At 44.3% G+C, this 72,089-nt stretch overlaps 1 protein-coding gene across 1 annotated transcript; it reads right to left on the bottom strand.

Annotated features, from left to right (window-relative positions):
* Positions 1 to 21,257: 21,257 nt before the first annotated feature.
* DEPDC1B (DEP domain containing 1B) lies at positions 21,258 to 66,521 on the bottom strand. The gene is made up of 11 exons (XM_044292447.1): positions 66,395 to 66,521; positions 54,936 to 55,201; positions 38,806 to 38,941; positions 36,380 to 36,507; positions 33,145 to 33,275; positions 31,073 to 31,120; positions 30,154 to 30,294; positions 25,124 to 25,290; positions 23,175 to 23,351; positions 22,905 to 23,090; positions 21,258 to 21,943 (listed from the first exon to the last, which is right to left on the bottom strand). The coding sequence occupies exons 1-11, from the start codon at positions 66,440 to 66,442 to the stop codon at positions 21,782 to 21,784; spliced, it is 1,590 nt and encodes a 529-aa protein (XP_044148382.1). The 5' UTR covers positions 66,443 to 66,521; the 3' UTR covers positions 21,258 to 21,781.
* Between the last annotated feature and the right edge of the window lie 5,568 nt (positions 66,522 to 72,089).

Below are 72,089 nucleotides of genomic sequence, written 5' to 3'. Positions count from 1 at the left end.
TGTACTGTCTGGGCATTGTAGAACCTCAGGAAACATGACAGGTGCTCAGAAAGTCAGAGCTGTTTCAAAAAGCGGAAATTCACATTTTTGTACCATAGTTTGTAAATGCTATAACTTTTACCCAAACCATATTTTTTTTTTTGCCCAAACATTTTTTTTTTATCAAAGACATGTAGAACAATATATTTTGCGAAAAATTTATATATGGATGTCGTTTTTTTTGCAAAATTTTACAGCTGAAAGTGAAAAATGTCATTTTTTTGCAAAAAAATCGTTACATTTTGATTAATAACAAAAAAAGTAAAAATGTCAGCAGCAATAAAATACCACCAAATGAAAGCTCCATTAGTGAGAAGAAAAGGAGGTAAAATTCATTTGGGTGGTAAGTTGCATGACCGAGCGATAAACGGTGAAAGGAGTGTAGTGCCGAAGTGTAAAAAGTGCTCTGGTCATGAAGGGGGTTTCACCTAGCGGGGCTGAAGTGGTTAAAATCCGCGACATGTCAATAAAAAATTTTTTTCCTGACCGGATTTTCTTCATTCACTTAGTGAAATCCGCATGCGGAAAATCCGCACCAAATCCGCATCAATTAATGCGGATTGACCGCACAGATTTGCCTGCGAACACCTGCGGATTTCAGTGCGGATTCTCTGCACATGAATCCTGAACGTGTGCATGTAGCCCAACAGGACGGAACTTTGTCATCAGGTCCTTCATTAACTGCAAAACGGTAGGGGTGGTTTATGTGGCTACATGTATCTGCCAAAAACAATGTGTGGGTAAAACCAAGAGGGAATTTAGGAGACGGATTGGAGAACACTTGCTGAGCATCAGCAATGAGGATGATACTCCAATTGACCAACATGTTATGGAATGTCACCCGGGAGTGAAACAATGTATATCCTTTCAAGGTATTGAACATGTTAGAGGCTCTCCGAGAGGTGGGGACATAGACAATCTGCTGCCGCGGAAAGAGGCGCAGTGGACATTTACATTAAGAACTGTAAAACCCTTTGGCCTGAACGACTTTATCTCCTATACATGTTTCATTTAAAAGGAGAATTCCCATGGATTTATCAAATCGGATACCCCAATGCTATAGGTATATACACTACAGTGACCTGGTTGCTAATGGTGATCCCAGACATAGGCTGAGGTGTATATATAAAAACTTAAACATCTTATATATATCACTTTAAAAGATTCTGGTTTATATGTGTTTTATGAGATGTAGATTATTACACCTTCGAGCATACCATATCTCCATCAAATATGTCACCAGTTATCTGGGTGACCTTGCTGTGGATTGGGAATATGGCCAATAGTAAATGTTAGGTTGTTGTGATTCTTTTTCTATTTACCTCCAGGGCGATGTTGTACGTCTCAGCACACCCTCTGATATGGTAGGCAATTTTTCTGCCAATGAAATATTACCCACAATAGCGGTCAGCATAATTATAATGGGCATAGCGGAGTAAGATGATGTTTCACTCCCCCAAGTGACATATCCGCATGCCGACTAGCTCTGCCTGGTGGGAGTGGCTATCTTGATATGAGAGCGGCGTTGAGAGGCCGCGCTACGGCCGTAATAGAGCCGGAGGCTGTTTCTTTGTGTGCTGTACGCGCGCTAACAGGAGCGTGCAGCGTCCATTACCTGCAGGCAGAGTGACAGTTTCGCTGAACAGATGGGGCGAACTGCACTCATGCCGATATAATACTCTGCTCCTGAGGATATATCACTGTCACAATAGTGATATAGAAACGCGTCGAGCAGACGCATGAATAGGCAGGGACAGTTCAATGTTTATGTAAATGGCGATGGGATTTATAATTATTATTATTAATTATTAAACCGCCATTAATTCCATAGCGCTGTACATATGATAAGGGGTGCACATACATAATACAGACAATTGCACTAATCATAAACAAGATGAGTTACAAACTGGTAGAGTAGGAGAGAGGGCCCTGCCCGTGAGGGCTTACAATCTACATGATATGGGAGAAGGACACAGTAGGTGCGGGTTAAGTTGGTCATGGCGGTATAGAAGCAGCAGGGTCACGGGTTGTAGGCTTCTCTGAAGAGGTGGGTTTTCAGGTTTCTTTTGAAGGATTCCACTGTAGGCGAGAGTCTGATATGTTGGGGTAGCGAGTTCCAGAGTATGGGGGATGCGCGGGAGAAATCTTGTAGTCGATTGTGGGAAGAGGCAATAAGAGGAGAGGAGAGAAGGAGGTCTTGTGAGGATCGGAGAGTACGTGTGGGGGTGTATCGGGAAAGTAGCTCAGAGATGTAGGGAGAGGACAGGTTATGGATGGCCTTGTATGTATTTGTTAGTACTTTGAATTTGTTGGGCAATGGGGAGCCAGTGAAGGGATTGGCAGAGGGGAGAGGCATAGGAGTAATAGGGTGAGAGGTGGATTAGTCGGGCAGCAGAGTTGAGGATAGATTGGAGGGGTGCGAGAGTGCTAGATGGAAGGCCACAGAGGAGAATGTTGCAGTAGTCTAGGCAGGAGATAATGAGGGCATGTACAAGCATTTTCGCAGATTCAAAGTTAAGGAAAGCACGGATGCGGGAGATGTTTTTGAGTTGGAGGCGGCAGGTGGTGGAAAGGGTTTGGATGTGCGGTCGAAAGGGCAGAATCCAAGGTCACTCCAGGGCAGCGGGCTTTGTTGATTGGGGAGAGTGTGCAGCCATTGATCATGATAGATACAGTCATGTGAAAAAATTAGGACACCCTTTGAAAGCATGTGGTTTTTTGTAACATTTTTAATAAAAGGTTATTTCATCTCCGTTTCAACAATACAGAGAGATTAAAGTAATCCAACTAAACAAAGAAAACTGAAGAAAAGTCTTTTCAAGATCTTCTGTAAATGTCATTCTACAAAAATGCCTATTCTAACTGAGGAAAAAGATAGGACACCCTCACATGTATTCCCTCTTAAATTGGCTCAGATCTCACACAGGTATATCACACCAGGTGCACATAATTAGTAGATCGTTACTCTGCATGTTGAATGAGGCTTGCCCTATTTAAACCTCAGACATTTAGTTTGGTGTGCTCCTGACTGTTGAAGTGAGAGTGAGCACCATGGTGAGAGCAAAAGAGCTGTCAGAGGACTTCAGAAAAAAGATTGTAGCAGCCTATGAGTCTGGGAAGGGATTTAAAAAGATCTCAAAAGATTTTGAAATCAGCCATTCCACTGTCCGGAAGATAGTCTACAAGTGGAGGGCTTTCAAAACAACTGCCAACATGCCCAGGACTGGTCGCCCCAGCAAGTTCACCCCAAGAGCAGACCGCAAGATGCTAAAAGAGGTCTCCAAAAACCCTAAAGTGTCATCTCGAGAACTACAGCAGGCTCTGGCTACTGTTGATGTAGAAGTACATGCCTCTACAATCAGAAAGAGACTGTACAAGTTTAACTTGCATGGGAGGTGTGCAAGGAGGAAACCTTTGCTTTCCAAGAGAAACATCGAGGCCAGACTGAAATTTGCCAGAGATAAAGTTGACAAAGACCAGGACTTCTGGAATAATGTTCTTTGGACAGATGAGTCCAAAATTGAATTATTTGGACACAACAGCAGAGGACATGTTTGGCGTAAACCAAACACAGCATTCCAAGAAAAGAACCTCATACCAACTGTGAAGCATGGAGGTGGAAGTGTCATGGTTTGGGGCTGCTTTGCTGCAGCAGGACCTGGTCAGCTCACCATCATAGAATCCACGATGAATTCTACTGTGTATCAGAAGGTGCTTGAAGAACATGTGAGACCATCAGTTAGAAAATTAAAGCTGAAGCGGAACTGGACCATGCAACATGACAATGACCCAAAACATACTAGTAAATCAACCAAAGATTGGCTGAAAAAGAAGAAATGGAGAGTCCTGGAATGGCCAAGTCAAAGTCCAGATTTGAATCCCATTGAGATGCTGTGGGGTGACTTGAAAAGGGCTGTACGTGCAAGAAACCCCTCAAACATCTCACAGCTGAAAAAGTTCTGCATTGAGGAGTGGGGTAAAATTTCCTCAGACCGATGTCGAAGACTGGTAGATGGCTACAAGAACCGTCTCACTGCAGTTATTTCAGCCAAAGGAGGTAACACTCGCTATTAGGGGCAAGGGTGTCCTATCTTTTTCCTCAGTTAGAATAGGCATTTTTGTAGAATGACATTTACAGAAGATCTTGAAAAGACTTTTCTTCAGTTTTCTTTGTTTAGTTGGATTACTTTAATCTCTCTGTATTGTTGAAACGGAGATGAAATAACCTTTTATTAAAAATGTTACAAAAAACCACATGCTTTCAAAGGGTGTCCTAATTTTTTCACATGACTGTAGGTCTGTTGGGGGTGTTGAACAAGATGGGGGAAAGATTATGAATTCTGTCTTATCCATGTTAGGTTTAAGAAAGCGAGAGGCAAAGAAGGATGATATAGAAGATATACATTGTGGGATTCTTGATAGTAAGGTGGTTATGTCTGGACCAGAGAGGTAGATTTGTGTGTCGTCAGCATAGGAGTGATACTGAAAGCCATGGGACTTTATGAGCTGTCCCAGGCCAAAAGTGTAGATAGAGAAGAGCAGGGGTCCTAGGACAGAGCCTTGCGGGACACCAACAGAGAGGGAATGAGACGAGGAGGTGGTGCGGTAGTGGGAGACGCTAAACATCCGGTCTGTGAGGTATGATGTGATCCAGGAGAGGGCCAGGTCAGTGATGTCAAGAGATGAGAGAGTTTGCAACAGAAGGGAGTGGTCAACAGTGTAGAAGGCAGAGGACAGGTCAAGGAGAAGGAGGACAGAGTATTGTTTCTTGGTTTTGATAGTCAGTAGGTCATTGGTGACTTTGGTAACGGCAGTCTCGGTAGAGTGGTGGGGTCGGAAGCCTGTTTGTAGGCGGTCAAAGAGGGAGCAGGAGGAGAGATGGGAGGACAGTTCTGAATGGACATGTTGTTCAAGTAGCTTTGAGGCATACGGAAGAAGTGATATGGGGCGATAACTGGACAAGGAAGATGGGTCAAGTGAAGGCTTTTTGAGGATGGGTGTAATGGTAGCATGTTTAAAAGCAGAGGGGAAGACACCAGAGTTTAGTGATAGGTTGAAGAGATGAGTTAGGACTGGGATAAACACTGCGGTGAGGTTAGGGATGAGGTGGGATGGGATTAGGTCAAGTGCACAGGTGGTCAGGAGAGTAGAGTGGAGAGTTTTTCTTCTGTAATGGTGGAAAAGCGGGTTTTGGGAGAAGAGAACTGAGCAGTTGTGTAGCGGGTCTGTGGGGACTGTGTAGTGAAGCTTTCTCTGATGTTGACTATCTTTTGTTTTAAATATTTGGCAAAGTCCTCAGCTGAGAAGAGAGGAGAGGGTGGGGGCGTTGGGGGGCGGAGAAGGGAGTTAAAAGTGCTAAAAAGTTGTTTAGGGCTGTGTGACAGGGAAGATATGAGAGATGAGAAGTAGGCCTGTTTTGCATCAGCGAGTGAGGATTTGAATATGAGAAGGGATTGCTTGTATAAAGTGAAATGATCTTTAGAATTGGATTTCTTCCATCGCCGTTCAGCAGCCCTGGAAGCTTGTCTGAGTTTTTTGGTCAGGTTGGTGTGCCAGGGTTGTCTGTTGATTTTCCAGATTTTGTTGTGTGTGAGGGGGGCAACAGTGTCGAGAGCTGTACTTATTGTGGTGTTATATAGGGTGGTAGCAGCTTCTGGGTCTTGGAGGCAACAGATGGTAGAGAGTGGGAGAAGAGAGTCAGAAAGCAAGCAAAAGTCGAGATGTTTGAGGTTCCTGCGGGGGTGTGCTACTGTGTGGATCGGGGGAGCAGCAGAAGAGACCAATGAAGAGAAGGTGAGTAGGTTGTGGTCGGATGGGGGAGAGGCGAATTAGAAAGGTTAGATAGGGAGCAGAGGCGGGTAAAGATCAGATCCAGAGTGTGACCATCTCTGTGGGTGGGAGTTGAAGACCACTGTGATAGGCCGAAGGAGGAAGAGAGTGACAGGAGTTTAGAGGCGGCCGAGTGGCATGTGTCAATAGGGATTTTGAAGTCACCCATGATGATAGTGGGGATGTCGGCAGAAAGAAAGTGTAGTAGCCAGGTGTTAAAGTAGTCAAGAAAGATGGTGGCTGGGCCTGGAGGGCGGTAAATGACTGCTACTTGAAGGTTGGAGAGAGACTATATGCGAACAGAGTGTACTTCAAATGAGGTGAGCGTAATGGAGGGTGGCAGTGGAGTTGGGCTGTAGGAGCAGGTGTCTGATAGGAGAAGACCAACTCCTCCACCATGTTTGCAGCCGGGGCGGGGGGTGTGAGTGAATTGAAATCCACTATAAGAGTGCAGCAGGGGAGGAGGTGTCAGAGGGTGTCAGCCATGTTTCTGTGAGACCCAGGAAGGAAAGGTTTTGAGAGATAAACAGTTCATGAATGTAGGACAGTTTGTTACAGACGGAGCGCGCGTTTCATAATGCTCCAGCAAGAGGAACCAAAGGAGCAGGGGTCAGAGGAATGGTAATTAGGTTTAAGGGGTTGCAGAAATTTGTAGAAGGAGATTTGTGGTGGGACATGGAGGTGATAGTGGGGATTTGCTGAGAGGGTCCTGGATTTGGAGAGATATCACCAGCAGTAAGGAGAAGCAGAGAAGGTGTTAGTAGATGAGAATAAGAGAGGGCATGAGGTGTTTGTGTGTGTTTGGGAAGGAAGTGTTTTATGTTTGCAAACAGGTTTGTGCAAGCGGTCAGATGAGAAGGTAAGATGGAGGAAGAGATGAATAGTTCCTTGCTGGGTGAATGGATATGGGGGTATTTCAGGAGGTTGTGGAAAAGTAGGAGGAGTAAGAGGAAAAATTTAAACATTGTTAGCATTGACTATGTCTGTAATTACCTGTGGCCCCCTTCTGGTATAATTCAGTCTGTGCACTTAAGAGTTGCACTTGAGAGATGTTGCATGTGGAAAGAGCAAAGTCTGAAAAGACCTAGGATCTTAGATTTATACCACTCAGTGTTCAATCAGGTGTGACCAAGAGGGGAGGGGGCTACATATGTCCTAATCAAGGAGGACCAGATACAGGGGTGAAATAGTCAATGTAAACAAATACTCAATAAATCCAGCAGGAAAAGAGACAATAATAGTTCAGACAGACATACCAGGATTTAAAAGGAGAGATGAGAGGGATGGACAAGATCAGACTGTGGAAAAGCTGGGATCCAATATAATGTGGGATTGGAGAAGCAGGTTATAGGGTAGAGCTTTATTAAAATAGCTCTCATCTGCATTGTATCCATCCTACTTCGCCATTTGCATATGTTGCTGGTGTGATACACTGTTGCAACAAAGTCAGCAGTTGCAACTCGGTGTATAGCTGTTTTTATTTTAAAAAAAGTGTATTCAGCGCACCCTGAGCAACTATTCACAGCGTGTTTGGATATTTGGACAGGATACTATATATATATATAAAAACTGACATATCCAAACACAGTTTCATTTAAGTGTGGAGGAGTAGGCTATACCCATACAACTGTGGTGTGAGCCACTCCTCCAGACTTAAAAGAAAAAATAAAAAAACTTTATTAAAGTCTGTTTAAAAGGGGGGGCAAAAGGCCTATATGTCACAGTGACATACCTGTGACCACCAGGCAACCAGACTTGAGGATTGCAGAAAGGGACTAACGAATAACCCTCTGCACTATTACAAGTCTGGACTAGATTCCTGACTTGCTAGCAAGTAGCTGCTAATGAACTGCAAGCAGGATAACAGGACACGTGCCGCAAGTGAACCTCTTAGATTGTACTGACCAATGTAGCTGCATCAGCTGGTTATTGCCCGGGACACCATGGATGTACTACAGCGCCTGGAGGGATTCATTGCGAGGAGGATGTATTACTCACTAGTTTGGATGTGGAGGCCTTGTACAGTTCTATACCCCATGACTCTGGGTGTAGGGCTGTTGAGGCCTTCATCCAACAGAGGGGCGAACACTGTCGCCGGCATAACATCTTCCTGATGCAGTTGCTTGACTTTGTCCTCACCCGCAATGTCTTTCTCTTTGATCAGTACATTTACCACCAGCTCAGGGGTGTCGCCATGGGCAGTCCCTGCACCCCGACGTTCGCCAATTTATACCTGGGCTGGTGGGAGAAGGAGATTGTGTTTGGTGACACTATGGAGCAGTATACATCAAATGTACAACTGTGGATAAGATATATCGACGATGTGCTAATACTATGGAAAGAGACACGCGATAGCTTCATGGCATTTGTGGCAGCATTAAATGTAAACAGGATGGGTTTATTTTTTGCATCAGAGATACAAGAACGACAGATTGCATTCTTGGACTTGCTGATCACTATTGGTAAGGACAGAAAGATTACCACCAATCTGTTCAGAAAGAAAACCTCAACCAATAATATTCTACATTGGGAGAGTGGTCATCCACTGGCCCTAAAAAGAGGGATCCCTAAGGGACAGTACCTTAGGGCCAGGAGGAATTGCTCTGATTTTAGAGCGGTTGCGTCTGATCTGAGAGGCCGATTTATGAATCGGGGGTATCCTCAATATACCCTGAAAAGGGCCTTTTATCACTCTATGAGTACCGACTGTACAAAGCTCCTGGTTCCAAAAACTAGCAGTAATGAGGACTCTACACCTAGAATCATTGCAACCTTTGATAAGGCCCATCAAAATGTCTGTGACATTCTACAAAGTCACTGGTCTATCCTGCAATCAGATCCAGTCATTGGCGAATTAATTCCAGAATTCCCCTCAATCACGTATCAACGTAGTTCTAAACCACCCAAAAATGACCCCATTCTATAAACTACACCCCTCGAAGTATTCAAAACTGATTTTACAAACTTTGTTAACCCTTTAGGTGTTCCACAAGAGTTAATGGCAAATGGTGTTAAAATTTCAGAATTTTTTGGCAAATTTTCCATTTTAATCCATTTTTTCCCAGTAACAAAGCAAGGGTTAACAGCCAAACAAAATGCTATATTTATTGCCCCGATTCTGTAGTTTGCAGAAACACCTCATATGTGGCCGTAAACTACTGTATGGTCACACAGTAGGGCGTAGAGGGAAAGGTGCGCCGTATGGTTTTTAGAAGGCAGATTTTGCTGGACTGTTTTTTTTTTTACACCATGTCCCATTTGAAGCCCTCCTGATGCACCCCTAGAGTAGAAACTCCATAAAAGTGACCCCATCTAAGAAACTACACCCTCAAGGTATTCAAAACTGATTTTACAAACTTTTTTAACCCTTTAGGTGTTGCACAAGATTTAATGGAAAATAGAGAAACAATTTCAAAATTTCACTTTTTTGGCAGATTTTCCATTTTAATATTTTTTTTCCAGTTACAAAGCAAGGGTTAACAGTGAAACAAAACTCATTATTTATGGCCCTGATTCTGTAGTTTACAAAAACACCCCATATGTGGTCGTAAACTGCTGTACGGGCACACAGCAGGGCGCAGAAGGAAAGGAATGCCATACGGTTTTTGGAAGGCAGATTTTGCTGGACTTGTTTTTCTGACACCATGTCCCATTTGAAGCCCCCCTGATGCACCCCTAGAGTAGAAACTCCAGAAAAGTGACCCCATTTTAGAAACTACGGGATAGGGTGGCAGTTTTGTTGGTACTAGTTTAGGGTGCATATGATTTTTGGTTGCTCTATATTACGCTTTTTGTGAGGCAAGATAACAAGAAATAGCTTTTTTGGCACAGTTTTTTTTGTGTTATTTACAACATTCATCTGACAGGTTAGATCATGTGGTATTTTTATAGAGCAGGTTGTCCCGGACGCGGCGATACCTAATATGTATACAATTATTTTTATTTATGTAAGTTTTACACTGATTTTATTTTTGAAACAAAAAAAATCATGTTTTAGTGTCTCCATAGTCTGAGAGCCATAGTTTTTTCAGTTTTTGGGTGATTACTTTGGGTAGGGTCTCATTTTTTGTGGGATGAGATGACGGTTTGATTGGCACTATTTTGGGGTGCATGCGACTTTTGTGATCACTTTTATAACCTTTTTTGGGAAGTAACCTATTTTCTCATAGTTTTTTTTTTTTTTTTATGGTGTTCACCGCGCGGGGAAAGTAACATGACCGTTTTATAGATCGGGTCGTTACGGACGCGGCGATACCTAATATGTGTAGTGTATTTTTAGTTATTTTTATTCAGTGATAAATGTGGTTTTTTTTATATTTACTTTTTACATTTTTATGACCCAGACCCACTTGGTTCTTGAAGATCCAGTAGGTCTGATGTCTGTATAATACAGTACAGTACACTATATAGTGTATTGTACTGTATTTTACTTACACTTTGCCTGAACAGATCTATGCCTTTAGCACAGATCTGTTCAGCACCATGGACATCAGGATGCCTGAGAAGGCGTTCTGTTGCCATGGGAACCTTCCCCGTCTGCTCAGTTGTGGCCACAACTGAGCAGACGGGGAAGGGTAAGGAGGGGGGCTCCCTCCCTCTGTGACCCCATCCTGTCTGGGGACTGCAAAGGCACAGCAGCCCCCCGATCGGAGAGGGAGGGAGCTCCCTAACCCTGACTGTTGTGCTGACACTCTGGTATATCCACTGAACACCAATGAATATTCAAGAGGAGGCGGGCGGGGGATCGCGATCCTGCCTGCCGCACCGCCCGCCTCCCACACCGCCTGTAACACCCCCCCCCCCCCCCTGCACCACCCGCCGCATAATAATCATTCAGGGGTGCAGGGGGGGGGGTGAAAAATCTATAGTTTCCGCACATTAAAGTTTCTGATCCCGATCAGAAACTGCAGAAAACGCAGCAAACCGCAGGTCTGAATTGACACATTGTCACATGACCCCCCCTGGCGTTGTGACAGGATGCCGGCTGAATGATTCCAGCCGGCATCCTGTTCAGATTAACCCCCGCGGCGCCGCAATCGCGATTTAAACTTAGGACGTACCGGTACGCCCTGAGTCCTTAAGGATTCGGGAAATAGGGCGTATTGGTACGCCCTAAGTCCTTAAGGGGTTAATGGGGATGCCCCTCTCCGTCAGTGCTGCATACTAGGATGGAGATGGAGGCACCGCAACTTGCTCCTTAGAAGTTCCCCTTGGTGGGTCCCTGCCAGCAGACCAGCTCTGAATCAGGTGATGGATATGGGCCGTGACTTGGATTCTCCCATAAATCGCATGCGCAAGCTCCCCGGGAAGGTGAAGGTTCATTGCTGTACTCGCCGGTCAGAGGGCGTGATTTGGAACACGCCCCTAGATCTGATTGGTGCAGATACTGGCACACCTCTCCCGGTAGTCAGGGCTTCTGCCATATGGAGTCTGCGTTTTTTCAGCCGCGTACGGCCATCATAGCTCCGGAGCCCTAGCAAACAACAGTGCGGGGCACTTGTCTTGATATAGGCACTTTCTTATTAAACTCCTGAAGATACCTGGCGAACATATGTCACGTGGAAACGCGTAGAGCCGATATTAATTTTCAGGACACGGCTCTTTAGGCAGGGTGTGCATGAGATGTGGTAATACACCTCCTAGCCACAGTATACTGACCGCAAGAGAGTGGATGTTTGAGAGGCTGGCCTGAACACTGAAGTGTATGAGGGCATGTGTATGTCAACAGATACTGAATAGACCTTACACGCTGTGGTGTAATCTGGATGAGTGATGCTACAGTCAAGTTGCTCCAGACATAGCGGTGTAGTGTGTATGAGTGTAGACCACTGGTCTGAACCATAGACCACACATTAATTGCCCAGTACAGTCAGTGCGGCTAACATAATACAGCCCCATCCGGCCAATAACCAGCTGAAGCAGCTACATTGGTCAGTACAATCTAAAGAGGTTCACTTGCGGCACGTGTCCTGTTATCCTGCTTGCAGTTCATTAGCAGCTACTTGCTAGCAAGTCAGGAATCTAGTCCAGACTTGTAATAGTGCAGAGGATTATTCGTTAGTCCCTTTCTGCACTCCTCAAGTCTGGTTGCCTGGTGGTCACAGACTGTGACATATAGGCCTTTTGCCCCCCTTTTAAACAGACTTTAATAAAGTTTTTCTTTTTTTCTTTTATATGTTCATCAGGCTGTGATAATATAAGTATTTAGGAACGTCTACCAGTGTATTTGAATAGTGTTAACCGGTTAATTGTGCGGATCACAGCCCCCTGTAAGAGATCGGATGCTGCCAGGCAGCAGGGGGCAGTCATGTACACAGTTCTTAGCATATTCTAACTTGAAGCGTCCCTATCACGATGTGAAAACTCAGCTCTGAAAAAGCTGTATGCAGACGGATCTGCGGATCCGTCTGTGCTAAAGTAGCCTACGGACACGGATCACAGACGCGGATGGCAATCTTGTGTGCCTCCATGTTTTTTCACGGACCCATTGACTTGAATGGGTCCGCGAACAGTTGTCCGTCAAAAAAATAGGACAGGTCATATTTTTTTGGACGGACAGGAAACACGGACGCGGATGACAAACGGTGCATTTTCCGAGTTTTCAATGGACCCATTGAAAGTCAATGGGTCCGCAGAAAATCACGGAACAACGGACACGGATGCACACAACGGTCGTGTGCATGAGGCCTTAGCCTGATGAGTTTATCATGTGGTGGGTCGCCACTATTTTAATAAATACAATAATAACGTTTCTTTTTTAAGCGTTTATTCAGGCAGTAAAATCATTTACCAAACTGGTGTAAAGTAGAACTGGCTTAGTTGCCCATAGCAACCCATCAGATTCCACCTTTCATTATAGACAGCTCCTTTGGAAAATGAAAAGTGGAATCTGATTGGTTGCTATGGGCAACTAAGCCAGTTCTACTTTACACCAGTTTGGTAAATGACCCCAATAGTGTTTAATACCGCAAATGTGTAAGACTGCATGCACGGGCAGGTTCAGTGCAGTTTTTGAGGAACTTTTTGAACCAAAGTCAAGATTGGGTACAAGAGGAAAGTATTAGGCCTTTTCAGTAGAAAATGCGACAAAAAAAAGACAGTCTATGGGCTCATGCACATGAACGTATTTCCCATAAGCGTAACCATTCACTTCAATGGGTCTGCAAAAAACAGAAATGACTCAGTGTGCATTCCGTTTCCGTATGTCTGCATGGCCGTTCCGCAAAAAAGATAGAACATGTCGTGCGTTTTTCATGCAGCCCTGGCCCCATACAGGGAGTGCAGAATTATTAGGCAAGTTGTATTTTTGAGGATTAATTTTATTATTGAACAACAACTATGTTCTCAATGAACCCAAAAAACTCATTAATATCAAAGCTGAATATTTTTGGAAGTAGTTTTTAGTTTGTTTTTAGTTTTAGCTATTTTAGGGGGATATCTGTGTGTGCAGGTGACTATTACTGTGCATAATTATTAGGCAACTTAACAAAAAAACAAATATATACCCATTTCAATTATTTATTTTTACCAGTGAATCCAATATAACATCTCAACATTCACAAATATACATTTCTGACATTCAAAAACAAAACAAAAACAAATCAGTGACCAATATAGCCACCTTTCTTTGCAAGGACACTCAAAAGCCTGCCATCCATGGATTCTGTCAGTGTTTTGATCTGTTCACCATCAACATTGCGTGCAGCAAGAACCACAGCCTCCCAGACACTGTTCAGAGAGGTGTACTGTTTTCCCCCCTTGTAAATCTCACATTTGATGATGGACCACAGGTTCTAAATGGGGTTCAGATCAGGCGAACAAGGAGGCCATGTCATTAGATTTTCTTCTTTTATACCCTTTCTTGCCAGCCACGCTGTGGAGTACTTGGACGCGTGTGATGGAGCATTGTCCTGCATGAAAATCATGTTTTTCTTGAAGGATGCAGACTTCTTCCTGTACCACTGCTTGAAGAAGGTGTCTTCCAGAAACTGGCAAGTAGGACTGGGAGTTGAGCTTGACTCCATCCTCAACCCGAAAAGGCCCCACAAGCTCATCTTTGATGATACCAGCCCAAACCAGTACTCCACCTCCACCTTGCTGGCATCTGAGTCGGACTGGAGCTCTCTGCCCTTTACCAATCCAGCCACGGGCCCAGCCATCTGGCCCATCAAGACTCACTCTCATTTCATCAGTCCATAAAACCTTAGAAAAATCAGTCTTGAGATATTTCTTGGCCCAGTCTTGACGTTTCAGCTTGTGTGTCTTCTTCAGTGGTGGTCGTCTTTCAGCCTTTCTTACCTTGGCCATGTCTCTGAGTATTGCACACCTTGTGCTTTTGGGCACTCCAGTGATGTTGCAGCTCTGAAATATGGCCAAACTGGTGGCAAGTGGCATCTTGGCAGCTGCACGCTTGACTTTTCTCAGTTCATGGGCAGTTATTTTGCGCAGGGCCGTCTTTACCAAGGGGCAAAAGGGGCAGCTGCCCCGGGCCCAGTTGCTCCTGGGGGGCCCAAGGCAGCTGCCTCTTGAGCCCTACTAGCTACTGCCCCGAGTTTCAAGCTGTCAGCTACACAGGCATCGTACTGTGTTAAAGTTGTGATCTAGGACCTTATTGACATCATCACCATGTGACCAGTAACCTAGCAATTACTGGTCACAAGGCTATGAGGTCATCACAGGTCCTAGCAGGAGTGTTGCAGAAGTTAACTGTGGAGCTTTTTTGTGTAAAGATTACATCAGAAAAAGGTGACAGGGGCTATGTTATGTTAATATACTGTAAACTACTGTATAGTGGGGTGCTTTATACTGTGTGGGGGCCTGTATACTGTGTGTGGTGGGCGGGGATGTATACTGTGTGTGGGGGGGGGGGATGTATACTGTGTGTGGAGGGGGGGGATGTATACTGTGTGTGTGGAGGGGGGAGATGTATACTGTGTGTGTGGGGGGGGGGGATGTATACTGTGTGTGTGTGGGGGGGGGAGGATGTATACTGTGTGTGGGGGGGGGGGATGTATACTGTGTGTGGGGGGGGGGGGATGTATACTGTGTGTGGGGGGGGGAGGATGTATACTGTGTGTGTGGGGGGGGCTGTTTAGTGGGGGGGGCCTGTTTAGTGTGGGGGGGCCTGTATAGTGTGGGGGTCTGTATACTGTGGGTGCGGTATAGTGTGGAGTGCTATACTGCTGTACTGTATAGTGTGGGGGGCTGTATCGTGTATAGTTTGGGGTGCTGCATACAGTGAGGTTGTATACTGTGAGGTGTTGTATACTGTGGGCTGCTATACTGCTCTACTATATACTGTGGGGTACTGTATAGTGTGGGGTGCTATACTGCATACTGTGTGGTGCTGTATACTATAGGGTGCTATACTGCATACTGTGGGGTGCTGGGGTGCACTGTAACACTAGGGTGAGCCGAGCCCTGGTCTCCTTCCTGCAGAGCGGTGCCCACTTCCAGCCTGAGCCCAGCTGCCCAGAGCACTGATCCTGAGCCACTGGAGTCTTCAGAACTGGAAGTATTTACAGTCATTCACTGGACTCTACCAGATGTGTGGATTTTTTGTGTGTGTGTTGTGGTGGAGGGCGTGATTGCCTGCTAAGGTGTGGGAAGGCGGGATCCAGGGGGCCCAAGTAAATTTTTTGCCCAGGGTCCAATCAATATTAAAGACGGCCCTGACTAGGATACTGCAGCTTAGCCCCATTCACTGGAATGCGACTGAACTGCATAAAGGCCGATGCACAGCTTCCCCTTTCAACAGCTGATCTGCTGGGTGATGGGCCCCTATCAATCAGATATTGATGACCTATCCTGAGGATAGGTCATCAATATTTGAGTCTCAGACAACACAGGTAATTCTGTGGATGTCTTGCATTCCCAGTTTCATGAAAGCAGCATTTTCAGTAGTATATAGTTATAAAAGAAACAATTTACTTTGTAAGTCTCACAAAGTATAGCATATTGTCATATTTATTGTAGTTTTTCAAGAAACACACTTTAATGCTATCAAGTCCTAAAATGAACCAGAGAAAAAATGAAGAGCATGATGTATGGGTCTGCATCCCAATGCCATATGCAATACAAGCCTATAAATCTACAGCATTGCACACATTAGCTTTCAAAGTGTAACTTGCCTGCAGTGTTTTATGCCCATATGATCAAAGGTAAACCATCGTCCTAGGATATGAGAATGAAGGCCTGTGCCTGAACAGGGTAAAATAGCAACACACCGATATAATTCAGAGTAGCTATGCTGCCCTATGCAGGTGTAGACATACATGACAAAAGTGATTAAATTTACCTTCAGCCAAAACGGGGAAGTAATGGCAGATTTACACGGCCAGAGGAGCAGTCGATTATCAGGAAGGAAGCGCTCCTTCCAGACAACTGGCTGCTCGTTCAGTGGGGGTGAAGATCTGAATTTATACGTAGTGATTCCCTCTACAATATGAGAACGAGTGGTCACTGCTGCCATCACTCTTCCTCATAGAGCTGCATTGTTTCTGGGCAGCAGAGTATTGTTTAGACGGCACGATCTGCTGGCCAGAAACGATAATTTACCTGCCTTCATTAATGACCGTTTCACCCGAAAACGAGCGTTTCACTCATTCATCGAGTGATTGGCTGCACCTTTAACCCCTTAGGGTTCCAGAGTCCTTAAGGACCCATGACGTACCAGTACGTCATGTGTTGTTCCGCCCCCCGTGTCGGTAATCGCCCTAAACCGCAGGTCAATTCAGACCTGCAGTTTGCGGCTTTTACCTGGTGCGGCGGCGGTGGTGCCAATCGGGTCCCCATGGGGCTGTGGGGAGGACCCGATGGCATGGAAGGCAGCGCGATGCCTTCCTGAGGCCTCTGCGCTGCTTTCCGGTGACGAGCCTTTGAGATCCAGCCCCCTGGATCTCACAGGTCGGAAGCTACATATTAGGTATCGCCGCGTTCGTATCGACCGGCTCTATAAACATATCACATGACCTAACCCCTCAGATGAACACCGTAAAAAAAAAAAAACTGTGCTAAATAAACCATTTTTTTGTCACCTTACATAACAAAAAGGCGTTTTCCCACCAAAATAGTACCAATCTAACCGTCACCTCATCCCGCAAAAAATGAGCCCCTACCTGAGACAATCGCCCAAAAAAATAAATAAATAAATAAAATATGGCTCAGAATAAGGAGACACTAAAACATTATTATTTTTTTTTTGTTTTAAAAAAGCCGTTATATGTATACTTTTTTTTATTTATGTAAGTTTTACACAATAACAGCTTTTTTAAAACAAAAAAAATGATGTTTTAGTGTCTCCATATTCTGAGCCATAGTTTTTTTTTTTTTTTGGGCGATTGTCTCAGGTAGGGGCTCATTTTTTGCGGGATGAGGTGACGGTTAGATTGGTACTATTTTGGTGGGCAAACGCCTTTTTGATCACTTGCTGTTGTACTTTTTGTGATGTAAGGTGACAAAAAAAATGGTTTATTTAGCAGTTTTTATTTTTTTACGGTGTTCATCTGAGGGGTTAGGTCATGTGATATGTTTATAGAGCCGGTCGATACGGACGCGGCGATACCTAATATGTATACTTTTTTATCTATTTATGCAAGTTTTACACAATTAGGTATCGCCGCATCCGTGACAACCTGGTCTATAAAAATATCACATGATCTAACCTGTCAGATAAATGTTGTAAATAACAAAAAATAAAAACTGTGCCAAAACAGCTATTTCTTGTTGTCTTTCCTCACAAAAAGTGTATATAGAGCAACCAAAAATGATATGTACCCTAAACTAGTACCGACAATACTGCCACCCTATCCCGTAGTTTCTAAAATAGGGCCACTTTTTTGGAGTTTCTACTCTAGGGTTGCATCAGGGGGGCTTCAAATGGGACATGGTGTCAAAAAAAAAAAACAGTCCAGCAAAATCTGCCTTCCAAAAACCGTATGGCATTCCTTTCCTTCTGCGCCCTGCCATGTGCCCGTACAGTAGTTTACGACCACATATGGGGTGTTTCTGTAAACTACAGAATCAGGGCCATAAATATTGAGTTTGGTTTGGCTGTTAACCCTTGCTTTGTAACTGGAAAAAAATCATTAAAATTGAAAATCTGACATAATTCTTGTGGAACACCTAAAGGGTTAACAAAGTTTGAAAAATCAGTTTTGAATACCTTGAGGGGTGTAGTTTATAGAATGGGGTCATTTTTGGGTGGTTTCTATTATGTAAGCCTTGCAAAGTGACTTCAGACCTGAACTGGTCCCTAAAAATTGGGTTTTTGAAAATTTCAAGATTTGCTTTTAAACTTCTAAGCCTTGTAACATCCCCCCCAAAAAAAAAATATCATTCCAAAAATGATCCAATCAAAGTAGACATATGGGGAATGTGAAGTAATAACTATTTTTGGAGGTATTACTATGTATTACGCTGGGTTCACACCTGAGCGTTCTGAAAGGAGCGATCTGTATGCGCGATTGTACCGGCGTTTGCAATCGCGCATACAGAGACAAGCGAACGCCCATTGTCGCGCGTTCCCAAAAGTCTATGTACGGGAACGCGCGACAAGACGCCCCAAAGAAGCTCATGTACTTCTTGGGGCGTCGGGCGTTTTACAGCGCGATCGTACGCGCTGTAAAACGCCCAGGTGAGAACCATTCCTATAGGGAATCATTGGTTTCTCCTTGTTGAGCGTTTTACAGCGCGTAGGAACGCACTGTAAAACGCTCAGGTGTGAACCCAGCCTAATAGAAGTAGATAAATTGAAACTTGGAAATTTGCAATTTTGTACAAATTTTTGGTAAATTATTTTTTATTTTATTTTTTTAATAAAAAATATTATTTTTTTACTTCATTTTACCAGTGTCATGAAGAACAATATGTAACGAAAATACAATCTCAGAATGGCCTGGATAAGTCAAAGCGTTTTAAAGTTATCAGCACTTAAAGTGACACTGGTCAGATTTGCAAAAAAATGGCCAAATCCAGAAGGTGAAAATAGGGCCGAGTCCTTAAGGGGTTAGGCGTGCAGATTATGGGGAAGGAGCATTCATAGGAACATTAGTCCTTGATACTCTGCTGGACAATCAGGCCGTATAAACCCATCTTAAAGGGGTTCTCTGGGAACGATAAAAATGAAAATACTGAAAAAGCATGTTCTTAAATGCCTTTAATTATTTGTAATAGCTCGTTTTGTCTAGAGGACAATAAGTGAAGGAGTTAAAATGGTGGCTCTCAGATTTCTGAGCATGAAATCCATCCCCCTCGAGACACTGCAGGACGGCCTGTGTGAGAAAGCAGAGCAGAGTAAAGTCCTGCCGGTCTCAGCAGTGTGAAACTACATTATGTGCAGAGGACAGCTGAGATAACTGCTCAGATGTGTCCCTGCCCTTCGGAAAGGAGTTTACCTCATCCTGTACTCACAAGCTGAAATGTTTTCTACTGACGCTCCTCCCCTACAGCAGAGTGTCTGGTCCTTATTCCTAGACCTCAGCCGGTGAGTACGGGATGTCACCGGATGAGGTAAATTCCTTTCTGAAGCAGAGGGACACATCTGAGCAGTTATCTCAGCTGTCATCTGCACATAATATACAGCTTCACAGTGCTGATACCCGCAGTCTGTGCTCTGCTTTCTGACACAGGCCATCCTGCAGTGTCTCGAGGAGGACGGATTTCATGCTCCTAAATCTGAGAGACACCATTTTAACTCACACTGATTGTCCCCTAGATAAAACAAGCCATTATAAACAATAAAAGGCATTTAAGGGTTTATTTATAATAAGTTTTTTCAGCATTTTCATAATAATCTTTCCTGGAGTACTTCTTTAAAGAATTCAATATAGGACTATACATCATCGAGACATTAAGATGAAGATGCACTGCACCATCCACCTCTGTGCAAGACATTTGTACTCTAACAGTTATGAATATTTGAAGATTTCATTTGGATGAACAGATCATGGTGTTATTATAGGTCTCTGTATCGGGACCTGATAGTTACCAGACTATTAACTGGTAATAGAAAAGTATATACATTTCATTTCTGGGGGTAAAATATCCTTTATGAAGGGAGTTCAAAATGAAACTGTAATCTATGATCAGAAAACAAAGTTCTGTGCTAGGAACAAATGCTGGATTATCAGACATTCTTGATTAACAGATGACAGAACAAAGAAACTGTGCTTTTTATGTGCGGTCCTGCTTTATTTAGTCAATATTAAAGAAGCACTCCAACAATTGTTTGCTTGTATGGTGCAGACTAGCTATTATTCAAGAGAAATCCAGGGGCTCATGTGTATGCCTTGTGTGTTCCTATTATAGCTGATGTACCATTGGTGGGTCTACCATGCTGATTTCTTCATCTCATCTCATCAGGTTTCCCTAATTCAGTCAACATTCCGCACAATGCTTCTGGATATTTAGAGACAGAGTGGGATGAGTCTTATCACACAGGGGGCAGAGTGTTGTACGCTGTCCCAGCTAAGGACCACCAGTAATAAATTAGGGATATAGAACTGCTGACTCCTAACTCACGCTGTAGAGGCTCTTTGTATTCCTATGTGATGCAACTTCAGCCTGCCTCTCCTGCTTATGATAGCTATACTCCTGTCAGCTCTTACAAGCAGGAGAGCAGTGTGAAGCTGCATTTCATAGACATACACTGGAGAGTCTACACACAACACTTGCAGATAGTAACCAGGCAGTGTGAGTCAGGGGAGTTTTATATTTGCTTCTTATCACTGTATGGACTCGACTATTATATCACTGCCCTTTTTGGGGGACATTTATCACAGACTGGTGTTCCCATACACTAGTCTTGATCCCCTTGCACTGGAGTAAGATGCACCTAATTTATTAAGTGGCAAATAGCTCTTAATAAATTAGCTGCATTTCTGGCATACTGCGAGCCAGAAGCTCAAGACTACACCAGCCAGAAGCAGTTTCTGGTGGGCAGCAGGAAGCCCTGCCCTTCCCACTATGTTCCTCCCCATTTCTATTCACTTTAGAAAAACGCCAAGAAGCTGAAAAACTTGCAAATTATGGCATAAATACGGTATGTGCCATAATTTGTGACTTTTTAACGACACAAGTGACATAAAAGCTTTAATAAAACGTCCCCCGTTGCAGAGTGAGATCTTCAGCAGCACATTGTAGATAGGTCACATACAACAAGGAGGGTGGAGCTGGTTGGGGAGGGGGGTAAAAATTGGAAGGGGGGATTTGATAGGCATTTATGTAAAACTGTAGATCACAGGAAGTCAACAGATTATAGTTGCATGACACAGCTGCCCATAGTGAAAGGAGTCGAAACGTACAGATACAACTGAGATGGGATTTCACAAATTAGACTGCTAGAAAACTGCCGGTGAGTTACCATTACACATAAACAAAAATTGCTTGAGTGCTTCTTTAATCAATAGGTAGAGCTTCACTTTATATAAAAAGTCAAAATGTATAAAAAAAATAATAAATAAAATGACTTTTGCAAAAATATTAAAAATGACTAATCATTAAAAAATGGTTTATTTTCTGACACTAAGCTGATTGTAGATAAAGACAATTATCAGAAGGTATATATACACAGTGCTACCTCATTTTTCAGTCATCCAGTGTATTGAAGAAATTCAAGTACGTACATAATTTTAAACCTTTTTTAGTCAAGTTTTAAAATGTTCCCCCGAGAATAATGTTCAGTCAATTTTAAATTTTCAGTAGTCACATAAAAAAAAAAACAACACACTGTCCATAAGGGGAAAAGTCTTGAAATGTTTGCCGAATAACAACATTTAAGTTCATGTTAACAACTGACCTATTGTAATAGATAAAATACTGATAAGTGGTCATCCTATCTCGTGTCTTGGCATGTAAAGTATCTTTATATATTGTAAACCGTCACCTCTGTTCCAGGTGGAATCAGAGAGTTCTTTTACATGCGAAAGCTTCGTGTCCTCTGAAACGACTGGAAAGGCCGTTTTAGGGTGAAAAAGGATAGCTGAGATTTTAGGCTCGTTTTCTCTGGAAATATAGCAGCTTCACTGTCTGGCGTTGGGAAACGTTCCTTGTAGATTTGAGGGTGAGCTCTCTGAAACTGAAGAACCAAAAATAAAATTAACAAGACCACTAAGGTGCACAGCCCCATACACGCCTGTCATTTTTTATCGGATTTCAAAATAACCCTCATTAGCGCATGGATTTTTTTTTTCTTTTTGTTCAATGTGATGATTTCATAATTTAATTTATATGTTGCTGCCATTTTCTATGAAACGGCTCTCTTTAGATAGGCAGTGACATCAGAACTCTCCAGATAACCCTATCCTTCACACAGCTAGATATCAGTCACTGTCAAAGCTGCTTATCCTTGTACTGCAGTCCAAAAGAATTGTCATTGACTGCTTAATTGTACTGCCTCATCAAGTCAAAGGTACAGCACCACAACAGCAACAGCCAACACAAACAGATCTCAAAGGGTCACCTCTCAATGTGGTCCACGTATGTGTGCTGTACGTGTTCTCCACAGACAGCACATGACCCCATTCATTTTAATGTGTGTATTTTACCACGGTCTGCGGGTCCGTGTTTTTTAACACGGGAGCATGCTCTATTTTGTTCGTGTTCACCGATCCCTCCCGCCCATTATAGTCTATGGGACCTTGAAAACCACGGATGCCATCAGTGTTCTACGGATCATTAGGAAGAAATGCTTTGAAAATTATCTTTCAGCTGTGCAGTGTCAGTGAAACATGGATTGCACATGGACAGCTAAAAACGGATACGCGGACTAAGCACGGATCCTTCACCGACATCTTCACAGAGGCATTACTGACCACGGACGTGTGAATGAGGCTTTATACTGTCTCTTGCTAATATAATACACCTGGGTCAAATGGAAGGAGTGCTGATACCATGCCAAAATAAAATGTTTTCTACACATTGGCATAAAATCCCTACACTTCAGTCAGGAAGGCATGTACTGGTTCTCCATAACTGCTGGATGTGTGGATTAGTTTGTACCTTGAAACACTCACAGATATGAGCAAGAATATACTAACCTGTTTCAGCTTTTTCTTCTTATCCTTGGAAGACAAGGTCTCGTTAGTTATAATTTCTTCCAGTGCAACTTTCACAGGATCTTGAGGTTTGCTCAGCTTCTGATATTCATACTCATGTGTTGTCCCCTGTGGCTGGATGAAAGTTGGATGAAGCGTGCCGTCAATGTTAGCCCCTGGATATTTTATCTGAAACCAGAAAAATTGTTAAAAAGTGAAATAATCTTATTATGTCTAGATGGTCCTATGTAAAAATGAAATATAAATACATGCCTGGACCCTTCTTTGGTGTGCCACATAATCTTCCACAGCGTTTTTAAAAGATGTCGGAACAGTGAGAATATCTTGGCAATTGTCCATCATGAAGGTTACAAGATTAGTGGATAAAAGTTCACCCAGGTCCACCTCCTCCTTAGAGCGAAGGACACAGCGAGAAAAGGTCTGCACCATCTGATAACAATGACAGAGAGATGAAAGAGTCATCGTCCCTTTGGAAGGGATTCTATAAAGAATAATCCGAGTAAATTTTAGGTGGAAAGTCTTCTGAGGTCATAGATAAAGAGGAGACCAGTGAAGTCGGTGATCTGATCACCAAGCTGGATATTTTCCCATTATCTAGGATATATCAGAAGATTACTCACAACCATCAAGAAACAAAATATGTATTAAAATCAAAGTAAAAAGCTACACTCAACAAAAAAATAAGAGTGAATATATGAAGTTAAAAGAGGTTGTCCAGCTTCCACAGGAAAACTAACAGCCAAGGGGATTGACTTGTAATAAACAACATTTGATTACTTAAAGAGAACCTGTCCCCTCCCCTGACAGGTCTGTTGTAGTAACTACTTGCATTCCCCATGTAATACCAATTCTGGAGCATCTATTCTTATTGCTCTTTGTGCCATCCCTCTGTTATTTCTATTAGTTTATGAATGAATTGCCAGCACCTTGCAGTAAAGGTACAGCTGGGTTTTACCAGTTGGGGGTGTGTCCCTGCACAGTCGGACCCTGGCAGCACTGATTGGACAGAGTCAGACACAACCGCTACTGGTAACGCCTAGGAGTACCTTTACTGCAGACTGCTGGGAACTTATTTGTAAACTTCTAGCAGGAATAATAAAGGACAGACACAACATAGAGTCAGAAGAAAAGATGCTCCAGAATTGGTATTACATGGGAAATGCAAGTAGTTACTAAAACTGACACATCAGGAGAGGTGACAGGTGCTCTTTAACTGACAGATCCCTCGTCGCCACTCCAGTTCTCCTGGCAGAGCTCTTTTTCCCTGGCTGCCGTGGTGAAATCATGTCAACAACACCAAACATCACCGCTGTAGCAAGTCACCAGCTTCAGAGATGCACTGAAGAGGTGAGCAATTGGCTGCGGTGGTCATGTGTTGCCGATGTGATATTACTGCCGCAGCTGGCAAAACAGAGCCCTGCCGGAAGAACCAACCTGTGAGCGAGCGATCTGTCAAATAAGTAATCATCTATTACAGGTAGATCCCCTGAGCTGACAGATTTTCCCTTTAAACTGGACAACCCTGTTAAAGGTTAGGGCAAAACTTTGCAAATGCATCAATATTTTAAGCCACCAATAATAACTGTATAGAAAATGTCATCTCAGACTTCAAAATTCTAGTAATAGCAACTGAAGTATATTTAAATGGGATTGTCCAGGACTAGAGAAACATGGCTGCCTTCTTTCAGAGACAGCACCACCCCTATCCACAGGTTGTGTGCAGTATTGCAGTTTCGTCCATTGACTCCAATGGAGCCAAGCTGCAATACCAGATACAACCCATGCGCATAGGTTGTGCCGTCTTTGAAATAATGCAGCCATGTTTTTTCTAATCCTGGACAACCCCTTTAATGCATTGGTAGAGAGTATTAAAGATTCTACTTGCTCTGAAAAGCAAAAGTGAATTCATTTCCTAAAACCAATAGCTTTAAGCGAGTTGTACTACGATTCTTCTTCTCAGGACCCAGCCCGTACATGGCACTGTTCTCTCATGGCTTTATCCCTTTGCCTTGGTGTGGTACTTAGCTTAGAATACTATGTATTTGTGTAGGCTTTTACAAGCTGTTACAAAGTGGATTGCTCACAACATTTCATATACGCTTCATTGTTAACAGTTGCAGCCGCCCCCTCTAAGAGGAGACCCCTATAGTGCTGAGCACAGCAGTCGAGGAGCTTCAATTATCCGGACTCTAATAACACACCAGCGCTCGGTTTCCCGATGTATCACACAGAGGTGGCATTTCTCGGTTGTGGCTTATTCTTGCCATCATCCTCATTAGCAGCTGCAGTTTCCTGCGATTTTCCGGAGGCAGAAGTAGACAGCAAACTTGAAGAGCTTCAATAGCGGCGAGCCTCTTTTGCAGAAGACCTGTGACAGGACAAATCACAATGAACGAATAGAAAGAGATTTTGTACCTTAGATGGCCTGAGTGACGTTATGACCTCTGGTAAACACGTCATAAGAAATAAATCACATAAGAAAGAAAAAAAACAAAAAGGGAAAAAAGAAAATATATCAGCTTTACACTGGAAATCTGTGTGCTGCCTGGACAATATATCTCAATTTAAACGTAAAAACAAACAAACAAAAAAAAAACATAACACCACATAGCTTCTTACATAATCTTCAATGTGAAATGGCTATGTATGACGGCTGAGCTGCCGTATGCTGGCACAACAACTACAAAGTGGATGGTGCGTTCTGCTTCTGGCACTGTTATTTCCGGTGCCTTCTGGGAACAGATGATTGGTGGAAGTGTCGGAATCTGCTATTGACATCAATATCTAGAACCTGGACAACACCTTTAAAGAGGACCTTTCACCACTCCTGACTTTTCGGTTTAAAAACTTCATGCATTCCCCATGTAACAATAATTCTAGAGAATCTGCTCTTATGGCTCTATGTTGTGCCATTCCTTTATTATTTCTACTAAGAAGTTATGGATGAATTGCTAGCAGTCTGCAGTAATGGTACAGAGGGGTGGTAACCAGTTGGGTGTGTACCTGCACAGTCTGACAGTGGCAGCACTGATTGGATAGAATAAGACTGTGCAGGTACACACCCAACTGGTTACCACCCCACTGTACCCTTACTGCAGACTGCTAGCAGTTCATTCATAACTTCTTAGTAGAAATACCGGTAATAAAGGAATGGCACAACATACAGACATAAGAATAGATGCTCCAGAATTCTCATTACATGGGGAATGCATGAAGCTATTAAAACAGGCATTTTTTAAGCAGTGGCGACCGGGCCTCTTTAAGGCGTTACTCTCAACTCATCTCCACAAGATTAATGTTGGGCGAAGCGAGCTTTAGATGCTTCATCCGAAGTCACTTCGTTCAAAACGTCAGAATAATACTATATGGTGATCCGTCTCCATACAGTATTAGAATGTATAGGCTCCCATGAGCTCAAGTAAGTTATTCGCGAAGTCACACGTGACTTCGTTGAATAAACTTCGGTAGTTGATTTAAGTGGAAAACCACTTTAAAACTTGAAACCAAACTCTGCTTCGGTTCCGACTAGTACCTAGTTTCAAGAATGTTAGGTTGAGTTCACACTTCATTTGGTCAATTATTTCCATCAGTTATTGTGACCCAAAACCAGTAGTAAAGCCTACACAGAGATTAGGTATAATGGAAATATATGTACCTGTCCTGTATTTTTTACCCGCACCTAGTTTTGCCTCACAATCATCTGGGTGCAATGCTGTCATGGAAACTTAATACATAGAGTAGATCTAAAAAGTCCACACAGCCCTGTTAAAATGTCAGGTTTCTGTGATGTAAAAAAATAAGACAAAGATAAATCATTTCAGAACTTTTTCCACCTTCAATGAGACCTATAAAATGTACAACTCAATTAAAAAATAAAGCATCCCACAGCAAAAGCCATGGTCCACAGAGAGCTTCCAAAGCATCAGAGGGATCTCATTGTTAAAAGGTATCAGTCAGGAGAAGGGTACAAAAGAATTTCCAAGGCATTAGATATACCATGGAACACAGTGCAGACAGTTATCATCAAGTGGAGAAAATATGGCACAACAGTGACATTACCAAGAACTGGACGTCCCTCCAAAATTGATGAAAAGACGAGAAGAAAACTGGTCTGGGAGGCTACCAAGAGGCCTACAGCAACATTAAAGGAGCTGCAGGAATATCTGGCAAGTACTGGCTGTGTGGTACATGCGACAACAATCTCCCGTATTCTTCATATGTCTGGGCTATGGGGTAGAGTGGCAAGACGAAAGCCTTTTCTTACGAAGAAAAACATCCAAGCCAGGCTACATTTTGCAGGCTACATTTTGCAAAAACACATCTGAAGTCTCCCAAAAGCATGTGGGAAAAGGTGTTATGGTCTGATGAAACCAAGGCTGAAGTTTTTGGCGATAATTCCAAAAGATATGTTTGCCGCAAAAACAACACTGCCCATCACCAAAAGAACACCATACCCACAGTGAAGCGTGGTGGTGGCAGCATCATGCCAAGGGGCTGTTTTTCTTCAGCTGGAACTGGGGCCTTAGTTAAGCTAGAGGGAATTATGAACAGTTCCAAATACCAGTCAATATTGGCACAAAACCTTCAGGCTTCTGCTAGAAAGCTGAACATAAAGAGGAACTTTATCTTTCAGCATGACGATGACCCAAAGCATACATCCAAATCAACAAAGGAATGGCTTCACCAGAAGATTAAAGTTTTGGAATTGCCCAGCAAGAGCCCAGACCTGAATTCGATTGAAAATCTGTGGGGTAATCTGAAGAGGGCTGTGCACAGGAGATGCCCTCGCAATCTGACAGATTTAGAGTGTTTTTGCAAAGAAGAGTGGGCAAATCTTGCCAGGTCAAAATGTGCCATGCTGATAGACTCATACCGAAAAAGACTGAGTGCTGTAATAAAATCAAAAGGTGCTTCAACAAAGTATTAGTTTAAGGGCGTGCACACTTATGCAACCACATTATATTTTTTCTTCCATCTACCTAAAAGATTTCAGTTTGTTTTTCAATTGAGTGGTTCAGTTTATAGGTCACATTAAAGGTGGAAAAAGGTCTGAAATTATTTATCTTTGTCTCATTTTTTTTTTATATCCACTGTATCTACCTCCACACATATACACACTGAAATGCCTCTATTTAAACAGAGGTAGGACACACAATTTATTGTATTTGGAGATTAGGATCCAAGCAAGCTAAGAGATAAGATAAGAGATAAGATGCCTTTTATTGTCACTGTACAATACAATGTAATACAATGTACAATACAACGAAATGTTGTTTAGAGCAATCAACATTTAATTGTGTTGTACATTGTGTTGTACATTCCAGTACAACACTGCCAGTACAACACTGCACCATAGGATATGTCATGAATGTCCAGTAGGTGCAGGCCCCACCTCTGGGACCCGTTCCTATCTGCATTCACTTCCATCACAGTTTCAAAAATAGCCAAGCTATTTTTGGAATTCCCATAGAACTGAATGGGCATAACCACGCATGTGTAGCCACCTCTCTATTTCCACTGTTTTGAAGCCCTGTTCTCAAAGACAGAGGAGGGACCCACACCAAATTTTGTAGATATCCCATATATGTGCCAGACGGGAATGCCTCTTTAACCCCTTAACCCATAATGCCGTATATATATAAGACGTTATGTGCCGCGGGTGTATGGAGCGCGCCTCTGCAGTGACCTTGCTCCATAGTGCGGCCGGGTGCAGGCTGTATGATACAGCTCGGCACACGTGGCGCCTGACAGGGAGCGGCAATCGCGCCGCCCCCGTTATTTAACCCCTTAGGTGGCGCGATCAATGCTGATCGTGGCACCTGTGAGTGAAGGAAGAGGGATGTGGTTCCCTCTGCTTTCCAATCAGAGCCCCAGCAGAATGCCATTGCATTCTCCATGCTGAGCTATGCACGAGGCATAGCTCAAAACGGAGGGAGTAAAAATCCTATTCAACCTAATAGATCTTGAGCGGTGAATGCCGTAATAGAAAAAATAAATTAAAAACACTCGACGATTTGCCTTTTTTTTCTTTTTTCCCCCAAAAAACTGATCAAGTTTGGTATCGCCACATTCGTATTGAGCCACAGAATAAGAATGTCAGGTCATTTTTTGTGCATAGTGAACGCTGTGATGTCAAAACCCCAAAGACCTTGGTAAAATTCTGCATTTCTTTTTTTTCCCAATTCTGCCACACAAATGTATTTTTTCCTATTTTCTAATACAAGACATGGTAAATTAGGGTACTTTAACACCAGCGGCAGGACGGAATCCGACAGGGTGAACAGCCTGTCGGATCCGTCCTGCCGCTAGTGTGAAAATAGCCTTAAATGGAGGCATTAAAAAATGCATCTTGTCCCGCCAAAAATAAGCCCTCATAGAACAGGAAAATAAAGTTATGGCTTTTGGAACATGAGGAGGAAAAATCGAAAATGTAAAAATGAAAATAGGCCCAGTCTTTAAGGGGTTAAATGATACCTATCAGAAGAAATAGATGATTTGAAGGGGTGGGTTGTCCTACTTTTAAAGTGTAACTGCCATTATTTTTGTTAAGTGTACGGCAATTGATAATAAACCTTTTTTCAATATTCTTTATTTATGGATTTAGAGTTTTTTTTATTTAAAAAAACTGACCCTGTATTTGACTTTTGGCAGAGCGCTGCACTAAAGCAGTCTCTCTCTCTATAATATATATATATATATATATATATATATATATATATATACACACACTATATATATATATATATATACACACACACACATACACATACACACACACACACACAGTTTGCACAGGCACTTTCAGCACCCGCTGCTGACAGTGTACTGTCAGGCAGGGCAGTATATAGATACCTACTGTATATATATATAGTATTTGTGGCCAGCTTTAGGTAATATGAGTGAGGTAGTGAGAGCAGGGTAGTGCAGTAGGTGAAGAGAATCTTCACTATTCAGTACTGCACTAAACAGTGAAGACAGGCAGTTCACCGCCAAAAGTCAAAAACAGTGTCAGGTTGTTGTTGTTTTTTTTTTCATAAAAAAATGCTAAATCAATAAAGTATATTAAACTTCCTGCGCTCAATTGCTATATAGAGACAATTTATAAAATACAACAGCAATGTTTCAATGCTGTGTTTCCTCAATAAAAAGTATAGAGGCTATAGTAATTCACTGAAAAGAACTGCAAAAAAAACCAAAACACGAGCGCTCGTTATTTCATTCGCAGGCTTACCGAGTATATTCACAAAAACATCAAACAGCTGAAATGTCAGCAGTGGCTCCTGCAGAGAACTGTAATAATCAGCGATGGTCTTAAACACATCTCTTTCAAAGCCCAAGTACATTTGCTGCTTCATTTCAGAGCAATTTGGCCCTAAATAAGAAATGTTAAAAGTAAAATAAAAATAAAATACATTCTATGTAAAGTAATAGTCTACTAAGCAAGATATCCACAAAGTCATGCAAATACAAGTCCTAAAAGGGTCTAGGATCTGAAGTAACGGTCTGTCTGGTAGAGCTGCTCTTCTCCTTTCATGTGAACGGACCGTTGCTACAATTCCAGACACAGGTGATGTTTTTGGGGTTTTTTTGGGGTGGGGTTACTTTTTTCTTGAAATTAACCTCTGCAATAGGTCTTAAAAGGGTTATCCAAGAATGGGTGGGGCCTGAAAAAGGAAGGATTACTTACCTGCTTTCCGGCACTGGCGCCTTGCTCCTTCTCCTCCAGTCCTGCAATGCTCTGCTGGGCTCCCGCACTGTAAAACTCCAGTTTGACATTGCCACGACCACTGGCCAGGATGGTGACTGGCTCCCTTTACATCATGATAAATAGTCACATGTCGCAAGAGGATCTGGTCTCCGCCACGGCTAGTGATTGGTTGCGGCGATGTGAAACCGGATGTTTACATCGAGGGAGCCCTGTGGAGCATCACAGGCTGGGAAAATGAGGAGCAGGGAGCCCGTGCAGGGAAGCAGGAAAGTGATCTTTCCCTTATAGGTCCGGTAACTTCACCCCCTCCCCTTCCCAATTCTTGCATAACCCCTTTCAATTTTAAAATTCCTATTGTTTTGTTTCTACTAGTAAATCAATGGACCTCACAAGCTAAATCATTGTACATAAATATGGATGAAATAGGTCACTATATACTTACAACTAGCGAGGCATTTCATTGCTGACAGCAGCCAGTGCGGAAGTTCCTCTGTAGAAACACAATAATATTGTCATTAGAGCAGATTTTATGTGTATGCCATATGGCGGTGAGTCGCTAGATATTTACAGGGGTCATTAAGAAATTTCAAATGATGGACAACTCCCACTGAACAATAAAACGTAGGGGACGAAATGCGTGCTGGTCGTGGCTGGTACCTGAAATGCACAAACACACTGGTTTTGTCATGTGCATACAAGAGCTGCTGATCAGGGGGGTCCAGGGGGTTAGACACTCCATGAAGAGTTAAAAGGGGTTTCCGATATTTTGTTTTTTTTATTGATGACTTATCCTCTGGATAGGTCATTAGTATTTGATTGGTGGGGGTCCGACACCTGGACCCCTGCCGATCAGAGGTTTTAAGAAGGCAGCGGCGCTCCTGTGAGCACAGCTGCCTTCTCACAGATTACAAGCACAACGCTGTACATTGTATAGCGGCTGGGCTTAGTATTGTGCTCAGCCCCATTCACTTGAATGCGCATAGGCCACGTGACACATGAACTTGTCGGCACTCAGCCTAGGAAAAGCAGAGGGAAGGGCGAGGCGCTACTGCGAGGGCGACGCGTTTTGGATGCAGACTGATTCTTCCTCAGGCTAACGAATACTGACACCATTTCCAATTTATAGCAATGCCCCCGAAGCGGAAAGTAAGTGCAAAGGTCATAGTATGAACCATATTGTGTTGAAAAAAAATAATATATAAATCATAATAAAAGAGAAATAGATATAAAACATACTAATATAAGTGCCATATTAGGAAATAATTGTGATAAAGAAAAATTACCAAAAACACATGAATGTAATGGGAAAAAACAAAATTATGACATAAATATGTGAAGGTGAACAAACAATAATGACAATTGTAATTAACATACAACTTACCGTTCAATAATGTATGTTGAATGTTAACATTGTCATTATTATTTGTTCACATTCACATATTCATTTATGTAATAATAAATGTTTTGGGGGGGGGGGGGGGTCACATAGTCATGTATTTTTGGTAATTTTTCTTGATATCACAATTATTTCATAGAATGACACTTATATTAGCATCTTTATGTATCTTTTATTATGATCTATATATTATTTTTTCAACACAATATGGTTCATACTATGACCTCTGCACGCACTTTTCACTTCTGGGGCATTGCTATGAATTGGCAGTGGTGTCCGTATTCATTGGCCTAAGGAAGGAGGCAGACCGCCTCTGAAATGCGTTGCCTTCTGCTTGTCTGGTTTTATTGATTTAATGATTTATGTGCAATAAATTACAGTTTTAGTGTTCAGCGCCCCAGAATACCATTTTTTCAGTTTTTGTTTTCACTCATCTATATCGGGTTCCAGCACGGATATCCTGCTTGGTTGAGAGCAGCGCTCACTCCATTTGACTGTATGCACTTCTCAGAGTTGTGCCTGAAATAGCCACAACTGGTCTGGTAAGCGCAATTATATTGCTGGCCATCATTGTTATCAACAGCGCATCAATAGGAAGCGCCCGGGTGCTCTGTTCTCGGAAAACCCCTTTAATTCATAGCTTTTTATAAGCATAGGCCACCTGATGAAAGTACTGGACAAAACTTCACTCTAAACAAAGCCACTTAGTTTAAAGGAGTTTGCCAGGAGTTACATATTGATAGCCTATCCTCAGGATAAGTCATCAATAGGACATTGGCGGGGTCCGACTCCCAGGACCCCCACCGGTCAGCTGTAAAAAGAGGCTGCGATGCTCCATAAACACTCAGGCAACTTCCTAGGCCATGCAATGCCACATTCATCGGTCAGATGCCCTAGGCACAGCTCAGCAATACCAAGCACAGGCACTATACAGTGTATGGCATGGTGCTTGGCAAGCTGCAAGGAGGATGTGGAGCTCAGGGGAGCACTGCGGCCTCCACACTTGATCGGCCGGAGTGCCGGGAGTCAGACTCCGACAATCTCATAGGGATGAGTGATAGGTCATCACTATGTAAATCCTGGAGAGCCCCTTTAATAGGGCAGAAAGCAGCACTCACTTGATCTGTCATCCATCACCACAATCCCTTGCTTGTTGACATTGTACACATTGTGCATTATGTGCTTCCCATTTGCCTGCTTAGTGTCCATCACTTCTTCCAGAGAATCGAGTCCAAATGTCTTCTGTATACTGCAAGACAGGGAAAAGTCAGACTGAAACCATTAATCATTCACAAAATTGCTTAAAGGAAATAATGGATTGAAAGGGATTAACCTTTTCTCGACCAGCAGCGTACTAGATGACCGGGTCTTTAAAGAGGACCTTTCACTTGTATAAACTATGTGAACTGAGTATGCTGCCATATAGAGCGGCGCCCAGGGATCTCACTGCACTTACTATTATCCCCGGGCGCCGCTCCGTTCTCCCGTTATAGGCTCCGGTACCTTTGCTCCTTAAGTTATAGTAGGCGGGTCTTCTCTTGTCCTGTGGGCGTCTCCTTCTCCTAGGCTGCAGCGCTGGCCAATCGCAGCACACTGCTCACAGCCTGGTAGAAAAAAAACTCCCAGGCTGTGAGCAGTGCGCTGCGATTGGCCAGCGCTGAAGCCTAGGAGAAGGAGACGCCCACAGGACAAGGGAGGACCCACCTACTATAACTTAAGGAGCAAAGGTACCGGAGCCTATAACGGGAGAACGGAGCGGCGCCCGGGGATAATAGTAAGTGCAGTGAGATCCCTGGGCGCCGCTCTATATGGCAGCATACTCAGTTCACATAGTTTATACAAGTGAAAGGTCCTCTTTAAAGATGGCGCCCACTCCTGAGCGGAGCACCACTACATCTAAACGCGCGAAACACCGGAAACGGGCTGCTGCACACAAGCTCTAGCTCATCCGATCGCCGCACGGGGGAGCCCGGAGCTTGTGTGCAGCATGCCCCGTCTTTGTGAATGACAGGAGGCTGCTGCATAGTATTTCCTATGGAGCCCTTGCCTGTAATAGGGCTCCATAGGAAACTAGCAATTTTCTCATAGACTCCAATGCTAACGCATTGGGGTCTATGATAATAGCAATCTAATGATTGCTTGTTATAGTTCCCTATGGGAATTATAAAAAAAAAAAAAAAAAGTGTAAAAAAAAAAAAAAACAAACAAATGATTTTCCCGAGTTTTATGTCTCATTACCCAATTCTTAAGGCCACGATTGAGGTATGGAAGTGGACCTCTTCCACACATTGCCATGTTCCATTTCCCTCTCCTACGCTAACTATATCTGATATCCTACACACACTGCCCCTTCTGCCCTGAGAAGCGCAACCTCATTAGAGCTTCTTTCCTCCACCACCCATGTGTCCTCTCTTGCCCTCCCGAATGGAGAGTGGATGGACTTAGGGAATATCAATGCTTTACTGAATCCCCACCCACGGGACTTCTTTTCAGTCTCTTATATTAGAGCCTACCTGAAACAACACGTCAGTTTTGGGGACCTACTTCGGCCACAGGTATGGTTGGAATCCCAGATTTCCCTACGCTCACCACCCAAAAAACTTGTCTCACAGGTTTACAGTAGGCTGCGGCTACCCCCCATGCTTGCTAAACCGTCCTTTGTGACACAATGGGAACGAGACCTAGACATTACTATTCCTTATGAATCCCTACCCAAACTGCTGGATTCCCCTCACAGGGCCTCCCGCTGTGTCAGAATTCAGGAAAATGGCTATAAAATCCTTACCAGGTGGTATAACACGCCTGATAAAACATCAAGATATGCCGGGTCTGCTTCTGACACATGCTGGCGGTGTCTTGAGGAGAAGGGAACTTTTTTACATATATGGTGGGGCTGCCCCCTGATACTAAAATGGTGGGGCGAGGTTTTTTCAGTTGTAAATAAGGTCTGTGGCACTTCGATTCCTCCCTCTCCCCAAATCGCTCTCTTATCCTTTCCCTGTAATAAGGGGGATGAAAGGCCTCCATTGGTGTTCTCGCAGATGCTACTCGCTGCCCGGCTACAGCTCCCGAAATACTGGCTACAACCAGTGGTTCCGCCTATTGAACAGTGGATCCAAAAAATCGATCAGATCCACAGGTTTGAGGAGTTGTCATCCTGGGAAACTCGTACCCATGTAACTTTTCTCAAGAAGTGGTCCTTGTGGTCTAAATTTAGATCTCCTAATTCGTAGAGCGACCTACTGGAGCGTCACTAAAATGTAAAATGAAATATGAATGTGTACCCTTTAGCAACGCCACCCTAAGTGACTGAGCTCTTGTGTGAAAGGTACCCTCTCGTCCCTCTTGTATAGCTCTGTATAGTTCTTAATGACTTGAGGAGAACTCCTCTTGTTAGTTATAGCCCATGTGTATTCCACTGAGTATACACCCCTATATAACTATAGCGATTGATTTGTGTAATGAACCTTAAATGCGCTGACGGTTGTATCTACTATTTTTCTGAGATGTCACTGTACTACTTCATTATGGCCTGCGAGCCAAAACCTTAGTATCCCTGTTACCTGTTGTTCTACTTGAAAATTACAATAAAAATATAATTCAAAAAAATAAATGAAAAATAAACAAACACAAAAAAAAAATAAAACACATCATGGGTATCGCCATATGCGAAAACCCCATAGTATAAAAATATCTTCCTCCAAATGGCAAACAGCAAAATGAAAAAAAAAAAAAATCATAATGGCTGATTCGTTGTTTTTGGTTGCTTCATTTTCTACAAATTTATTTTTTTTTTTTATAAAAAGTGATCAAAAAGTCATACACACCCCTGAATGGTATCAATGAAAAGTTCAGATCGCCCCCCCAAAAAAAAAAAAAAAAAAAAAAAAAAAAGGCTTGGAGAATCACAATTCTTCGTCGGGGACCCCTCTCAGAGAACAGAGGGAGCCCCCACTGTCTGACTGCTACGATGCCTCAGTCGCAATTGAATTTGGCATCTGAGGAGCTAAATGACCATAATCAAAGTTAAAATCCTAGTCACTGGGGCCAGGTGTCTACTGTGTTGTACAGCCACCACACACACTGTATGGAGCAGGTTCAGCTCGTGAGCCCACTCCATATATCCCCTGCATGCTTATGTTGCACATGTACGCCATTAGGCGTTAAAGAGTTAAAGGGTTATTCCAGTTTTACAAGTTATGCCCTATCCACAAGATAGCGGATAAGTATTAGATCACTGGGGGTCCGACCACGAGAAAAGAGACACTGTACCCTGCGGGGGCCCCTGAAATGAATGGAGATCATGTAAAACTGCAATAACTATAAGACTGTGATACAACATGGCTGACTTACCGTAATAGTGTCCTAGATTTCCAGAGCTCTTCAATATTTGCTGGGGTTAACTCTCTGCGATACACCAGTCGACAAGCAGGCACCTCCCCGATAGCAATGCTGTGACGTTTATACCACAACTCAGAATTCTGGGGGAAAAAAATTATTTCACTTATGCTAGGTCTACACGACGACATTTGTCGCGCGAAAATTTTTAAAATGGTAGTCTATGGTGTCGCACTGCGACAGTCGCAAAAATCCATTCGAGATGGATTTTTCTGCAACTGTCGCATCGTAATCGCAGCATGTCGCATGTCACAGTGCAAAACCATAGACTATCATTATAAAAATTGTCGCGCGACAAATGTTGTTGTGTAGACCTAGCCTTACAGGCAACAGCAGAGAGCTTTTCCTCTGACATGCTGTACATTTAATACTTAAAGGGAACCTGTCATGTGGATATTTGATTATAATCTAACTAATTATATACAATCATTAACTACTAAAAAGTGCCTTAGATGTATTCACTTACTGGTGTGACAGATGGTTACCTCATAATATACACACAAAGATGCCTCATGCTAATGAGCTGATTCGAGTCCAGCGTGATGTCATTGAGTCCAGCGTATATTTAATTAACAGCTATAGCCACTCCCCTGCCCACCTGCTGCTGATTCCTATGGAAAAAAACGGTCATTCAGCAGCAGGTAGGCGGGGTTAGTCAGGAGCTCATGAATATTCAGGACTCATCATTATCAGCTGGAGCTTTTCAATACAAGATGTTGGCAGATTGACAGGGTCAATTAAAGAAAGTGACCCAGCATTTTGCTAAGAGAATCAGTCACTTATTTATGTTGCCCTTAGTTAGGACACCATAAAACTGGTGACAGGTTCCCTTTAAAAGGGAACCTGCCAGGATGAAGAAGTGACAGATATGCTGATTTTGGTGGTGGGTCATTTGTGTGCCAAATGGCGGAATTATTATGAAACTTACAGTACTGTGATCTAGGAGTCTGACGTACTGCTATTAGACAGCTTTCTCACCATGTATAGCGACAGGGAGAAAGATGTCAATCAGTAGCAGGAGTAGCCTGCATCCTTTAATTATGCTGGACTCCTAGTTCACAGCATTGGCTTCACACTGCAACTAATAAACATGCTGCCAACAGGCTCTCTTTAAGGGCGCAGTCACACGACCGTAGTGTTTTGCGGATCTACAAAACACGGATACCGGCCGTGTGTGTTCTGCAATTTGTGGACGGCATATGGCCTCAACTATAATAGAAAATGCCTATTCTTGTGGATTGCGGACAATAGGACGTGCTCAATCTTTTTTTAAATGAATGGGTCTGCAGCCGTTCCGCAAAATTGGGGAATAAATGCGGACTCATTCATACAGCCGTCTGAATGAGCCCTAAAAAGAGAAAAGTGGCTGCATCAGAAAAAGCCACCATGAACATATGTGGGTGTCATGTACATTGAAGATAGTGGGGAAGGCCCTGATGTATGGACTTGAGCACCAAAACATTTACATGAAGAGACACTGCTATATATGATCGCTGGTGGTCCAACTGCTGGAACTCATGAGACTGCATAGTGCTCGGCTATCTCCATCACTCCTACAGACGTGAATGGAGAGGTAGTCACTAATGGGACTACTGCTCCATTCACACAGGAGACTCGGGAGCCCCCCCTTCTTATGATCAATGGGCCTCCCAGTGGTCAGATCCCCAGCGATCATTTATCAACTGTGGATGGAATAAAACTCATTTAGATTAAACTCTTCATAAATACAAGAACTTTAATATTTCTAACGACAGAGTTCCTGGAATTAACAGCAGCTCAAGTGATTAAAATGGCTGATGCTTGAGCAATCACTGGAAAACAATCTTCAGAAACACCTGAGTCTGTAAACCACAAAATCAACTTGATACCAGAGCAATTTGTCTTGTGCTTGAAACCTGAAGGGCTGGATCCATGGAACGAGAGAAAATGCCTTTGATTAACATTTCCCCTTCATTCACTTGGGAATTAATATATTAGCATAACAGGGCATCAGCCGTGAAGATGAAAGTGCGGCAGGTGGCATTGTCAGAAATCACACACAGAAAGCAGAAGAAATGTTTCCTGGATCAAGGACACAAGGTACGCGTCCAAAGTCCCTGAAGGGGGATACGTGATCCAGCAGAGAGGGAGAGGCCTTGTAGCAGGCTGGATCTATTTCATGTTGCACAGTCTCATCGGCAATGCATTGGATAAGATGTGCAGAGGTCAGAAGACTTCTCTTTCTCTGGAGCCCCTGAAAGTGGACATCCCCAGCTATGGGCGCTGTAGAGATAGACTACCCCACAGCACTGACAGTCCACTGCTGCTCCGTCACAATCGTCCGCATACAGTCATCACGCAACTTTTAGTGAGTCAAAGGAAAGGGAAGAAATGAAACTCACCATTACAACCGGTCTCACAGGAATATGAGCATATGAAGTGACAGAGTCTTCATCAGTCCAGCGAGGGAACGGAAGAGGCTCCACTTTTTGCGCAGGTCTTTTTGGGTATGGTTTCAGCGGTGAGGTCGGTGGAAACCTGAACACAAAGAAAAAAATATATATAATAATAATAATAAAAATGTGTAGAAGTCTGGGTCTCGCTCCCTAATTCTAAAAAGCACATCCCCACCCATTCCTTGGTTGAACTTGATGGACTTATGTCTTTTTCCAACAGAATTAACTATGTAACTATGTGAATTGTGCCAATGATGAACCAGAAGTGTTACTAGCAGTGAGTAGAAGATGTCTCCCAAGCTAATCTATGAATGCATATGTACCAAATGAGTTATTGAGGTAGACTAGATTTACACATACATAGCTATACCCTTCAGGGGGTATTCGGGTTGTTTGAAGTTATCCCCTATCCACAGTTTTGGGGTTAGGTGGGGGTCCCAGCAGTAGGACCCCCACTGATCTAAGAGTTACCCCCTATTCTGTGGATAGGAGATAACTTCAAACAACCCAAATACCCACTTTAATAAAAAACAGATAGAAGGGCATGATAAAAAAATAAAAATAAATTATATATATATATATATATATATATATCCCGTTTTTTTTTCATACTGATTAATTATTCTCAGGATATGTCATCAATATCTGAATGCCAGGAGTCTGACACCCTGGACCCCCACCAATCAGCTGTATGAGGTAATGCATTCTAGTGCATTCCGTTTCATTCAGTTCAGTTTTGTCTCCATTGACAATGAACGGGGACAAAACGGAAGTGGTTTCTCCACTATTAAGATCCTGTGACGGCTTTCAATAGCACAAAGGGTAAGCGCAGATGTAAAAGTAGCCTGCGAGGAGCCCTGATCAAACAAATGATCGTGCAGGGGTCCCAGGTGTCACACCCCCACCGATCAAATACTACAGATCTATCCAAAGGATAGGCTATCAGTATGAAAAGTTTGAAAACCCCTTTAAAATGCTCGGGACCGCCGTACGCAGGATTGAGTCCTGGCAGCGGCCCTGCTCTTCTGGGTGGACGCATATACGCGTCCTCCCGCGATAGCCGAGACTTCCTGTGAACGCGCGCACACAGGCACGCGCGCGTTCACAGGAACGGAAGGTAAGCGAGTGGATCTCGAGCCTGCCAGCGGCGATCGTTCGCTGGCAGGCTGGAGATGCGATTTTTTTAACCCCTAACCGGTATATTAGACGCTGTTTTAATAACAGCGTCTAATATACCTGCTACCATGTCCTCTGGTGGTCCCTTTTGTTTGGATCGACCACCAGAGGACTCAGGTAGGTCAGTACAGTCGCACCAACCACCACTACACTACACCCCCCCCCCCCCACCGTCACTTATTAACCCTTTATGAACCACTGATCACCCCATATAGACTCCCTGATCACCCCCCTGTCATTGATCACCCCCCTGTAAGGCTCCATTCAGAAGTCTGTATGATTTTTACGGATACATGGATCGGATCCGCAAAACACATACGGACGTCTGAATGGGGCCTTACATGGGGGTGATCAATGACAGGGGGGTGATCACCTCATATACACTCCCTGATCACCCCCCTGTAAGGCTCCATTCAGACGTCCGTATGATTTTTACGGATCCACGGATACATGGATCGGATCCGCAAAACACATACGGACGTCTGAATGGAGCCTTACAGGGGGGTGATCACCCCATATAGACTCCCTGATCACCCCCCTGTAAGGCTCAATTCAGACGTCCGTATGTTTTTTACAGATCCACGGATACATGGATCGGATCCACAAAACACATACGGACATCTGAATGGAGCCTTACAGGGGGGTGATCAATGACAGGGGGGTGATCAGGGAGTCTATATGGGTGATCACCCCCCTGTCATTGATCACCCCCCTTTAAGGCTCCATTCAGACATTTTTTTGGCCCAAGTTAGCGGAAATATTTTTATTTTATTTTTTTCTTACAAAGTCTTATATTCCACTAACTTGTGTAAAAAAATAAAATCTCACATGAACTCACCATACCCCTCACGGAATCCAAATGCGTAAAATTGTTTAGACATTTATATTCCAGATTTCTGCTCACGCTTTAGGGCCCCTAAAATGCCAGGGCAGTATAAATACCCCACATGTGACCCCATTTCGGAAAGAAGACACCCCAAGGTATTCCGTGAGGGGCATATTGAGTCCATGAAAGATTAAAATTTTTGTCCCAAGTTAGCGGAAAGGGAGACTTTGTGAGAAAAAAAAAAAAAAATCAATTTCCGCTAACTTGTGTCAAAAAAAAATTAAAAATTCAATGAACTCGGCATGCCCCTCATTGAATACCTTGGGGTGTCTTCTTTCCAAAATGGGGTCACATGTGGGGTATTTATACTGCCCTGGCATTTTAGGGGCCCGAAAGTGTGAGAAGAAGTCTGGGATCCAAATGTCTAAAAATGCCCTCCTAAAAGGAATTTGGGCCGCTTTGCTCATCTAGGCTGCAAAAAAGTGTCACACATCTGGTATCGCCGTACTCAGGAGAAGTTGGGGAATGTGTTTTGGGGTGTCATTTTACATATACCCATGCTGGGTGAGATAAATATCTTGGTCAAATGCCAACTTTGTATAAAAAAAAAAATGGGAAAAGTTGTCTTTTGCCAAGATATTTCTCTCACCCAGCATGGGTATATGTAAAATGACACCCCAAAACACATTCCCCAACTTCTCCTGAGTACGGCGATACCAGATGTGTGACACTTTATTGCCGCCTAGGTGGGCAAAGGGGCCCACATTCCAAAGAGCACCATTAGGATTTTACAGGTCATTTTTTACACATTTTGATTTCAAACTACTTACCACACATTAGGGCCCCTAGAATGCCAGGGCAGTATAACTACCCCACAAGTGACCCCATTTTGGAAAGAAGACACCTCAGGGTATTCCGTGAGGGGCATGGCGAGTTTCTAGAATTTTTTATTTTTTGTCACAAGTTAGTGGAATATGAGACTTTGTAAGAAAAAAATAAAATAAAAAATAAATCATTTTCCGCTAACTTGTGACAAAAAATAAAAAAAGTTCTATGAACTCACTATGCCCATCAGTGAATACCTTAGGGTGTCTACTTTCCGAAATGGGGTCATTTGTGGGGGTTTTCTACTGTTTGGGCATTGTAGAACCTCAGGAAACATGACAGGTGCTCAGAAAGTCAGAGCTGCTTCAAAATGCGGAAATTCACATTTTTGTACCATAGTTTGTAAATGCTATAACTTTTACCCAAACAATTTTTTTTTTTTACCCAAACATTTTTTTTTTATCAAAGACATGTAGAACAATAAATTTAGCGAAAAATTTATATATGGATGTCGTTTTTTTTGCAACATTTTACAACTGAAAGTGAAAAATGTCATTTTTTTGCAAAAAAATCGTTAAATTTTGATTAATAACAAAAAAAAGTAAATATGTCAGCAGCAATGAAATACCACCAAATGAAAGCTCTATTAGTGAGAAGAAAAGGAGGTAAAATTCATTTGGGTGGTAAGTTGCATGACCGAGCAATAAACTGTGAAAGTAGTGTAGTGCAGAGGTGTAAAAAGTGGCCTGGTCATTAAGGGGGTTTCAGCTAGCGGGGTTGAAGTGATTAAATTCAATACAAAACAGTGAGCTCCTCAGCAGCCCCTAGAGCAGTGATGGCTAACCTCCAGCACTCCAGCTGTGCTGAAACTACAACTCCCAGCATGCTCCATTCATTTCTGTGAAGTTTTGAGAACAGCCAAGCAAGTGTGCATCTTGGGAGTTGTAGTTTTACCACAGCAGGAGTGCCGGAGGTTAGCCATCACTGCCCTAGAGGCTGCAGCTAGATTTGAATGGTGTAATCTATAGGAGGACGTTACAAAGCCATTTATGCCAGTTTTATGTTAGCTCTCCCCTGGATTGGGGATAAATAACTGATCGGTGGGGTTCTGAATGCTGGGATCCCTACCAATGCTAAAGAAGTATAGATTTCGTTTTCTGTCACACAGACAGCCAAAACATCCACCAATGTTATCAGGAAGCAGGTGCCTTTTAATAAATTTGAGTATATTAATACATTTTACTGCAGTGTACTTTGGGTTAAAGTGATACTCCAACAAAATGTTTTAGTCTCTTGCCAGTTGGTACAGGGTAGGGGTGGGCGATATGGCCTTAAATCTATATTGTGATATAATTTTAAGCATGTGCGATATGCGATATACACTCACCTAAAGAATTATTAGGAACACCTGTTCTATTTCTCATTAATGTGATTATCTAGTCAACCAATCACATGGCAGTTGCTTCAATGCATGTAGGGTTGTGGTCCTGGTCAAGACAATCTCCTGAACTCCAAACTGAATGTCAGAATGGGAAAGAAAGGTGGGCTACAACAGCAGAAGACCCCACCGGGTACCACTCTTCTCCACTACAAATAGGAAAAAGAGGCTACAATTTGCACAAGCTCACCAAAATTGGACTGTTGAAGACTGGAAAAATGTTGCCTGGTCTGATCAATCTCGATTTCTGTTGAGACATTCAAATGGTAGAGTCCGAATTTGGCGTAAACAGAATGAGAACATGTATCCATCATGCCTTGTTGCCACTGTGCAGGCTGGTGGTGGTGGTGCAATGGTGTGGGGGATGTTTTCTGGGCACACTTTAGGCCCCTTAGTGCCAATTGGCCATCGTTTAAATTCCACGGGCTACCTGAGCATTGTTTCTGACAATGTCCATCCCTTCATGACCACCATGTACCCATCCTCTGATGGCTACTTCCAGCAGGATAATGCACCATGTCACAAAGCTCGAATCATTTCAAATTGGTTTCTTGAACATGACAATGAGTTCACTGTACTAAAATGGCCCCCACAGTCACCAGATCTCAACCCAATAGACCATCTTTGGGATGTGGTGGAACGGGAGCTTCGTGCCCTGGATGTGCATCCCTCAAATCTCCATCAACTGCAAGATGCTATCCTATGAATATGGGCCAACATTTCTAAAGAATGCTATCAGCACCTTGTTGAATCAATGCCACGTAGAATTAAGGCAGTTCTGAAGGCAAAAGGGGGTCCAACACCGTATTAGTATGGTGTTCCTAATAATTCTTTAGGTGAGTGTATATCGCGATATATTGTTTTCTATATTTGGGGGGGGGGGGGGGTTTAAACTTATTTTATTTTTTTTACTTTTTATTTAATAACTATTAGCCCCCTTAAGGGCTAGAAGAACCCTTGTCATATTCACCCTAATAGAGCTCTATTAGGGTGAATAGGACTTTAGACTCTCCCTGCTGCCCTGTGCTTTGTGCACACAACAGCAGGGAACTGACCATGGCTACCAGCCTCTGATCAGCCCCCCAGCCTCTGATGTGCCCCCTAGTCTCATGTGCCCGCCAGCCTCTAATCAGCCCCCCAGCCTCTCCCTCTTATCAGCCCCCTCTGGTAACTCAACCCCCCCCCCCTCCCCAGTATTAATCATTGGTGGCAGTGGCCACAGGGTCCCCCTCCCCCATCATTGGTGGCAGGGGTCCCCTTCCCCCCCCCCCCCACATCATTGGTGGCAGCAGCAGTTCCGATAGTGTAATGCTGGGGCTCTGATCGGTTACCATGGCAGCCAGGACGCTACTGAAGTCCTGGCTGCCATGGTATGTCAGTGAGCAGCATTATACTTACGTGCGCCGTGGCCGCTCCTTCTTCTGTCTGTGCGGCACATTGCTAATGCTTATAGCATTAGCACTGCGCCGCACAGACCTATGAGAAGGAGCGCCCGGCGGCCACGGCGCACGTGAGCTATAAGCATTAGCAATGCGCCGTACAGACAGAAGAAGGAGCGCCCGGCGGCCACGGCGCACGCGAGTATAATGCTGCTCACTGACATACCATGGCAGCGAGGACTTCAGAAGCGTCCTGGCTGCCATGGTAACCGATCAGAGCCCCAGCATTACATTGCTGGGACTCCGATTGGAACTGCCGCTCCGTGGTCATATCGCAGTCTGGCGATATGCACAAAGTCCATATCGTGGCACAAATTTATATTGCATATCGCCTACACCGCCCAGCCCTAAATAACCTGACCAAAAGGGAGATCTACCCACGTGATGGCTTTTCTGGATGTCCCCTGGCTGGCTTTACTTTCTGGATCTGTATTTACACTGCAGAAGTGGACCAGGGAAGGGGACACTTCTGTGTCCAGTGCTTACATGTCATATCGTTTCCTAGCATAAAACTCTTTATTGCATATAGGGCTGAAACGATTACTCAATTGAATCGAGTAATTAGATACAAAAAAAATAAAAAATTTGCATCGAGGATTCGTTTGTGTCATGTGACCATGGAGCGGGAGTGAAGCGCTTCCATTTACTATCAGCCCGCAGTTCACCATCTTAAATAGCAGTAGAATTAATCACCTGTGGTGACGTCAGACGCCCACAAAAGTGGGGGCATCCAAATCAATACTATCCAGTTCTCTTATACAATATAACTATAAACAAATAATTAAAACAATAAAACTGTGAGATAATGCTGCTGTAATTCAACTTGCAGCGTCTCATCTCTGATTTGCTGGCTGTAAAGAAAAGAAATTGTCATAAAAGATTTGATATAGCGGCAACATAGTTCACATATGCATAATCTCGTATTCGCTATTCAATCCTCTGGGTTGTACTGTGCCCAGTGTATGGATCCAATAGGCTTCTCTCCGCAATAATTGTGTCTTGATGTCACCCCCTCTCCCATGTCGTTTCACTTACATCTGCATTATCTCACTGTTTTATGGTTTAAATTATTTGTTTATAGTTATATTGTATAAGAGAACTGGATAGTATTGATTTGGATGCCCCCACTTTTGTGGGCGTCTGACGTCACCACAGGTGATTGATTCTAATGCTATTTAAGATGGTGAACCATTGTATTAACTTTAGCTGACGAAGGCTGGACGGGCCGAAACGTGTCCATTGTTACCAAGATGAAATAAAGGATACATGAATTGAAGAATCAGCGCCCGCTGGGATTTCTTTGCTACATTGAGGATCTTCCCTTCCCGTGCGGGCGTCTTGCGAGGTTGAAAGTGCTGACCATTCCTTACCATATATTACTATTTGGGGTACATGCACCGACCTTTCCATGTTTACTACGACATCAACGCTGAGTTTTAATGAATCGGATGCGACAAGGATATTGTCACAGATGACGCAAACCAGTGAATTCCTCACTATTCCAACCATTTAATAATAAAAAAAATATATATATAAAAAAAAAAGAAAAAAAAAAAAACACTCTGGGAGCGGGAATTGAGGAGAGTGACTTCGTATGAATTACACGAAGCAACATTGGCTGAGTACCATAAGCTGAATAGGTTTCCAAGGCGGCTGCGAGTTCATTTGCGCCCTACCATTATTTTTTTTTCGGAAGATACAGCCTATTGCAGCGATTTTGAAAAGATCATCAACAAATGTTCATTAGATTTGATATTGTTGATGGTGGACCGCTTGCAGAGGGCGATCGTAGATATTAAGGAACAAGTGGAAACTATGGAGCGCCAAAATGCAGGATTCTTTGAGCTCGGATGAGTTCACCAAACTAAAATACACCGTTGACACTTATATCGCTAGTTATAAAAAGGAGGCGGAGGAGAAAAAAAAAAAGAAGATCAAATTTTTACGGGATAATGAGGATTACTTACTAAAGAACACTGCCCGCTACTGGACTTGAATAACTTTACTGTGATTGTTAACAGGACTATTGGGTTTCACTAATTCTCTGGCCAAACAAGACTATTTATTATTATTATCAACTCTCTGGCCAAATCAACTATCCTTTGTGGCAACATTGACTACTACAACACCCTTGTGATAACATTGACTATTATTTATATACTTTTACCTATTTTTAAAGACTCATCTTACTATATATATATATTTATTTATGCTCCAAAAACGAGCCCGGTCTTACCCGTCTCCACTGCTGTAGCGTTGGTCCAGGAGGCCGCACACCCGCAGCGTCCCACGTGGTGTGCTTCTGCCTGTACATGGCGTCCCACGTGACCTGGTAACCAAGGGGACCAGATGCACGCTCGTGTGACGTCAATCTTATGCGCCCGCTTTCCAATCGGCGCTGCTTTATCCGCTTCTCTTTATTTCCTTGCCGGCTTTATTCCTTTTCTTTGGTATTAGGTGGATCAACGCTCACTCGAACAACCGCCAGACGCGTTTCGGGGTCTCAAGCCCCTTCCTCAGTGGCCTACTGAGTGAACGGATCCTCACTCTTTATATATGGTCAACTCCACCCACCATCCTCCATATTGCACTCTCTCTATCCAAACATTTTAAAACAACACATAACTGTGACCCTACGGGTCTAAAATTTGTGGCAATTGAAAAAGTCAAAAAAGCTTGGAGGGGGGGAAACCATATTGCACACATGTCACGTCAAGAATCCCGAAGAATCTTTGAATATGACACTATCATTCCTAGAGGCCTCAATGCCGAGATGGAAGTTTTTGGGTTTCTGTGAGGGTTGTCCTGTAGGGATGGGACATCGCAGTCTGGCCGTTTATCGACACTGATCTCCCCTCCTTGCAGGACGGCTTCTCTTAGCCACAAAAGTTAATGAATTTCCCTTTACGTTCGGTAAAACACAAAGAGGACTTTTAGCTGGTCATTTTCCCCTATATGGAAGAAAAATGCAAAAGGAGAAAAAAAACGCAATAAAAAAAACGCGGGGAATATAATTGCGGCTCCAATGCGTTTTTTTGTGTGTGACCTTGCAGCCTTCTCCATTACCTATTTTTAAGAGAATGTTTAAATATGTAGGGAATATTTATTGTCTTAATGTATTTTAAATATGAATTGATAAAATGTATGGTTAAAGGTACTTATGAGGATCCCATTAGGAATAAGAACCCGCTCCATTAAGGGTAAATCCACTCCATATAGTGTAAAGAGCTAGAGCAATATGGAGGATGGTGGGTAGAGTTGACCATATATAAAGAGTGAGGATCCGTTCACTCAGTAGGCCACTGAGGAAGGGGCTTGAGACCCCGAAACGCGTCTGGCGGTTGTTAGAGTGAGCGTTGATCCACCTAATACCAAAGAAAAGGAATAAAGCCGGCAAGGAAATAAAGAGAAGCGGATAAAGCAGCGCCGATTGGAAAGCGGGCGCATAAGATTGACGTCACACGAGCGTGCATCCGGTCCCCTTGGTTACCAGGTCACGTGGGACGCCGCGTACAGGCAGAAGCACACCACGTGGGACGTTGCGGGTGTGCGGCCTCCTGGACCAACGCTACAGCAGCGGAGACGGGTAAAAAAGCGGTATTGAGCTCACAATCAAGGGCATTATACCCAGGGCCGGCGTCATAACCCGACATCCCCGGGCAAGTGCCGTGGCCCACTGAGCTGTTATGAGCACTTCCATCAATACAGATTGGAGCTCTCACTGCTGTCATTTCACTTACGCAGTACCCCTTTGGTGGGCCCTCTGAGCTGCAGAGACTCAGAACACGCCCTCTCTACACAGGACACGCCCCCTCTACACAGGACACATGCTGCCTGAGGAGAGAGACCGGAGGGCTGGAGCAGAGAAGTGTGTAGACAGTCTGTGAGTGAGTCTGCACTGTGACTGTATCTTGTCTGTGGGACAGAAGGGGGGGGGACTCTCCAATCGGTTGCTGCTTCATTCTATTTAGTTGTGTTACTGTTTCATTAAGCAGTTTGTCTCCATGACACCTGCCCCCCCCCCCCCCAATATCCTGTCCTATCTCATCTTCATGGAGCCCCTGCTGTCTCTTTTCCTCCTCCCTCATGTATCCAGAGCTCCTGTTTCACCCTCCTATCTCCTATTGCTGCCCTGCACAGACCTCCTGCCACCACTACTTGTATGAATCCCCCTCAGAGCCCCTTCCACCTACTTGCTGTGTCCACCCCTCCTGTCCATCCAGGGCCCCTGTCTCACTCCTCTGCCTCTCATTATGGTGGCATCTGAAGTGCATTCACCATGAGGACCTTCTAACGTTACAGGGTGATGTGATTGTGCCTCCCACCCTGTGCTGTGCCTCACACCCAGTACTGTACCCCTCACCCCGTACTGTGCCCCTTTATACCCTGCATTTTGCCCTCTTACCACACCCTGTACAGTGCCCCTAGTTATTCCCTGTACTGTGCCCTCTTATACCCTTTTATCCGGTCACTGTATGGTGGTTTTATCATTGTATGGCGGTGTTATCACTATATGGCGGTGGTATCCAATAACTGCATGGCCATAACTGTATCCCCTCCCATGCCCACACCACCTTTTTTAGACCTGGCATGAGCGGGAAAAGATACAGATTGCGGTGCTAAGGACCTTTGCGCCACAATCTGTGTCAGAAATACGCCTAATATAGACGTATTTCTATATAAAAAATGACCCCCTAATTGTATTATTATTCGGTGGTAGGGCTAATATCTTTATAGTATATAGATTCTAGTGTATTATACTGGGCCCTGTATTTCCCAGTAGAAAATGATCCTTGGGAAGCACAGTCCTCCTCCCTGACCACCAGGACCAGGTAGCGCTCTGTCAGTACATGGCGGCCTCCCCTCTCCGCCACGCTGCTCCGCTGTGTACTGGCGCTTATTCTGACACTAGAGCTGGGTTCACATCCCATTTGTGCCATCCATTTAATGCATACCAAAAATGTATGGGTTACCAGATGCCTCAGACTGATGCCGTACAGTGGCGTCCGTTCACCATCCAGTTCCATTGTAAAAAAACATATACATACGTTAACGTATGCATTTTTTACTTGACTCTGCAGGATACAAAAACGTGGAGCGCTGCACATTTGTATACATCAAACCGATAGGAAAAACGTGATGTGAACACACATTGGGGGGGGGGGGGAGGGGGCGTACTAAAATTTTCTGTGGGGCCCAGTCAGTTCTAGCTACATCACTGCACATCTCCTTCTCTCCTCCAGGCCTGGCTCACTGCTGCAGCGGGCCGCCAGAGAGAAGGAGCGCAGGGAGCTGCGGTTAGTGAATGACAGGACCACCGGCTCCCCTGCAATGATAGGTATGTGAGGGGGCCACTGGGGGGGTCATTCATCACACTGTGAGGGCCCCTTACACAGTATAATGACTCCCAGTGCCCCCCATTTAGTATAATGATCCCCATTGACCCTCCATTTAGCATAATGACCACCAGAGCCCCCATTAAATATAATAACCCCTCGTGCCCCCTCCATACAGTATAACCCCCAGTGTGGGGGCGACTGGGGGTCATTATTCTGAATGGAGGGTCACTGTGGGGTCATTATACTGTGAGGGCCCTTTACATAGTATAATGACCTCCAGTGTCCCCCATTTAGTATAATGATCACCAATGACCCTCCATTCAGTATAATGACCCCCAGAGCCCCCTCCATACAGAATTCCCCCAGTGTGGGGGCTACTAGGGGTCATTCTGGATGAGGGCGACTGGGGGTTATTATTCTGAATGCAGGGCCACAGGTGGTCATTATACAGTGGGTGGGGGAATTGGGGGTTCATTATACTGTGTGAAGGGCCACTAGTAGTCATTATACTGTGTGAAGGGCCACTAGTAGTCATTATACTGTGTAAGGGCCACTGGGGGTCATTATACCGTGTGGGAGCCACAGGGGGACATGTCCATGTAAAAAAATGCCTCATGGGGGCCCACTGGGATTTATCGCCCAAGGGCCCACATGAACCTGGAGCCGGCCCTGATTATACCATAAGCGCACTGGACTTAATTGGCCCGATATCACGTGTTATCTACAGCTTGGTGGGCTAGTGGACGCAAACCTAGATATCTGCTTTATACAATTCGTTTCAGCACAGTAATTCTGCTGGACACTTGCGGGACAATTGATTTCAACGTATTATATTTGCTGGACATCTGTTGGATACTATTGTGGACAGCGTTGTTGATTGTGAACAACAATATAGGATTGAAACCAACAGCCACCAGGCGGTTGTATTGTGGTTTCATTGAGACTGAGCGTGTACTAAAATGGTTCATATTATTTGACGCACCATATTTTATGTATGTTTTAGGGGTATGTTCTTAAATAGTTTTATATAATTAAGTGTATCATCACTATCCTGCCTAGTGTTTCCTCTTGAAGTGTGCCCCTGTTATTTGGACGCATTTTTCACTTGGTCCTAAGGGTGGGACCAGGGGGTGAGCACCTTATTCATATAGAGAGGGGGTGAGCCGCTGTATTTCTTCTACTTCAGAATAAACTACTATTAAGGCTACTTTCACACTTGCGGCAGTGTGATCCGGCGGGCAGTTCCGTCGTCGGAACTGGCCGCCGGATCCGCCGCTGACTGAAAGCATTTGTGAGACGGATCCGGATCCGTCTCACAAATGCATTGCAAGGACGGATCCGTCTCTCCGCTTGTCATGCGGACCGACGGATCCGTCAATGTAACAGCTTTCCAATTCACTCACTTTATCTCCGGTGGCTGGTTTCTCAGATTTCACTGAGGGTCACATGACCTGCGATGTCAGCTTCTCTCCCTGCTCTGATAAAGGTCGTTTACAAGCCTGTAAAAGAGACGTCACTGTGCGCCCCCCCCCCCCCCCCCCCTTCACTGCCGTTTACTCTCTGCTAGGATTCTTAACCCCTTCAGCTGCACAGCTCTGCAGGCAGGGACAATTCTGGGCACAGGATCTGACAGACTAGAGAGAGCATTGCACAAGAAGGTAGGGGAAAGATCCTGTGTGTATCAGCAGTGTCATTGTACAGCTGGGACTTGTAGTCCTACACATACAACATGCTGCAGAGTCTCCCAGCAGGCAGACATGTCACTCAGGGCAGCTCTTGTATTCACTCCCTTAGCAGTGCAGGGGGAGGGGCAGAGGTGGTTTATATTGCATGCTTAGCTCAGTTATATATCAGATTTTAATTCAAACACCACTTGTCTGCCCTCTACTTGTTACCAGATATAGTGTGCCAGTCTATCAATAAACCTCTAACTATATCCCTCACCTGACTGGGTGAGTCAGTCAGACTTTGAGCACCTTACATGACAATAGACTGGTTGAGAATCTATATAACTTTGTGTTTTCAAGTATTTTATTTCACTGCTGCTGGGGACATGGCACTGGAGGGGCTAATCTGATGGCACTGGGGGAGTGGTGGACATGGCAATGGATGGTATGGAGGGGCTGATGGCACTGGGGTGGGGAGAGCTGAAGGCACTGGGGGAACTGAGCTGATGGCACTGGGGGAACTGATGCACTTGGGCTGATCGCACAGGGGGGAACGAAGGGTGTTGGGGACTGATGGCAGGGGTCTGATGAGTTTTTATAAAGGAAAACAGTCTATTAATTATTTTTTTCTTATTAGATTACTCGATTAACTGTAAAAAAATCAATCAATAGAATACTCGATTGCTGAAATAATCATTTACTGCAGCCCTAATTGCATATTATATTGCAATTTCACCACTTTAATTTCTGTGGCAAGCAGAGAAGGCAGAACTCCTATGAGCACAGCCTTCTCTTCAAACAGCTGATTGGCGGCGGTGCTGGTAGCCAGACCCCGCTGATCTGATATTGATGGGTCATTAATGTAAATAAAGTGTATAACTTCTTTTACTATGTTAGAATAATAGAAGTATTCTAAAACATTTCCCAAAATTTTTGCTAAAAGTAGAATCGAAATTCCACTGTCAACAAGAGGTGCCTTTTCCTTCTATCTATTCTTAGGCCAGCTCTGCGGAATTGAAATTTTTTAATCTGGATGTCAGGAGATGAGTTCAAAATTATTATGACTAACTATTGACTCAATACCCAGGACAAAACAAAGGATGTGCTGCAGGCAAGACTACTATTGCACGCTGGATCAGATTAACCATTGTTCTCCATTATGAGAAAAAGGGTGTTTCTCCCCCCCCCCCTCCCCCCGAAGGGTTTGAAGGCACACTCTACTCGGGCTGTATCTACCTCCTGGGCGGAGGGGGCCTCCGATTCCCTGAAACAGATCTGCCATGCAGCCACCTGGACTAGTCCGTCCACCTTTTTCAGACATTACAAATTAGATGTCTTGTGAAATGGAGATTTAGCTTTTGGGTGAAAGGTTTTGTCTGCTGCTGTCGCACCTTAAAAAAATAAAATAAATGGTTTCTCTTAAAATCCTCCGGGTTAGTGCCGTTGGGGAGGCATGTGGAAAAGATGAAAATTACTGTTACCGGTAATTGGATTTTCCATTAGTCTCCACAACGGCACTGGGGATTCGCAACCTTTATGCTTAAGAATTGTACAATGTCTGTTGTCATTCGTTTTGTGTGTCATTAATTATATTCAATTTCTTGCCTCTATCTTCGAGTCCTAGGTTATTAACTGGAGCAGGTAAAGGGGAGGGGGCCTTTGACCACTGATCTCCACTGAGGAGGCGAGGTGACCTCCGGGTTAGTGCCGTTGTGTGGGGGCGTATGGAAAATCCAATTACCGGTACAAGCAATTTTCATCTCTTTAATGGCAGCATTTTGGAGTACACATAACTTACTGATTAACTTATAACCCTTTCTGGGGAGATGGGTTGAGAAAAAAAAAAAAGAAAAAATACAGCAATATACCATTGACTTTTTATGTTGTAAATTATGCAGAGCTCATCGTATGGCAAAGATAACACAATAACTTATCTCTGGGACAGTACAATTTTTTCACAATAAAAAATAAATAATTCTCAGACCTATAACGTTTTTTGTTTTTTTTCTACAGAGCTGTGAGGGCTTGATTTTTTGCGGGACTTTTTCATTGGTACTATATTGTGGTTAATAACACTTTTATATCTTTTTAGTCCTCATTTTTGGTGGTGAATAAGCAAAAAAATAAAATAAAATTAATCAGGAATTGCAGATTTTTTTAACTTTTTTTTTTCAGCAATCCTCATAGTTCTGATCATTACAGATTTATTGATAACAAATTATTTTTAAATGAAATAAAGTTGTATTTTTAACTTGAAGCTTTATTTAAATCTTTATTTTACACTTAGTCCTACAAGATGACTGACATGCGATCCTTTGTTCGTTTACATAATATACTGTACTACTTATGAAGTGCAGTGTATTATGCTGCCAATAGGATACTGGGCTACTAGGCTTTCACTGCACCCTAGCATTCTATGTACAGACATCAGCACCCTGCAATCTCATCCGCAGCTCTGCTGATGGGTGACAGAGGAAGTCTCTTCCCTCTGCAACTACGTAGATGCCAAGGTCGCTATTGATTGACGCATTTAAAGGGATTAAATGAACATTAGCGCTTCTGCCGATTTGGGCCATTAGAGCAGAAGCCTGGCTGTCATAAGAGAGCTGAACTACTGCTCTTTGTGTTGAGAAGAAACACAAAAGCAACTTGTGAACCCAGCCTAAATCAAACTGGTTCCCAGAGCAGTCTAACCAGCTACTAAAGTCTGAAATAATTGGTACCACCATTTAATTTGGCCTACTAATCTAGTAAAACACCAGATAAACTTGTAGATGGTAATACCAGGTTACTATGTTTTACCCAGCAAAAGATCTTCCATCTATCCAGAAGTTTCAAGGGTTAACACTTTAGACAGTAGCAGTTAGCAATTAAAAGGGCTGTCCAGAACATTAACGGTCTATCCTCAGGATACTAGATTGGCAGGTCAAGCCTGACCGAAACTACACAACTCTGTCCATTGTGTAGAGGATGAAGTGCTGCTCCCATAGAAATGAATGCTGCAGTTATGAGATTATATCATTATCATGCCAAAATAACCGAGCGCTGGATTTCCGCTTGCGCGGTGTGTTTCCTATTAATTTCTAAGCTATTTTCAGCAGTCCCATAGAAATGAAAGGAGAGCAGCCACACATGCAGGTTCCATTTTAGAGATAGCTGTGGGTCCCAGAGCAGACCTAGTGATAAGATTGAGATGACAAATCCTGATGGCCCCTTTAAATCTACTGCCCTTATTATGCTGTTTTACGCTTTCTTCACATTTTCGAGTTTCCCTTTGTATGTAAATTAAAAGGAGGGTGTGGGCGCAGGTAACCTGAAAGCCAAAGACCAGGTCATGCAGATCATTTGCACATTGACAAAACTCACCTGAACAGGTTGTTGTTATCCTCAAAGTCTTCCTTTCCCCATCTTCCTTTCACATCCTCGATGACGTGGTTCTTCAGGAACTTCTTTAACAGCTGGACGGTTTGACTGCGAGTTACTTCTGGTCCAAAGTTTTGGTTGCACTGGAGCAGTTCATGTAACCAGTCCACGGCTTCTGTCGCAGTGAAGCAGCGCTCATACATCTTAAAGTGCACACGATGCTTCTTCTGGGTCATTCCAGAGCGGAAAAGCTCAATTGTTTCATTCCACTGCAAGACGAAGGAGAAGAGAAGAACTACGTTATGCAATGTCCTGCATCATCAGCAAATTTAAAGGGGTATTCCGGTAATCTGAAGTTACACCCTATTCACAGGATTGGGTATAAGTATTAGAATGGAGGGGGTCATCACCGATCACAGAAACGGGGACCCCGCACTCCACTGGGCCTTCCGACAACTGACTTCCACTACATTCATCTCTATGAAACTGCAGAGATAGAGTACAGTCACTATGGACATACTGGGCAGTAGGGAGTATGGGGGAGTGCATCGGGGAAGCCTGATGGACAATCAATGTCTTAGGTTTAAAAGAAATGCGTCACCATTTTTTTCTGCCAATTACAACCAGATAGTAGTACATACCTTTTTTTCTAATTTCAGATATTTTTTAATTCTATTTCCTGAACATGATTATGGGGGCGGCCATCTTGTCTGAACTGTTCAATTGAATAGGAAGGAACAGCCCATTCTGGAGAGGTGGGGCCTGCACCTATCTGACCCTGGTGACATATCCCAGTTATATGCCACCAATGTTTCAGACAAGACAACCCCTTTAAGATCCTGGGAACGATCACTCAGCCAATCACAGCCATTGTTGGGGCTGGTAATCGGCCGAGCGTTCGGTCCCTCTGTGTCGAGAAGCACCAGGGAGTAGGGACTGGTGGAGGCTCAGGATTGGTGTGCCATTATTAATTACATTTCTTGTAGAGGATTCTGAGCTTTTCTAAATATTTTTTTAAGTAAGGGCCTAAACCAAACGAATAACAATTCAAAAAAGTTAATTTTTCAATGCAAGCCTCTATACCTGGAGTCCAAAAATAACCAGTAGATGATGACTCATGTCCCTGGGCTCCTTGATGGCTTTCTCAAGCTTAAATTTTCTCCTTTTAAGTGAAAAGGAAATATGAAATCTCTCACCGTGAAATTGAGTTGAGCAATGAATACTAAAGATTTCTCCACAGGCCAGTTTCAGGGAGACAGGGCTCTGTCACCCGCACCCATTATTCAGTGTTAATTAACGGACTGTGAAAGTGACCCCTGCAGACACAACCTCGCCGGAGCAAACTGCCAGCAGTCCACACTTTCTGCTTGTCTTTCATACTGCTGGAAACATCAGATTTCAGGTTTGTGACCTCACCAGCAGGACTAGCTCAGGTCATGATCAGCGAGGACCCTGACCGATTACATGACCCCACATTCTCTGGTGATAAACACTGAATGCAGCTGGTCAGATTTGGTACAAAGGAGGACCTTCAATGAAATGCAGGCCAATTCTGGAACATCTTTCCTTTAGGTTGTGTTAATCCTCTGCCATTCCTCCGGAAAATTTATGACTGCATTAAGAACTGGATGTTATCATACCACTTGTGAAAGATGCGTGTCCCTACACAGTTGGACATGCTCATCCTTGACTGAACAGTGTCAAAGTACGCAGGGATACATCCCAAATATACCAGTGCGTGGGAGGTCTTGTACTGGACAACCATTGACACAATAATGCAACATAATAGTAATAATAACAACAACAACAGTGTGAACAGCATATACTTGGGAAGGTGAAGCTACCCTCTGTTTTTCAGTGTCCATTGGAGGTACAGGTTAGGCTAGCTTCACACCAGCAGTAAGAGACCCGGCAGTCTGTTCCAACAGGGCACAGCGTCCGGAGCTCTCTGGATCTGGTATTGCCAGATGGTACCTCAATGCCTGCTGGTAGGGGTGGGCGATATAAACGATATTATCGTCATAAATTCGGGCAACGATATAGATTTTAGTTATATCGCGATAGATGACCACAGAGCGGTAGTGAATTGAAGAAGCTTCTCACTCACCGCTCCGTGGCCTCCCAACTCTGCACCGCACTGCAGGGCCTTGCGTGCACACATTGTCAGCGCGCTGGATGTTGCTGTGTGTGATGTCAGGTCCTTCCCAGTGCATGCTGGGAAGAAGACGTGGTCCGTCTCCTGCGGACTCCAGCCAGCCACGCACCCTGCAGGAAAGGCAAGTATATTAGCAGGGGCCCGAATCTACCGGGGGGTGGATGGCAATGGCATGGGGCTGATGGCGCTGGCTGGGGGACATGGATGATGATGGCCATGTAATTTGCATACATACAGAAGAAAATAATATATCGCGATATAATCGCACGTACTTCAAATTATATCGCGATATACATTTTAGGCCATATCGCCCATCCCTACCTGCTGGCCTCATTAACTATAATGGGGTCCAGCGGAGATCCGGCTGCAACCCTGCAAATATACAGAGAATATGTCGGACAGCCTGCTGGATCTCATAGCGCTTGTGTGAAACTAGCCTTAGGCTACATGCACATGACCATATGCGTTTTGTGGTTCGCAAAAATACCAGATGCCATACATTTTTTATTTTTTTTTGCGGATCCATTGTAACAATGCCTAAAACGGACAAGAAAAGGACAGGTTATATTTTTTTTGCGGGGTTACGGAACGGACATACTGATGTGGACAGCATACTGTGTGCTGTACACATTTTTTGCGGACCCATTGAAATGAATGGGTCCGCATCCTATCAGCAGAAAAAAATAAAAACGTAACGGACACTGAAACAAACAACGTTCGTGTGCATGAGGCCTTAGGAGGATTTCCCCGACAGTGGCAAGTGTCACCCATAGGCTCCCAAAGTAAAAAAAATTACACGGAGCAATTTATTTAAATTTTTTTTACAATCTACTGCGCTACTCCATAAAGCAAAAAAATATAAATATTTTCTGGCTCATACGGTGGAAGTGCACTGCAAATGCAATGTGTGAAGGTGCATTTACACTTACTGAGGAGCAGCAGATTGGTGGGAAGGATGCGTTCCTTCCCACCAGTCGGCTGCTCTTTCAGTGGGGGTGAAGCATTTACATGTAGCGATCACCTCCACAGTATGAGCGAGCGGTCGCTGCCGCTAACGCACCTCCTCATTCAGCTGCATTGTTTCTGGGAAGAAGATCTCTGTTTAGACAGGACATTCTGCTGCCCAGAAATTATAATCGAGTTGCCTGTATGAACTACAGTTTCACCCGATGAACAAGCATTTTGCTCAGTAATCTTGTGATCGGCTGCGCCTTTACACGGGCAGATGGTCGGGAACGAACGTTCATTCCTAATAATCTGCCTGATCATTGCACTGGGAGAACTCACCTTAAAGGGAACCCGTCACCGGGATTTTGTGTATAGAGCTGAGGATATGGGTTGCTAGATGGCCGCTAGCATATCCACAATACCCAGTCCCCATAGCTCTGTGTGCTTTTATTGTGTCAAAAAACCAATTTGATACATATGCAAATTAACCTGAGATGAGTCCTGTCCTTGAGATGAGTCAGGGACAGGACTCATCTCAGGTTAATTTGCATATGTATCAACTCGTTTTTTTTATACAATAAAAGCACACAGAGCTATGGGGACTGGGTATTGTGGATGTGCTAGCGGCCATCTAGCAACCCATGTCCTCAGCTCTATACACAAAATCCCAGTGACAAGTTCCCTTTAAGTGGCCTAGTGGTCAGCCACAGTGCAGAGTATATTTTATCATGTAACTATCAAAGTATGAGCGGAGCAGACAAAGGAGACAGTCTACAAAAAAAATTAGAGGGTTATAGTGAGAGGCCCAGCCTGTGGAGGGGTGTATACATGGGCTGGCAGCAGGACAGATACTGCTACAAGCAAGGGTCACCGTGGTTTATATAGTGGAGCCCTGGAAAGATAAGAAGGGTGAAGTCATCAATTACAGTCAGACTAAAGTACATGCAGCCGTCTCAAAGTAAAAATAAATAAAAATAATAATAATTTGAGATATATATATATATATACACACACACACACACACACACACACAGTCAGTGAATGGGTATATTCTAGTTATCACCCAGAAGCCTAATATTCTGAGGCTTATTTCACACACAGGTTTGGTGAACATGGATGCAAGGTCCCAAGGCTGCTAGTGTATTAGAATCATTAGCATCCTTGGTGTAGCGGGCCTTCAGCAGATCGTTTTTTCTCTGTCGTAATAGTTGTATGGAACATCTATAGAGCTGTGGTGCACGTCCTGGAGCCGTTCTCTAGGAGGAACGAGCTGCGGCCGGGAACGGGAGGTAATGCGCATGCGACAGCCTCTATGCTCACTCGCTACTTGGATTTCCCGTCACCAGAAAAGCTGGATGCTTTGCTTACTACACACAAGAGCGGCCTCTGCTGCTGCATGGCAGGGGTGGAAGTAACCCCTAGAAACAAGCAGGGTCTGAAAGGTTTGAAAATGTCAACTAATGGATCACAGAGGAATAATGGTAAATAGACACACATTAGGGCCCTTTCACACTTGCGTTGTCCGGATCCGGCATAGAGTTCCGTCCTCGGGGCTCTATGCCGGAAGAATCCTGATCAGGATTATCCTAATGCATTCTGACTGGAGTGAAATCCGTTCAGGATGCATCAGGATGTCTTCAGTTCCGAAACGGAACGTTTTTGGGCCGGAGAAAATACCGCAGCATGCTGCGCTTTTTGCTCCGGCCAAAAATCCTGAACACTTGCCGCAAGGCCGGATCCGGAATTAATGCCCATTGAAAGGCATTGATCCAGATCCGGCCTTAAGCTAAACGTTGTTTTGGCGCATTGCCGGACCCGACGTTTAGCTTTTTCTGAATGGTTACCATGGCTGCCGGGACGCTAAAGTCCTGGCAGCCATGGTAAAGTGTAGCGGGGAGCGGGGGAGCAGCATACTTACCATCAGTGCGGCTCCCGGGGCACTCCAGAGTGACGTCAGGGCGCCCCAAGCGCATGGATCACGTGATCACATGGAACACGTCATCCATGCGCATGGGGCGCTCTGACGTCATTCTGGCACGCCACGGGAGCCACACGGACTAAGTATACCGCTCCCCGCTCCTACTATGGCACCCAGGACTTTAATAGCGTCCTGGGTGCCATAGTAACACTGAACGCATTCTGAAGACGGATTCGTCTTCAAATGCTTTCAGTACACTTGCGTTTTTCCGGATCCGGCGTGTAATTCCGGCAAGTGGAGTACACGCCGGATCCGGACAACGCAAGTGTGAAAGGGCCCTTAGTAAATCTCTTAAAGGGGTTTCCCGAGACGTTATAACTGATGACCTATCCTCAGGATAGGTCATCCATATCTGTTCGGTGGGGTTCCGACACCTGGAACCCCCGACGATCAGCTGTTTGAGAAGCCATGGCCTTCTCTAAGCTTTTCCTAGGCCACTGACGACACGTTCAGTCAGTCACATGGCCTAGGTGCAGCTCAGCCTATAGAAGTGAATGGGGCTGAGCTCTAATTAGGCCTTGTGACCAATGTACAGGCGGCCTAGGTAGAGGCTACCATGCTCAAGGCCTCTTCTAACAGCTGATGGGCGGAGGTCCAAGGTGTCGCACCCCTGCAGATGTGATATTGATGATCTATCCAGAGGATAAGTCATCAGTAGTAAAAAGTGGACAACCCTCTTAAGGAGGCCGCAGCACTCACCGCAGCCTCTTCAAACTGATTGGTTGGGTTACTGGGTGTCAGACCCCACCAATCAGATATTGAGGGCAGTTCCTGAGCATAGGCAATCAATATTAAACTCCCAAAAAACCTTTAAGAAATCTCATCCACACACTGTGTCCAAAAAGCGTAAGTGGTGCAGATTGAAAATTTGCAGTGTGTCAATTGCAGATCTCCATTGCAATAGAAAGGGGTGAAATCCACCACCATTTCTGCAGCAAAAACCACAGCACACTTTTCTGCAGACCTTTAAGCGCGTGTGGACATACCCTAAAACCTGTTCTAATCAATCAGCTCTTGTTTTACAAATTCATCTCCACGCTACGTGATTTTAGAGCGCAGTGTGTCTCTGAGATCACCCAAGATTGCAGCAAAATCCTCATTTTTTTTTTTTTTTTTTTTTAAGGTTTTCACCTTAAAAGCAGTTGTACAGCCTTTAACGGCCTGTACAGGAATGAGGCATTACTGTAATAAAAAGACAAAAAAACAACAGACCCACAATCACCACTAGCAGCGTGCTGGAACTTGTACTGACAGAAGAGGAAGAACTACAGCTCAGGAGGAAACTTGCCGAGACCTCAATAACCATTATGTACAGTACAACTACATCATGTAAAACGGGCAGGAAATTGCCAAACCACAACTGGTACAGAGGTAATCAACGAGAAGTGCCCTGCCACCCGATATTACACCACCCACGGGAAAAGATACCAGAGCACCGCCTGAACCTTCAGAAGGGTCCTGTCATCTAGCTTTGCCAAACAGCTGAAGGAGATCATTATATATGTATATAAAGAATCCAAGGCAGCACACTGATATCCGTGAAAAAAAGGGTATTTTATTCACCCATGTGTAGACTCACTCTATGGAGCCTCTGTCAAGCCATAATACAAAGTGCAAACTCAGGTGCTTATAAAGCATACATACCTAACAGAAGTGATTACATTTCAATTAATACAAAAAACATTGATAAAACCAGTGAATCTTAATTGTACATGATTATACTGTGAAGGGCAGAGTCATACATCAAAAAAGTGCTATGTGTCACAAATATTAACCATCAATACATACGATTATGATGCATAACATCATCAATTAATATTCTCTTGCAGGTGTACATAATTGTGTTAATTAAAAAAATTAGTTAATTTATTATGGAATGCTCACATGTCGCTGGAGACTGCAGGACTCGGTCGGCGTCCGGAATTCGACAAAGCGCAGGCGCGGGGAATGTTACATCCCGCGAGACTAACCATAGCGTACAACAGCCAGCGACCCACAGTCAAGATGGCGACTCAGCATCACACGCAGACTGGGCATGCTCGTTCCCAAGACAAGGCGGGCATAGTCAGACAGACACAGGAATCATGTGACTGGTCACCTGACTATCATACATAGCAACGGACCGATTACACTGATCATTTCCTGGATTCGCTCAGCCACAGATTACATTTTAACTAATTGGGGGAGATTTATCAAAACTGGCTTAGTTGCCCATAGCAACCAATCCGATTCGACTCTTTCTTTTTCACAGCTCCTTTTGGAACATGTAAGATGGAATCTGATTGGTTGCTATGGCTACAAAGCCAGTTCTACTTTGCACCAGTTTTGATAAATCTCTCCCTATAGAATTGAAAGCATAATGGATACTAAGGGCCAATTCACACAACAGTGATGGGGCCGGGAAACGCAGTCCGTGTGTCGGCCGCATCTCCGGGGCCGACTGTGGCTCCCCTGACCCGAACTGACTGCATCATAGTCATTTCAGTCTTCATCTGATTATAAGGCCTCCTGCACACTGCTGCGGGTGAACACACACAAGATCCCCACAAATTTCCATGTGGATTTTTGCTCATTTCTGCATCAAAATCCGCAAAGTTACCGCATGCAGAAAAAAATTCGTAAAGTGTACATGAGATTAGTGTAATCTCATACACTATGCTGGTATTGTAATAAGAAAGTGTTTTCTCCACATGGGAATCCTCGTGGAAAAACCACACGTATTCCGCAACATGTGCAGGTGGCCAAATAGGGTCCGGCAGTCATCCACCCACTTTCCGGCATAAATAACGGATTTATACCGGATCAGGCATTCTGTAGATGTGAACGTACTCTAATATCTGCGTGTAAATCATACAAATTTTGCCACTGATTCATCCCTAATTTTATTTATGTCCCATGTGGACAATGCCCTAACAAAGTCCACTGAAATCAATGAGGACAGTAAGGCCCTGTGCAGGACAGTCGACTTGTTGCAGATTTTGCACTGAAAATCCCCCAAAACAGACCTAAGGTTCACATCGGTGCCATCAGGAGCCTGTCACAGACTCCCAAATCCCCGCCAGATGCAGCTGTATATTGTCAGGCAGAATGACAGAAACCATTAGGCCCCTTTCACACGTGACGGATTGGCTCCAGATGCGTTTAGTGAAACTCGCACCATTTTGCAAGCAAGTTCAGTCAGTTTTGTCTGCGACTGCGTTCAGTTTTTTCCGCGCGGGTGCAATGCGTTTTGATGCGTTTTTCACGAGCATGATAAAAAAAACGGAAGGTTTACAAACAACATCTCTTAGCAACCATCAGTGAAAAACGCATTGCATTCGCATTTGCTTCCGGGCGCAATGAGTTTTTTACTGAAGCCCAATTCACTTCTATGGGGCCAGGGCTGCGTGAAAAAACACAGAATATAGAACATGCTGCGATTTTCAGGCAACACGGAACTGATGCGTGAAAAAAAACGCTCATGTACACAAACCCATTAAAATGAATGGGTCAGGATTCAGTGCGGGTGCTATGCGTTCACGTTACGCATTGCACCTGCGAGGAAAACTCGCTAGTGTGAAAGGGGCCTAAGGCCTCTTTCACACGAGCGTGTCCGGATAAGGTTCGGATGCGTTGTGGCAAACCCGCGCGAGTAGGTACGCAATTGCAGTCAGTTTTGACTGCGATTGCGTTCCTTTGTTCAGTTTTTATCGCGCGGGTGCAATGTGTTTTGCACGCGCGTGATAAAAAAAACTGAATGTGGTACCCAGACCTGAACTTCTTCCCAGAAGTTCAGGTTTGGGTTCAAGGTTGTGTAGCTTGTATTTTTTTCCCATGGTGATGGATAATGTGATGAGCGTAGTGACGTCATCAAAAGGTCCTTTTCCTCACAGAAGAAGACACAAGAGATGACGGCTGCGCGAACAAGTGGATTAAGGTGAGTTAAATTATTTTATATTTTTTACCCCTCCAGCGCTATTGTACTATGCATTCTGTATCCAGAATGCTATTATTTTCCCTTATAACCATGTTATAAGGGAAAATAATAAAGATCGGGTCCCCATCCCGATCGTCTCCTAGCAACCGTGCGTGAAAAATCGCAAACATAATTGACGTGCTATTTACTTTTGAAATCTGCAATGCAGGTCAATTACCGCATGGAGAAAAAAAAAACACTTGCTTGCGGTCGCTTGCGATTTTCACGCAGTCCCATTCACATCTATGGGGCCTGCGTTGCCGTGAAAAAACACACAAAATAGAGCTTGCTGCGATTTTCACACAACGCACAAGTGATGCGTGAAAATCACAGCTCATGTGCACAGCCCCATAGAAATGAATGGGTCCGGATTCAGTGCGGGTGCAATGCGTTCACCTCACGCATTTCACGCGTGCGGAAATCTCGCCCGTGTGAAAGGGGCCTAAGAGTGGCTGCAAACGGTGCGGTTTACATATGGTTTTTCCGTGCGGATTACGAGTGGAAAAACCGCAGTGTATAACAATACCAGCATTACACAAATCTACTGCACACTTAGCTTTTTTTTTTAGGCTACTTTCACACTTGCGGCAGGACGGATCCGACAGGCTGTTCACCATGTCGGATCCGTCCTGCGGCTATTTCGCCGTGCCCACGGACCGCCGCTCCGTCCCCATTGACTATAATGGGGACGGGGGCGGAGCTCCGGCGCAGCACGGCGGTGCACGGAGAAAGCCGCCGGACTAAAAAGCCTGACATGCAGTAATTTTAGTCCGGCGGCTTTCTCCGTGCACCGCCGGAGCTCCGCCCCCATTATAGTCATTAGGGACGGAGCGGCGGTTCGGCAGCACGGCAAAATAGCCGCAGGACGGATCCGACATGGTGAACAGTCTGTTGGATCCGTCCTGGCGCAAGTGTGAAAGTACCCTTAGGTGCAGAAATTGTGAATTTTGAAATCTGAAGCACGTCAATTGTTGTCGCATTTTTTGGGTGAATTTCACCCATTTCAATGGGAAGGAAACATCAAATCCACGCCAAAAACTGCAATAAGTAGTGCACATTTAGGCCTCTTGCATACGAACGTTGTGTGCCCGTGGCCATATAGCCGCATATGGCGGGTCCTCAATACTGCGCACTCCGCATCATGGATGCAGACCCATTCACTTGAACGGGTCCGCAATCGCGGAGATGCGGAATGGAAGCACAGATAGGAACCCCACGGAAGCATTACGGAGTGCTTCCGTGGCGTTTCTGTCCGTGCCTCTGCACCGCAAAAAAAATAAATAGAACTTGTTCTATTTTTTGCTGTGTGGATGGATCACAGTCCCATTCAAGTTGAATTGCGGCATTGCAGTATTTTTAATGCCAGATCCGGCACTAATACATTTCAATATAAATTAATGCCGGATCCGGCATCTGATCCGAAATTTTGGACGGAGATAATACCGCAGCATGCTGCAGTATTTCCTCCGTCCAAAACGCCGTTCAGTGACTGAACTGAAGACATCCTGAACAGTGATGAGCGAACTTGTGTTTTAAGTTCGGCGTCTAAAGTTCGAGTTCAGGTTATCGAAGTATCCCGTTATGGATTCTAAGGCTGGGTTCACACCTGAGCGTTTTACAGCGCGTACGATCGTACATGAGCTTCTTTGGGGCGTCTTGTCGCGCGTTCCCGCTGAAGTCTATGTACGGGAACGACAAGACGTTCCGTTATGGTCCTTAGTAGCGAAATCCATAACGGGATTCTCCGCTAACCCGAACCCGAACTTTAGACGCCGAACTTAAAACACAAGTTCGCTCATCACTAATCCTGAACGGATTTCTCTCCATTTAGAATGCATGGGGATATACCCGATCAGTTCTGTTCCGGTATTGAGCCCCTAGGACGGAACTCAGTGCCGGAAAAGAATAACGCTAGTGTGAAAGTACCCTTAAAGGGCAGATGTGTGACTGCACCAAGGAGCTGACCATCACTTTAGTAAGAGATCAAAGATGTGACCCGTGATGTGCCAGGTAGCGGCGCCCTATACGCTTGTAACGCGCGCACCCCACGGTGTGGGTGACTACCTGGCAGTACAAGTTGGATCAATGCGGTCATGTGACATCAGAAATAAAAACTGCACAACCCTGTCCTGACAACATGGCACATAATGCCAACACTGACTGCAATCTACAGAACCGATTAGCTCAGGCACTGCTCAATTCTAAAGTTTTGCATAGTATTCCCTATATCTAGGACTGAGCATAGCTTAGTAGATTTGCATTCATGAATATACAGGACCTCTGACGTCATACCACCGCAGACTATAGAAATCCCCCTGTATATACAGGACCTCTGACGTCATACCACCGCAGACTATAGAAATTCCCATGCAGCGCCCTGACTACCTATGTTCCACCAGTGCAGCGCAGAGGTAGGTAGCTCTCACCAGCTTGGTAGCTCTGTAGGGGCCCGGGCCTATGATGCGGTGCTCCATGTCCCCGGCCCGGTCGCCTCTCCCCGGTGTTGCTGTGTCTCCAGGAGACGGGCACAGTTTGAATCTTGTACCTGTGGGACGGCGGCCGCCTATTGGCTTTGGGGACACCACGTGACGTCTCTGGGGAGTGAAGGAGGAGGCGACGGCGGCGCAGGGATTTCCTCTTCTCACTTGCTGGGGCAGCTGCGTGCAGTGTGCGGGGCGACTACCTGCGGGAGCACCCTACAGCGGACTCCTCATAGCTATGCCTCACAACTTTTTTGACATGCATAGCTGTAGGTTGGGGGGGGAGACCCCTACATGATTTTTAGCCATTTTTGCTCTTGTACACCTGAGGTTTTTATATGGATTTTTAAAATAGAAAAGTAGGGTATAAACCCCACCCCCTGTAATGTCGTTTTCTGAGAAGAGCAGAGGAGAATATGTTGTTGGTACCAAAACGTTTTTGTTTAAGGCTATGCCCACATTTGACTGAAATGCTGCAGATCTGTACAGTAGCAGCAGAGTGAATGGGGGTCATTTACAAAGACCGACTTTTTACACCAGTGTTAGTTTCCCCTTTGCGCTGGTGGAGGATGCATGTAGTCGTCATAAATAAACACTACGCCAGCCCCTGACTAGTCATTTTTTTTGCCAACAGAGACAATTTAAAAAAGTTAAAGGAACCCGTCATTATGAAAATGCAGTGCAATCTGCGGGCAGCATGTTATAGAGCAGGAAGAGCTGAGCACATTGATATGTAGCTTTATGGGAAAAGATTGAGTAAAATAAATAATTGATACATTTAAAAGGAATGTGTCATCAGAAAATGGCCTGCTGTTTATAACATATTTTTAATGATATTTTTAATTTTCCACGTCACTTTTTATATTTAAAGGGTTTCTGTCGCCACAATTTTTGCTATTAAACAGGCTGACATTATACATGTGCAAATGTCACCTGAATTTAAAGGGTTTCTACCACCAGAAATACTGCTATGTAGCTGACTGACATTGGCGATGCGCTAATGTCAGCACTATATAACAGTATGTTTCTAACAGTAGTTCCTGCAGCCGTTTTTGTTAAAAACGTACTTTTATAGATATGCTAATGAGCCACTAGGTGCTATGTGGGCGTCATTAGCACCTAGAGGGCTCCGTTCACTAACCATTTCAGCCACCCATTGCGTCCCTCCAGCCCGCCCCGCTCCTGTTGATTGACGTGAAACTTCTCAGTATCGAGTACCAATTCCCGCACCTGCGCTTCTGTATACGGCGCAGGCGCATTGAGTGAATGGCGTGCTCCTGGTGCCAGCTTCCTCATTGTAACGTAGTGAGGAAGCCAGCGCCGGGAGAATACAATAGTGCACGGCGCGGGAATTGGTACTCGATACTGAGAAGTTTCACGTCAATCAACAGGAGCGGGGCGGGCTGGAGGGACTCAATGGGCGGCTGAACTGGTTAGTGAACGGAGCCCTCTAGGTGCTAATGACGCCCACATAGCACCTAGGGGCTCATTAGCATATCTATAAAAGTACGTTTTTAACAAAAACAGCTGCAGGAACTACTGTTAGAAACATACTGTTATGTAGTGTTGACATTAGCGCACCGCTAATGTCAGTCAGCTACATAACATTATTTCTGGTGGTAGAAACCCTTTAACTCTGCTATTCTTTTTTTTCAGTGTGCCCCCATTTTTTCGCAATTATAACTTTTTTTATATGCAAATTAACCTCTAGGAGCAGGGGGGGGTTGCACCTGCTCCTAGAGGCTCTGTTCTCCCCCCTCATGTCACACCCTTCTACTCTTGATTGACAGGGCCAGGCCAGCTTTGGTCTCCTCCTACCAGCCCTGTCTGCCGGGGAAATCTCGCGCCTGCGCCGCCCCGTTCAGTGGTCGGCGCAGGCGCAGTAAGGAAGGACGCTTGCAGTCTGCTTAATCTAATAACACACAAAGAATTAAATGTTACCATGTTTTTATTGAACACACCATGTAAACATTCACAGTGCAGGTGGAAAAAGTATGTGAACCCCTAGACTAATGACATCTACAAGAGCTAATTGGAGTGAGGTGTCAGCCAACTGGAGTCCAATCAATGAGATAAGATTGGAGGTGTTGGTTACAGCTGCCCTATAAAAAACACACACCAGTTGTGGGTCTGCTTTTCACTAGAAGCACTGCCTGATGTGAATGATGCCTCGCACAAAAGATCTCTCAGAAGACCTACGATTAAGAAATAGTTGATTTGCATAAAGCTGGAAAGGGTTATAAAAGTATCTCCAAAAGCCTTGCTGTTCATCAGTCCACGGTAAGACAAATTGTCTATAAATGGAGAAAGTTCAGCACTGCTGCTACTCTCCCTAGGAGTGGCCGTCCTGTAAAGATGACTGCAAGCGCACAGCGCAGAATGCTCAATGAGGTGAAGAAGAATCCTAGAGTGTCAGCTAAAGACTTACAAAAGTCTCTGGCATATGCTAACATCCCTGTTAGCGAATCTACGATACGTAAAACACTAAACAAGAATGGATTTCATGGCAGGATACCACAGAGAAGCCACTGCTGTCCAAGAAAAACATTGCTGCACGTTTACAGTTTGCACAAGAGCACCTGGATGTTCCACAGCAGCAGTGGTGCACCTACGGGGGGGGGGGGGGGGGGTCCAGCAGGTCTGGACCCCCCCCCCCCCCCCCTAGAACAACCAGCCAATATTTTTTTTTTATCCCTCAGGGCCGCACCGCCGATCACCACAGGCGGCGCGGCCCTGGATGTAATTGCGGGGCAGTAGGAGATGAGCGCTTTCATTGTGGAAGCGCTCATTTCCATATTCATCTGTATCGCTGTACAGATGCCTGTGCTGCGGCAGGGCAGGTAAAGGCGTCTCCCTCCCTGTTCTTCTGATAGGCCGCAGGCACTAATGCCTGCAGCCTATCAGAGGCTGGCTCAGGCGGCGCGATGATGTCATTATCATCGCGCTACCTGAGCCAGGCAGCACACAGCAGGGACACAGGCCGGAAGAGGCCTGCTTCACATCGCTGCTGATGGAGGTAAGTATCAGTGGGGTTTTTTTTGGAGGGGGGGAGCTGGAACTATGGGGGCATCTGACAATTCTTAAGGCCCATCTTTTTACTGGCACATTATGGGAGGCACTATGGGGCAGTGGAGCACTATTGGGGCATATGGTGCCACTTAGAAGGGGCATTTTTTACTGGCACATTATGGGGGAGAGGAGCACTATGGGGGCATCTGGGGGGGTCTAAAGAGGCTTTTTTTTATTGACACATTATGGGGGGCACTATAGGGGAGAACGGCACTATGGGGCATCTGGTGGCACTATAGGGGCATTAGTTGGGGGCACTATGGGGAAGTGGGGGCTCTAAAGGGGCCTTTTTTCTTATTGGCACATTATGGTATCTGGTGGCACTAGGGAGGCATTTTTTACTGGCATATTATGGGAGGCACTATAGGGGAGAGCGGCACTATGGGGCATTATTTGGGGGCACTATGGGGGAGTGGAGCACTATTGGGGCATATGGTGGCACTTAGAAGGGGCATTTTTTACTGGCATATTATGGGGACACTATGGGGAAGGGGGAGAGGAGCACTATGAGGGCATTTACTGGGGCACTATATAGGGGTATTTTATACTGGCATACATTATGGGAACATTAGCTCAACTGCGGGCACTAAGTGGGGGTATTTCATGTACTGTCATATTATAAGGAGAATTATTACTACTAGGAGGTATTATGCGGAGCTTTAATACTACTGGGGGGGTCTATGAGGAACATGATTACTAGTATGGGCACTATAGGGGCATTATTACTACTAAGTGTGCTCTGGCAGAGAAGTATTTCTATTGGTGGGATTTTGGGGAGCACTGTTACTTTGGGGGGAACCCTGCCACAGTATCAGCTTAGCACAATTATTTTTGGGGGACATTATCTTTGTACTATTAGTGTCTGGGCGCAGTTATTCTTTAGAGCACTGTGTGCCAATAATTGTTGAAGGGGCACTATCTGTGTGGTAGTAGTATTTCCAGGGGGACTGTTTCTGCAGTATAGTATTGGGGAGCACAGCGGGCACAGTATTGGGGGCACTATCTGTGTGGTAGTAGTATTTCCAGGGGGACTGTTTCTCCAATATAGTATTGGGGGTGGCAGGAAAGGGTGTTCAGAAGATGTGAAGAAGATGGAAATGTGGGAAACTAATGTCTGTTTGTTAATCTCTGCAGAGACGGGAGATGGCTGAAAAATCATCATGGCGGTCTGGTCTGAATGGAGAAGATAAAGAGAACGTCTACAACAAAGGTGACATCAATCGATGTAAGAGGCATGTTGCGCTATGTAGGAAAGGAGAGGCTCCGGCTCCCCCCCAGCCATTTGCAGAAGGAGGATTAAGAGCTGGGTGAGGACGGCCAAAGGGGGCAGCAGGCCATGGGCGGGTGACAGATGGTGGGGGGAAACACAAGCCCTGAGCAGGGTCTGGGGAGGGAGGAGAGCGGAGGAGCTTCCTGGCTGTAGCATGCTGTTTATTGTATAATGTGAAGCAGACAGTGCAGCCAGGACAGACCCCCCCCCCCCCCCCCTCTCCGTATGAGGTGTAGAGACAGACCGCAACTATAGAATGTCAGCTGTACAGTGTTTGTTGGGAGTGGCCTATTATATGTAGATGGGGCTTTTTAATAATGGGCCCTGCATTATTCTGTTCCTACGGAGCTTTTAGAAATGGCCAAGTAAAAGAATCAGCGCAACACGCTACCCCCCCCCCCCCCCCCTTCCCTGCATTACTGGCAAAATATTCTGTGGACAGATAAAACCAAAGTTGAGTTGTTTGGAAGAAACACACAACACTATGGGCCAGATTTATCATGACTCTGACCGCTCACTCCACTTTCACATATGGCTAAAGTCAGTTTTAGCCAAGTCAGATTTATGATCGGCCCTTTCAGACTGTAATAAATGTGGTTTGACGGTAGCAGTTTATCCGTCAGTAAGCAGCTTTACAAAAGTCGCACGTCTTTACGAAAAAGTCTCATGTTCTTTTAAAAAGTCGCATAAAAATAAGCATGGTCCTCACTGGGGTGATTTTGAGTATTTTATTGCGACTTTTTAAATTGTCGCAATAGTAAATCTGTCTAGAGATTAATTTACATAAGAAAACAGGCCCACTTTCAGAAAACTGGCGAGCATAGTGCAGAGTCAATAAATGTCCCACATTTTTGCGCAGTTTAAGCGATTGCGCAAAACTTTTTGACTTTTTCACTCCATTATTCTGACTTGAGCTAATGATAAATCTGGCCCTATGTGTGGAGAAAAAGAGGCACAGCACACCAAAATCAAAACCTCATCCCAACTGTGAAGTATAGCGGTGGGGGTATCATGGTTTGGGGCTGCTTTGCTGCGTCAGGGCCTGGACGGATTGCTATCCTAGAAGGAAAAATGAATTCCCAAGTTTATCAAGACATTTTGCAGGAGAACTTAAGGCCATCTGTCCACCAGCTCAAGCTCAACAGAAGATGGGTGTTGCAACAGGACAACGACCCAAAGCATAGAAGTAAATCAACAACAGAATGGCTTAAACAGAAGAAAATACACCTTCTGGAGTGGCCCAGTCAGAGTCCTGACCTGAACCCGATTGAGATGCTGTGGCATGACCTCAAGAAAGCGATT

Source organism: Bufo gargarizans, chromosome 1 (genome assembly GCF_014858855.1).
Source record: "Bufo gargarizans isolate SCDJY-AF-19 chromosome 1, ASM1485885v1, whole genome shotgun sequence".
NCBI lineage: Eukaryota > Metazoa > Chordata > Amphibia > Anura > Bufonidae > Bufo > Bufo gargarizans.
The sequence above is the reverse complement of the archived record's forward strand: the minus strand, read 5'-3'. Positions and strand labels throughout refer to the sequence as shown.

What these genes read in the sequence shown, in the direction of transcription:
- DEPDC1B (XM_044292447.1), bottom strand. Translation starts at nt 66,442, where the DNA reads ATGGAGCACCGCATCATAGGCCCGGGCCCCTACAGAGCTACCAAGCTG. An exon ending in CTGTGAGACCGGTTGTAATG is followed by an intron (nt 36,508 to 38,805) that starts GTGAGTTTCATT and finishes TTTTTCCCCCAG; the next exon opens with AATTCTGAGTTGTGGTATAA. An exon ending in CATCGGGAAACCGAGCGCTG is followed by an intron (nt 23,352 to 25,123) that starts GTGTGTTATTAG and finishes CATTGTTATCAG; the next exon opens with ATGGTGCAGACCTTTTCTCG.